Source organism: Salvia miltiorrhiza, chromosome 3 (assembly GCF_028751815.1).
Source record: "Salvia miltiorrhiza cultivar Shanhuang (shh) chromosome 3, IMPLAD_Smil_shh, whole genome shotgun sequence".
Classification (NCBI taxonomy): Eukaryota; Viridiplantae; Streptophyta; class Magnoliopsida; order Lamiales; family Lamiaceae; genus Salvia; species Salvia miltiorrhiza.
Window position 1 is genome coordinate 21,509,541 of NC_080389.1, and position 72,089 is coordinate 21,581,629.

General features: G+C 37.2%; 3 protein-coding genes and 5 long non-coding RNA genes across 8 annotated transcripts; 1 reads left to right on the plus strand and 7 right to left on the minus strand.

Annotated features, from left to right (window-relative positions):
• Nucleotides 1-9,771: 9,771 nt before the first annotated feature.
• On the minus strand, nt 9,772-14,670 carry LOC131019193 (ankyrin repeat-containing protein BDA1-like). The gene is made up of 2 exons (XM_057947868.1): nt 13,955-14,670; nt 9,772-10,936 (listed from the first exon to the last, which is right to left on the minus strand). Exons 1-2 carry the CDS (start codon nt 14,657-14,659, stop codon nt 10,052-10,054), a joined length of 1,590 nt encoding a protein of 529 aa, XP_057803851.1. The 5' UTR covers nt 14,660-14,670; the 3' UTR covers nt 9,772-10,051.
• Nucleotides 14,671-19,971: 5,301 nt separating this feature from the next.
• On the plus strand, nt 19,972-22,179 carry LOC131015822 (ankyrin repeat-containing protein BDA1-like). The gene is made up of 2 exons (XM_057944257.1): nt 19,972-20,811; nt 21,152-22,179. Exons 1-2 carry the CDS (start codon nt 20,161-20,163, stop codon nt 22,010-22,012), a joined length of 1,512 nt encoding a protein of 503 aa, XP_057800240.1. The 5' UTR covers nt 19,972-20,160; the 3' UTR covers nt 22,013-22,179.
• A 1,566-nt stretch (nt 22,180-23,745) lies between these two features.
• Nucleotides 23,746-24,375, minus strand: LOC131019187 (uncharacterized). Its single transcript, XR_009100117.1, has 2 exons — nt 24,214-24,375; nt 23,746-24,001 (listed from the first exon to the last, which is right to left on the minus strand). It is a non-coding gene; the product is annotated as an uncharacterized LOC131019187 (long non-coding RNA).
• Nucleotides 24,376-24,469: 94 nt separating this feature from the next.
• On the minus strand, nt 24,470-25,023 carry LOC131019181 (uncharacterized). The gene is made up of 3 exons (XR_009100113.1): nt 24,865-25,023; nt 24,662-24,766; nt 24,470-24,576 (listed from the first exon to the last, which is right to left on the minus strand). It is a non-coding gene; the product is annotated as an uncharacterized LOC131019181 (long non-coding RNA).
• A 1,169-nt stretch (nt 25,024-26,192) lies between these two features.
• On the minus strand, nt 26,193-27,490 carry LOC131019183 (uncharacterized). The gene is made up of 2 exons (XR_009100115.1): nt 26,604-27,490; nt 26,193-26,529 (listed from the first exon to the last, which is right to left on the minus strand). It is a non-coding gene; the product is annotated as an uncharacterized LOC131019183 (long non-coding RNA).
• A 9,552-nt stretch (nt 27,491-37,042) lies between these two features.
• On the minus strand, nt 37,043-37,996 carry LOC131019186 (uncharacterized). The gene is made up of 2 exons (XR_009100116.1): nt 37,454-37,996; nt 37,043-37,379 (listed from the first exon to the last, which is right to left on the minus strand). It is a non-coding gene; the product is annotated as an uncharacterized LOC131019186 (long non-coding RNA).
• Nucleotides 37,997-40,257: 2,261 nt separating this feature from the next.
• On the minus strand, nt 40,258-42,703 carry LOC131019182 (uncharacterized). The gene is made up of 4 exons (XR_009100114.1): nt 41,985-42,703; nt 41,653-41,772; nt 40,684-41,579; nt 40,258-40,524 (listed from the first exon to the last, which is right to left on the minus strand). It is a non-coding gene; the product is annotated as an uncharacterized LOC131019182 (long non-coding RNA).
• A 12,611-nt stretch (nt 42,704-55,314) lies between these two features.
• LOC131018525 (uncharacterized) lies at nt 55,315-56,307 on the minus strand. The gene has a single exon (XM_057947244.1). It carries the CDS (start codon nt 56,305-56,307, stop codon nt 55,315-55,317), a length of 993 nt encoding a protein of 330 aa, XP_057803227.1.
• Between the last annotated feature and the right edge of the window lie 15,782 nt (nt 56,308-72,089).

Below are 72,089 nucleotides of genomic sequence, written 5' to 3' on the forward strand. Positions count from 1 at the left end.
ATCGTTTCCCTTTTCCCTCCTAATCAGAATCCCATAATTTGAAGACGCAAATAACAAAGAAGGTCAAGAAGCTATCCACTTTTCTGTGTTAAAATCACGCACACAAGCACATATTAACTGACCGTATGGTTTTTGTTGACGATAATTCATCGGTTTCAGGTTCGCCGGCGGATTTCTTGGCCACAACAGAGGATTTCAAGTTTTTGTTATCGTCAAATTAACAAAGTCTGCAGTAGGGCGAAAGATACTTTCTGGTAATGTTTTAGTGCATCGTTTTCATGCTAGAGATATAGTCGTATAAAGATTCTTTGTTCAATGTCGAATAAATTTTTTTCATTCAATTTTAGAATCCTCGCTAGCTAGATTTTCTTAGTCTATTATTTTGTGAGAATAATTCTTTTCTTTTCATTGTTTATTTTGATAAATGATTCAATTTTCTCATCATGATTGGTATAATATTCATCATTTGACTTTGAGATTTGTAGCATTTTCCCACTTTTAAGTAATAGTAGAATTCTCATATTTGTCATTCAAAAATTTTAAAATTTGAATTGAAGCATTGCTTATGGAATACTTAGAGAGTTTTGAGCAATGAGAAGCTTTGCTCTAATCCCCTAATTCGTAAATCAGCAGCTTTGAGCAATGGAAATTTGAATTGAAGTGTTGCTTATGGAATACTTAGAGCTCTTTGAGCAATGAGCAGCTTTGCTCTAAACCCCCAATTCGTAAATAAGCATCTTTGAGCAATGATCAGCTTTGACTTTGAGCAATGGAAATTTGAATTGAAGCATTGCTTTGATGAGAATCATTGCTTATGGACTTATATCAAATGTCACTCTAATTTGTTTTCGGCTTCTCCTTTGTATGTGGAGTTGCAGATCAGTAGTGCTAACACATCTTTTTTTCTTTCCCCAATAAAGGGATAGGGACAATAATTCACAATCACCATTTTTTCGTTTTTGTGCTTCCGGTTTGTAAGTTAATTTGTTTATATTAGTAACTTTATACTAATTAAATTTATGAGCCCATATGTGCACTGAATTCTATTTTGATTTACAGTTTCCATTCTTTTTTTGTGCAGTTATGGCTTTTAAAGGACGAAAGAAACGCAAGAAGAACGTTAATTTGCAAGATGCACCAGATGTGTCACAACAAAAGTTGACAACTACTAAAGCTTGTACTGCTCCTGCTCAAAATCATAAAAATACAAGTATGAACTTATTCTCTTCATGCATTTATTTTTCATACAAGTTAGAAAGAATCTTCTTGTTTTGTTATTCATGATTCCCTTTCAATTTAGATTGAGTTAAATCATATTATTCTAGTATATTAATACTTGTTTTTTGTGTTTTCAGCTTGACAGTGGCACTACCGATGTTATGTATTTAGCATGTACTTTAATATATTATTTCAAATTATTTACAGGCTTTACAACTAGGACTCTAGTGGGTAGAAGAATATATAATGGATATACGCCTCCATCAGAGAACCAGGATATGGTCCCATGTTCCGATCATAGCCATGTGAATATGCCACAATCTAGCCATGGGACTGTGTCACCATCTGGCCATGAGACTGTGCCACCATCGGAGAACCATGATATGGTCCCACGTTCTGATCATAGCGTGCCACCATCGGAAAATCAGGATACGAATGTTGGAGTCGAACAAGAAGAAGAGGAAGGTAATGGTTGTCTGTCATTACAATTAATCTACCTAAATTTCTCAATGATAGACTCACCATGATATTTTTTATGTACTTCAAGGCAATGCATCTGGAGCTGACACTATGGAAAAGGAAACTAGAGGCCCCACCTATATGAAAAGTATTTGGGGCCGCCCTCCAAACCTACCACCCATTACTGTTGAATATAATGAGTTTGGTCAACCTATAGGTGATGAAAAGAGCATGCTTTGTCATTTCTTAGGTTCAATTGCAAGAAATGGTAAATATTGTCCAATAGATGTTAGTAATTGGCACTCTATGCCAAGGAAAAAAAAATGAGATGCTGGAAGTCGTAAAGGTAATAATGTTTTAAAATAATTAAGGTTTTTAATTTTCCACGTTTTTTTTGTCCTATTTATGCTTTTAGAATAAATTTAATTCGCTTTCTTACTACATTTGTTGCATTACTGTAATTGTGTTTGTAACATTGTTTTATTTTGCTATATTTGATGTAGTCGCGATTCTATGTCCCTATTATTGCCGAGAACTGGATTATGAGCTCCATCGGGCTTAAATGGAGAAATTGGAAGCATTATTTGAAAACAAGATATTGGGCTGATGCACCTATTGAATGTTTAATAGATGACAGGGATGTTAGAGTTTTGGAAGATCAATGGATCAAACTCCTTGCTTATTGGAGAATAGATGATGCAAAGGTTTATTGCAAATTTACTTTTTTTTATTATAATTTCATACGAAGTGATGAATTTACTTATTATTTTTTTTAACTTGATCTTAGAAAGTAAGTGAGAGAAACCAAAGAGCTCGAGCAAAAAAGTTAATGAATCAAAGAACAGAGAAGACGTCATTTGCCCAAGTTAAAGCCAGATTGGTAATGTTTGCTTTCTTCAATTTTTAATTTCATCATATTTTTACAACATATTAGTAACATATTAATATACATATTTCTAGACAAAAGAACAAGGACGATGCCCAACTCGTGTTCAACTATTTAGTTCGTGTTTTGTGTCATCAAATGGAAACTCAAGTGATGAAGTCTCAACTAAAATTGTATGTGTTAATTACATATCTTTAATATATAAAATGTATTATGTATTTTTTTCATTTTATTTAGTTCATTATATATACATTGATTTCTTACACTTTATAAACAGTCTGCAATGCGAGAGCGTAGTCGTCAACTTGTTGAAGGTTCTGAAGATGCCATTGCTCCAAATGATATAATTGCCCAAGTTATGGGCAAGGACAAACATGGTCACGTAAGGATGATGGGTCAAGGAATCTGCCCATCTGATGTATGGAATGAAACCTCTAGAAGTACATCGAATCGTGCCCTAGTCGAGTGCCAAGCAAAAATTGCACGATTAGAGGCTATGCTTGCAACACAACAGACTGCTCGTGCTTCACAAGTCAACACTGGGCTAGATACGACAACTTCTGACTCTCTCTCGCTACATGCTTCAATGACTCTTCCTATTCAGGTATCTTTGCATTTTCTTTAGAATTGTAATTAGAAATCACTACTAATCTTTCTTTTTTTTTGAAGCTTGGCACATATGTTTCTCTAAAAAGTTTCTTTACAAAAGAAATTGTTGCAAAAGGATGTATTCATAGCATCGATCCAAGTACAAAAGTTGGGGGACAAATGTTAGGATCAAATTGGTGTAAAGTAAATGTGAAAGTTGTGGTTGAACCTAAGGAGCAATTGATCAGGCCTTACGACAATTTTCAAGAGCTTTCCCAAACAGTTGGTCATATGATTGCTTGGCCATGTTCTTTGGTAAAAATTATCAATGATTTTTAACATATAATGACTAATTACATTATACTTTGATTCTTATTACGTACTTACATTATACATGCAGGTGACAGCTACTCAATATTGACACTCATTGAATATTAATGATTGCTCGGTTTACATCTATGACAGGTACTCTAAATTTATGTTGACAAAGTGTATTGTTTGTGTTATCATTCTTGGGATATATTAAATGGCATGGATACTTATATCATATGTGAATCCCTTGGTATTTGTGTTAGAATGTGCACATGATTAGTAGGTGTATTATTCTTTGTGGAAATTTCGAAAGAAATGATAAGGGCATAAAAAAATAGAGCTCATTAGTTTATTTTTTTCATTAAGAGATTTGAGATATGCACTTAATTTGCTGATGCAGGAAACCATGCTTTTGATTTGAATTATTAAATATTCGAATATGTTAACTAGTCAATGGCACGAGTGGTTTGGTTGGGTCCCACTCTGCACCTGTTTCTGAACAGAAGATAACATTTCAACCCTTTCATGTTTTAATCTTTTTGCTGGAAAAATAGTTTTTATAGTTTATTATATCTTTGAAGGTGTGAATCATGTGAGTTTATGCATCATTGCCTCAGTTCTTAATTTTAATCTCTCAACACCATCTTTTGAACTGTGGAGTTTTGAGATTATTATAAATATTTGATTTAGATTACTTCTATTCCCTGTGCTTTTTTATTTCTGAAATTCAATTGTCCTGCTATGATTCTAAAATATATTGAATATATTTTGGTTTGATTTACATGCAACGTAGACAGATTTAGAGTGTTGCATAGCTTGGTAATACGATCGAAGAGAAAATCTGGAGTGGACGAATACATGGAAATGTTTGGGTCAATGCTCTCCTATAATTTGCCATGGATTGTTTCAATCAAAGTTCTTGCAGTGAACTCTATAGATTTTTTTTTTATATACTTGTGAAATTATAGTAGAAGACACAACACTTTATATTGTTGGGTATGTATTCAATTTACATATGTGGCATGAGACCATTACATATTTGGATCTTTTTATGTTTAATTTGCGTATTTTTTGATTGGTTTGTCCATTAGTTTTTTTTGTTGGATGATTTTTAATAGTTTAATATAAATTTCATACTTTTGTTAGTGTTAATGTAATTTTAATCTTTTAGTATTAAACATTATATCTATTTTTTTTAAATAATTGTAGTATACTAGCAGTGAAAAAATGTAATTATATTTATTATTTGAAGGAAGAAAATATAAATTTAAAATATTTGAAGGATAAAAAAATAATTTACAAATATTTGAAGGAGAAAAATACAAATTATAGATATTTATAGGTAAAAATGTAAATAATAGACATTTATGGGGAAAATGCACAATTATAAATATTTGTGGGGGGCAATTTATAATTTTATGTCCCGGTAAATTAGTGTAGTATTATACAACATTTCAAGAAACTTTTTAGTGACATTATATATCATTTTTTATGACGTTTTTCAGTGTAGTAATAGAAATTCTATCATTACACTTAACCTATTATTACATTTACTAATATGACATCTGCACCAAGTGCCATTAAAGGTAAAGTGTCATGAAAATATGTTTCTGATGACATTTTCAAGTGTCATAATAATCTATTTTTTTAGTAGTGATTTATCTTTTATTATTTGGAGAACTAATATATGTTAATATATTTTGAAGGGCGATTTACATGTTCAATGCAAAATTACAAAAAAGAGGCAAGAAACAAATTACTTGGGAACTCATGAAGGTAATATTTTTCATTATATATTATTGAGTTTTTTTTTTCCAATATGTTTAGGATAATTTTGATAACACTTCATATTTTGAAACAATGTGGATTCTTTGTATTGCGATTCATGAAGGACATTATTGAAAATACTATAGAGAGTGGTTCGTGCTCTCTACGTTTACTTGTAAGAAACTTATCTTTCACTTATTCAAATTTAAGTTAATTTTTTTTCGTTTGTATAAAATAGTATTAATATTTAAATTTTTAATTGTGAATATATACAGGATAACCAAACTTATTATCGCAAGGATATTGATGAAGTTTGTGTTGAGTGGGCAAGCCTGTTGATGGAAAACATTTACTACGATAGATTTTTGTTTTAGTGTGATAAACTTTTTTGAATCGACATAATTGTATTGATGATATGCACTTCATACTTTGTATTTTGTGGTTAATTTTAGGTTTGACATTGTATTAATACTCGCTACAACATTGTTGGATGAAATATTTTAATTATGTGCAATGAAATTTATTTTATTTTAATTTCGTTTTGGATTCTCGGATTTTAAAATAGGATTGAACTACAATATGTAACTACGATTATAAAACTGTAGTAGTATGTATAAACTACGGTTTTAAAACTGTAGTTTATATTTCATAAGGACTACGGTTTTAAAGGGTAGTGTAAAATAATGAAACTGTAGTCTTTTATACACATAGACTACGAATATTCATTAAAATCGTAGAAAAAATTGACATACACTACATTTGGCTATGAATTAACTATGGTTACACATTGTAGTCTATTGAGCATAATAGACTACGGTTGACAATTGTAGATTATGTGCGTGGAAAACCGTAGTCTATGATAACTATAGACTACGGTTTTACAACCGTAGAGAAAAGGGGAGGGTCTTTCTCTAGATACCTATTATCTATAGTGCAGAATGCTCATACTCTACAGTTTAAAACTGTAGAGTATGAGAGAATTTGTAGTAGTGATTGAAAGCATAATTCTCATATAAACTCATAGCTCACCTAAACACCCATCTAATCATCACAAAAAAGGATAAAACATTATCATCCTATACCGGATACGGTTACCTATTATACACATTACCAAATATCATATATAAATTGTTATCACCTAAGATACAGAGTACTCAAGTTAATATGTAATTCTCACCTTATTAGGATTTAGGTCCCTTTAAGTCACTGAGATTTTGATTATTCATTTAGGTCAGATAGAAGGATGCACCAGTATAGACAAGTAGTCAAGACAAACTACTTCCATCTATATTGCATCGTCCTAGAGTCGTCTCGGTTATGATCAATTTAATATCTTATATGGTTATTCCAATTATATGAGCTTCTGTGATCTACAACACACCATTTAATCTATACTTATATAGAAATAATTGGACATACATATACAATTATGAATACCTAAACTTGAGTCGATGTATTGGTCTCCCCCCACTTTTTCTTGGATCAAAGGTGAATATAGACGGGGCGACGGTGGGAGCCTCTGGAGGATTTTTCCAGGTGACATGTTTAAATACTGGAGTGGTTACGTTCGGGGATGCTTCACATCAATTGTGGTCATGGCTTCGGTTTCGAAGTTGAGCTGCTTGGCGTTATTACGGTGATTGAGCTTGCACATGGTAACGAATGGTGGAAAATTTGAATTGAAGCTAATTCGACTTATATTGTGAGTATCCTTAGAGAAGAACCTAAGATTGTACCATGGAGATGTGTTGCCATCTAGAATTTCCATAACATTGCTTCATGATATGGACACGAAGATATCTCACATTTATAGGGAAGAAAATACCACGGCAGATATTATGGCGAGTCCTCATACTCTGAAAGGTTGGTGGCCTCATAGTATTGACTCTATTGCGCATGCGGTTGCTAGGAATATTTCTCTGCATAATTATGTTCATCAAACATGATATTCAGTGTCTTTTCATTCAGCATATTATCGTTAATTGTGTTGCTTGTTGCAGTGGTTATGGGGTGGCTAGGAAGACTTTTTTCAAGGCTCTGGTGTGCTGGATCTTGGGTCTTGCCACGTCTGACCCTATTGGTAGCTCGCCAAACGTGGGTGCTTACCCTTGTGGCTTGTTCATGTCCTTACTAGTGATAATAGGAGTGATATTTCATCATTTAGTGTGATATTGTTATTTGCTTAGGATGGGAGAGTCACGGTTTCATAGTCTACTCCATGCTCATGATTGGCCACCATTTTTGGTTGTGTCATTTTATCAAGCAGGTGGTCTGTTTTGATGGTTGGAGTTTTGATTTACAATTGTTTCGGAGCTTGTCTCCATAGCTTCCTCACAATTCTTGGGTATGTCTTTTTATCGAGCAACTGGTCTGCTTTGTTCATGGTTTGGTGTGGCGATGGTTGTGGAGTGACAACGTAGACTTTTTTCAATGCTCAGGTGCGCTAGACCTTGGATCTCGCCTCGTCCGGCGCCGTTGGTAGCTCACCAAATGTGGGCGCTTACTCTCGTTCGTGTTTTGTGCATGTAGTGAGACATATCGTTTCTTGCTCGGGATGGGAAGGGTTCCTTCCTTCAGTCGAGTTCCAGTCAACGATTCTTTCATGGTCATTTCTTCGAGCAAGCGGCCTGCTTTGATGATTGGGGATCGACTCTTTTTGTGTCTAGGAATCAATTGGCTCCATAGCTCTCTTACCTTTAGAGAGCATGTGGTCAACTTTGTTCGTGATTGGTCTTTCATCTTAGTGCATTCATTGAGCCGAGATTGTCTCATTTCTTTTCTTCGTTTCCATATGTTGTCTCTCTGGTCGGCCTATGGCATAATTGGCATCGGTGTGGTGGTTAGTACGAATCTTTGATTCGGGTCTTACCTACGGCATGGCTTATGTGTTGTTTTTTGGATAGAATTTTTTAGGTGATGGTTAGTCTGATGCTCAGATAACGTCTATCTCATTTTTTTCTAGATTCATTAATAAATATCCGATTAATACCAAGTCAGACATCCTCTTTGGTATATCATCAAAAGACATATAATATATCTGTAATTATATCGTCTCTAACTACGTTTTGAATCATCTACTAAAACAACTTCTAATGTAATATCCAACCTTGAGCATTCACCACCAATGATCCAACAAATTCAACCATACACTTAGCTTTCATTTACATGAACAAAACAAACTATGACGACTTTAAGATTTAAAATCCTTTGAACCTCAAAAATTAAAAGAAACAACGGAAATATATATTAAACTTACCTTCATCATCACTCTTATCAACAAAATCATAGACAATCTCACCCCACTCTCTTCGAACTTCATCGATTTCTTCTTTGAAGTAAAATCCTTCAACAAATAATAAAAATAAAATATTAAGCAATGTGCCAAATAATTCACCTTCAATAAAAATTGAAATAAAATGCTACTTTAATTTTGCAATTACCTATAAAGATATTGGTTTGGGGCGATCACATCACATCCAAAATTTTTAATAATATATTTCGTATACAGTATTTCAAAGAATCGACACTGTGACCCATCGGATTGTTGTTCAGACTATATAAAAAGACATATTATAACTAAAAAATTGACATAATTTTCAATAAGTGTTTCTTTGAAAAAATGATAGAACTTACGTTCCTTTGATGATCTTTATCTCCGTAAAATGACGATGATTCCTCAATGGATTCAACACGTATGTAGTATCATTAATTATGTGGGTCAATAATTAAAAGGATTCAATGCCAACTAAAAAAATAGACATGTTCCATTAAAAAAAATGCATATATATACATTTTAATTAAAATATAAGTATTTTTACCCACCAAGCGTTGCACGGATCTATGTTGTATCCTATAGTTTGGATTTATGTTGAATTCAATAGTCGAAATAATATGAAGTAACAAGAGCATAAAGCTAGAAAAAAACAGAGGCTGACTTAATTTATGATAACGCTTTCAAGTACTACAATTGAGTGAATACTAAATTAAAATTTATCCATTAAATGCGCAAGGAGCATTATGCAAGGTACTGGTGGATGCCGTTTGCGCGTACACATGCAAAAATAAGAGAAATAGAAATAAAAATGGTAAATTTACAAGTCAAGGGATTCATACGAGTAATAACATTTCGAAGAGAATCAAATGGAAAAAAAGATATATACTTACATACATTTTGCACAAAGATTGTTTATATGTACCAAGCCTATAAAGCATAAGAAGAATGTATTTTCTTATATCAAACTATGCAAAGCCAAAAAACGGGATAAATACAAATATTCTCCTCTGGATATTGCCATAACAACAACATTCAATAAATCTTCTGTTCATTTGTGGACTACAAGAAAACAAAAAGAACTAACAATAGTAAGAATTTGATTTTTTAAAGTGAGCAACATGTAGCACACTAGCATGACTATCGTATAAAAAAATAGTGTTTCCAAGTATGGAAAATTTAAAAACATGGAACAGTACTAAAAGTAGCATAGAGAATATCCAAAAAAAAACTCAAAAAAAAAAAAAAACATGCAATAGAACTCAAAAAATAAAATAAAAAAAAATAATAAAAGAAAAAATGTATTTATTGAATTAGTACAGAGACGCAAAACGCACCCTACTGATTATAAATACACTGAATACAAAAATAAAACTGAATCCGCGGATGTAAATCTCATGTAGCAGTGTACCAGCAAATGGTGCAACAATAATAACACACACACATGACATGTGACACATAGTTTATTCATAAAGACAAAACACGAAGAATTAAAAATTGAAGTTGCGGTTTTGAATTTTGATGATGAAGATAATTAATTAATTAATTAATTAACCAAGTCTTTTACTAATGAGTTTGTACTGCTGCCTCATCCTCCTGAAAGTGGACATCTCCTCATCATCTGCAGGTTTCTTATAAGTATCCCTAAAAAACCAAGCCTTGTGGTTTTTGATCTTGACGCCGAGGCGGCGCAGCAGCCACTCATCCTCGTTGTAGTACGCCTTCACGAAGTAGTAGCCGAGCTTCATGAGGAAGGCGACGCCGAGGGTGCAGCCGCACACGAAGTCGAGGATTTTGGAGAAGCTGTTGTAATAGGAGATGAAATTCAAGGCGAGGAGATAGCTGACGCACATGAAGATCAAGCAGGCCTGCAGGATCATCACGAAGGCGCGGTCGGGCAGCACGAAGATGATGATCAGCGTCGACGACATGAAGGCCAGCGTGTTCGTCGGCATGAAGTAGCTGTACTTCACCGTCCCCATCACCATCCGCCCCGGCGGGTGCTTCTGCCCGCTCGCGTCCACCAGCCGCCGCCCGCCCAGCCGCACGCTGGGGCTGCCCTCCGCCGAGTACACCCCGCCGGGGGGCTGGAGCACCCCCTGGTACGTGGCGGTGGCGATCAGCACCGCCACCACCAGGATGGTGTTGCGCATCTCCAAGGTTAGCTCCTTGGTGATGAAGTAGTAGGCGCGCGTCAGCATCTCGGGGCGCTGCTCTGCGTGATGCCCGCGCAGGTATCGGACCATCGTTGATGCTTTGCTCTCGCGGGGGGTCGGGGTGTCTTCTCCGTGATCTCGCGTCGTGAATCCGCCGGCGTTTTTGAGTATGTCGACGGCGGCGTGGTTTCGGTGATGGATGGCCACGTCTAGAGCGGTCTCCCCATATTTGTTCTCTTTGTTGACTTTGACTAGATTTGTTAGTGATTTCAGTAGATCCTGCGCCAATCTATGTATTATACAAAATAGCAGTATAACGACTACTTTTTTCCACCAAAATTTCTCTCTTCTCATTTTTTATTTTTTATTTTGATTCTTTTATAAAAATCGTCAACTTTCACTACAAAAAACACGAATAAGTTAAAGATAACGAAAAGATCTTTAATTTGATATAAAAAATATTAGATTTGACTAGATTTGTTTTGATTAATAAAAGATATTCAACATGAATGTTAAATTAAAGATAACGAAAAGATCTTTAATTTGATGTAAAAAATATTAAAACTAAATTTGAAACGAATAAGTTATTATCAATTAAAGTTATAATTTATTTTAATTATACGGTTCTTTCTCCATTCATTTTTCATATTTTCTATTTATTTTTTATTATAACAATTTAATGCAACTAAATAAATGAAACTTATATTTATTCATTTTAGAACTCTTTAAATTAAACATAATTTTTTTAAGTGAATTTTATATTAATATAAATATATATATATATATATATATATATATATATATATATATATATATATATATTCAAGAAAGAACCATAAATAAAAAAAGAACGGAGAACCATTTTCAGCCATTCGATTATCAAGATCTACGGTGGATGTATCATCTTGTTGGATGAATGCAGATCCTGGGTTCGAATCCTGAAGGGAGCAAATTTTTTTTTATTTTTTTGAGTGCATTAATTTTAACAGCGAATGCATTAAGTTTTACAGTGAATGCATTAGATTTGATGGTTCTCACATTCTCACAAATAATGTAGTTCTCTCTAGAACCACACCCTATATATATATATATATATATATATATATATATATATATTAATATAAAATTCACTTAAAAAAATTATGTTTAATTTAAAGAGTTCTAAAATGAATAAATATAAGTTTCATCTTTTTAGTTGCATGAAATTGTTATAATAAAAAATAAATAGAAAATATGAATTTATATTTATTAAATTTGCACTATGTTTTTATATGAATTTTTATATTTATTTATATTAACATAGGAGTATTTGTTATTATTATTATTTCTTAATTGAATTTAATATTAGATTGACAATTACTTATATATGAAGCAAAAAAAAAATGATTAATTGGAGAATCATTATTGATTCTCTTTAAAATATAAAATGAAAGTAAATTAAAGAGTTTAATTTTGTAGTAGCATGTCTATTCAAATTTACTTAAATCCTATCATCCACATTTTATTTTTTAAAATGAATGACACATTAATCCTTTATTTTTTCTGCTAATCCATTGATAAAAAATATTTGTCGGTAAAATACACAAATAAAAATTTTGATGCATATAAAAATAATTGTTGTCATATTTATTCAAATTACATGGCATGTATGCACTTACGACTCACCGATGAAACCATTTTTCATATTTATATTTAGTGGGAATTATCACATATAGCCATTTTTATTAAAAACATAAGTTTTATAGCCCTAATTTATAATAGATAAGTTATATAGCCATTTTAGGCTTAAAAGACTATAACACCCTTTGACTTTTTTGAAACTTCGAGTACTCGATGGCACCATCGTGTACACCATCGAGTAATGAAAAAAATAAAGATTTTCTACAACACTATCGAGTAATCGAAGTACTCGATGGTGTACACGATGGCACCACGAGTGCTCGATGGTGTACACGATGGCGCCATCGAGTACTCGATGGTGCCATCGAGTACAAAAAAGTCAAAGGGTGTTATAGTCTTTTAAACTTAAAATGGCTATATAACTTATCTATTATAAACTAGGGCTATAAAATTTATGTTTTTATGAAAGATGGCTATAATAAGATTTCCCTCTTATATTTACATTTATTTATATTTAAATTATATATATTTAATATGCATATTTATTTATTTAAAATATCATTCAGTTTCAATACTGATCGTGCATAGGAGTGGGCGTGTGCTAGTCACTTTATATAGATCAGTTTTAAAACTATTTATACTTCATTAATATATTAAAAATAAAATGTAATTAGAGAGATAATAATGTAAAAATTAATAGTCATGTTTTCGCTTTAATGTACACCCTCCGTCCCGCAAAGCTTGAGCAATATTTCTTTTCGAATTGTCCCGTGAAGCTTGAGCACTTTCGTTATATAGCAAAAAAAAATCCATTTATTTACTATTTCATCTACTACACTTAATACACAAAATACTAACTCCTTAAAACCTATGTCGAAAAGATATTGCTCAATTAATTTCAAGGACGGAGGGAGTATTATTTATTCCTTAATAGTAAATTCAAGATTAAATATATATCCATGTCCAAACCTATATATGTTTGTAAATTGCCCATTTTAAAGAGCAATCACAATTATACATATCTGGTTCCGAATTAAGGGGTAAAATAATAAGAGTGAGTATTATTTATCTTTTTATGTTATTAGCTAGTTTTTATTGTTACTATCTTGAAATAACTTAATTAGTAAAGTTTACTAGTCCTATGTTATTATGTTGAATTAAGTGCTAAGCAATTTATTAATTGATATTTTAAGGGTAAGAACGACATCGTTGGTCACTTAATTCCTACATTTTTCGTTTTGGACTATACACGCAATTAGTCACGCCAACATTAGTAGTTAAATTCTGAAAGAAAAAAAAGGTGCAACAAATGTAAAATTAGTGTATGTGGACAAAGTTTTAGAAATTTCGAATTGTAATGGCAAAAGTTTTGTGTATTTTTACGGGCAATCAGTCCTATTTATAGATGAATTAAATACTCCCTCCATCCACTAATTATTGGCCTAGGAGGCAAAACACAGATTTTAAGAAAAAGTGTATTTTTATTAGTTGAGTGGAGAAAGGGACCCACAATTTGTTAAAGTCAAAGCAATTAGGCCACAATTTATTAAAGGGACCCACAATTTTGATTAAAATATGAATATAAACTTTCCCAATAGATAGGACATAAATTGATGAACGGACCAAAAAGGCAAGTAGGCGATAAATTAGTGGACGAAGTGAGTAAAAATATCAAACCTTGTCATCACAATAACGAGCCGCAACGTGAAGAGTTGTGTTGCCACTGGCATCCTTGAACGAAAGATGCGACTCCTTGGCCACAATGACGACCCAATTCACGAGCAATTTAGCAGCTTTGACATTCCGATTCTCGAGCGCCAAGTGCACCGCCGACTGCCCCCTGTTGTTCAACACGAGCACGGCGTCGGGGCATTCGGCTAAAAGCCCCACTAGGAGCTTCAGTTCATCCTCTTTATAGGTAGGCTTGGCCACGGCGGCGAAGTGCAGCGGCGTGAGGCCGCCCTTCCCTTTGACGCGGACCAGCGCTTTGTCGAGTTTGGCGAGCGCGAGGGCCGTGTCAAAGCTTTCCTTGTCGACGGCGACATGGAGAGGGCTGAGCCCCTCCGGGTTGAGCTTCTTGCCCAAGGACGGCATCAGATTCATGATCTCCATGGTCAATGTGGTGTTGCCCGCCGCCGCCGCCTCGTGCAGCGGAGTCTGGAAGAATTGGATCTTGTCCATATCCTGCAGCCATTTCGGCTCGCGGGCGATGGTGGAGTACAGCTGGTCGATGCAGCACCGGCAGTCGCAGTCGCAGTCGCACTCGCATATCTTTACCGGCGCCGTTAGCTCCGCCATCTCACAGTGGCACTCAGACATTAATTTTTTTGTTTTAGCGCATGCGCATGGACGTGATGAAGCAAAGCAAGGCACACGTACCATTTTGTAGAATAGGACAGCATCCGCAATAAAGGCTCCTTAATCAAGAGTGTGTAATAAGCTTTTCACTTTTCTTCATGTGTGAATGGGACTCCTTGTATTCGATATGTGACATTTAAGTCTACTAAAAAAAGAGAGAGTTAATATAACCAAATAGATATTCTTATTATAAAAATAACCAATAGCTATAAGGATTAAAAGCAAAAGTCATTGTACCAAGGGGACACCAAGCGTGAATTCTTGTCTATCAACAGTGAGGTCCAGGGTTCTAACCCCACTGCTCCCCTCCCCCAAAATCAAAAAAAAAAAAAAAAAAAAAGAAGTCATTTTTTGGTTTAAAGTATTGTTTTACCCTAAATTCACGGTTAATGAACATTTTTTCATGAATGGTAGGCAAATTGAGATCAATTCGCAATTAAGAAGTTTTATGATTATGAATTGTAGGTAAAATTAATAGTGTCAATTCACGGCTAAGAAGTTCCATGATTGGGAATTATTATAATAATAAAATACATAAAATTGTAAAAGTTACTATTTTTTATCTTTTTTATCTTGATAATTTTATGGATTTTCGTACTATCAATTATATCTTGAACTACTATTGAAAATAATTTGTTTAACTTTGAACTATCAATTTTGTATTAATTAATTGTACCCTTCACCCATTTTCACCCTTTGTATTTTTAATTAGTAAGGCATATAATTATGTTGTTTTATATAATGTAGGTCAAATAAAGAATAATTCTAACTAGATCGTGGCATCCAACGAGCCAAATTAATTTTTTTGAGTAAAAAAAATGGACGAATGGTACAATTGATATTAAATTGATGGTTCAAGTTTAAAAATTCATTTTCAATAGTTTAAAATATAATTGATAGTATGAAATAGTTTGAGTTTTAAAGTGATATTTACCTTAATATATTTTATTAGTTTACCGTTTGAAAATAATCATGTGGCACGATTAATAAAGATATCAAAAATATATAACCAACTCTCAATCACAATAACACAAGAAGGTCCCTACGAAATATGATACAAATTAAAATGTCATCTCTTTTCCATATTAAGTAAATTTTAAAAAATTATTTTGTTGAATCTTTATATTGGTAATTTAAAGCACTAGCTACCAGATCAATGTGTAAAAGAGCTCGTGAATAGAATAATAAAGAGAGTCTTGTCATTTGTCTTGTCCGTACAAGTATATACCTTTCTTACATGTGAAATTTTTTTTAAAGGGCATGAGCTTCCTTAGAGTATAGTTAATGGAATATAACAAGCTTTATTAATTAACTCAACGTGCAACATGCATGCATGCTGATTATCATGCGTGATTGATTCAATTAATATTGTACTCCCTCCGTCCCGGTCTAAGAGTCCTATTTCTTTTCGTCATGGAGATTAAAAAAAAAATTGCTTTTTAGTCCCATTTAACTACACTTTTAATTTTACTTAATTATTTTACCATTAAAAACCGAATATGATTTTTTATTGGTGAGAAATTTTAATCTAAAATTACATGCTGACTTCATTTCTTAAAAGTCTAATTCCTGCTGATTTTAATTTGTTAAAACACGAAATTTCATGGCTGTAAAATTACTTGTTGACTTCAACAATTAAACACATGACAAGTGTTGAAATTGAAAATGGTGGCCGAATTCAAATTAATTTTGGAATGGAATTCAAGATCCAAACTCAATCTGCCAAAATAAAAAATAAAAATAAAAAAAAGGGCGCCAGAACATCAAATGTTACAACAAGTTCAAATTTTCCACAATTCCTAATCTATAAGTACCACAGTATACTCTTTAACATTTTCCAGATTCTTCTTGTGGCTTCCCCTCTTCAAAATATCACAGTCATGCCACATGAGTGAGCAACAAAAGCAACTTATTTATTGTGCAATTCTTTCTCCAAAACTCTAAGGATGGAAAGCCTTTCTACGGCAAAATGAAGGAAGCAGCTGCCATGTTCAATGTATATGCACGCGAATCATCACTCGTTTGTGGACTGCAGCAAGGAAACAAGCAAGTCAAGGTCAGGCAATCAATTTAACAATGAAGAAAAGAAATGCACAACGATTCACAAAGAGAGTTCAAATCGATTTAGCACAAATTCAGAGTTTGGAACTATGTAGAAGATGAACTATTATGAAGCTAGTAGTGGGCATAAAGTGTATCAAGAGCACAGTTGGAAGGTGGGTTCAATTAGGGCTAATCAGAGCTCACACGAGTGCCATTAAGCCAGATTTTACAGACCCCAACAAGCTTCTAAGGTTAAGGTTTTCTCGGAAGGCCTTAGAGTTTGATAGAATTGCAAATATTCTGAAACTTAATTAGGACTATGCACAACACTGTTCACATAGATGAGAAGTAGTCATCACATCGATTCTATCTCACACAAGAGGAGCCTGAACGACATAGGAGTTTGTAAGAGCAAAAAATTCATCACCAAGGTGATGTTTATGTGTGCGGTTTGTAGACCCCTTATTGATGAGAATGGAAACATAGAATTTGATGGGAAAATTGGAATTTTCCCTTTTACACAATCTGTACCAGCAAAGAGAAAGAGTAAGAATAGAGATGCAGAGACATTAGAGACCAAGCATGTGCGTTCCATCACCAAATTGGTGATCAAAGATTGCTTGAATACTTGATCAATAAGGTATGGAGATGAAGAGATACATGTATGCAATATAAAGGTCCTCTTTATTTCCTAGAACTAGTATGCAATATGCAATATAACTTTATTTTAAAGCTATGAAGTTCTTATTTTCAGATAATTCCAGCAATCATGTCTAAATGGCCACAAAATACATCAAAGTTTATTTTTATTAACAAGATAATGCAAAGCCAGCCATTTCAGACTCAGACTTAGAGTTCAAAGCTGTTGCATCTCAAAATGGCTTTGACATCATATTAGTTCATCAACCACCCAACTCACCGGACACGAATGTCAACGATTTGGGGTGGTTTAGAGCTATACAAAGCATTCAAGAGGAGTCAGTGTGCACAACAGTAGACCAATTAGTAAATGCCGTTTGCAAAAGCTTTTTGGAGCTAAGTCCGATTGTATTAAATAAGGTGTTTCTGTCCCTACAATGTTGTTTGATTGAAACCATGAAAATGAAGGGGCATAATGCTTACAAACTACCTCATATTAGGAAGGATGCAATGCATTGCCATTGACTTTGCAAGTTGACAAAGTGCTAGTAGATGAGTGTATCATGGGGAAGAAGAAGACATGCAAGGAATCATTGAAGATTTGGGGTGGCATAGCCAAGCTCAGATAACTCATCAAGGGTAACTTCAAAAAAGAAGCATTTTGTAAAGCATCAACTAGGGCAGAATTCATTTTGCACATTTTGTGAAAATCAGTTTTAGATAGCTTAGCCTCTTTTGTAAAGACTGATATTCTTATTTTTGCAAAGATAGATGCCATTGAATGTAAACAGAAATGATGCTCAATTTATAGTTTTGTTCTCAGAAAATGGGGATGCAGAGAAGAACATCAAGCAAGAACTCATCATAGAACATCAAAGATCAAACATCAATGAATACCACATAATAGCGATCTTCAAACCACAAGAGTATCAGCCAACACAGAAGAGCACATATGCAGATCTAGAGCACCAATACTGTAGGAATATTAAATTTAATTAATACTCGATATGCCCGAGGATCGTCTCTTGGATTATCTAACTTCACTAGACATCGATTAAACCTAGCATGCTCTTATTAATTTAATTACTGCATAGAGGAGTTCAAAAATACCTGAAGAATTCCTAAGAATTCATCAATTAATCTCTTAACAGGGCAGCAAAATTTAACGCTCCGTTTGACCCCTCAAACAACCTCCAATCGTATTTTTCCCAGAAATACAACTTCTTCGTCTTCGAAAGAGATTTCCGTGACCACCTGTTTCACCTCAATCGGAGTCCTATAGAGAAAGTTATGGTCGTTCTTCAGAGACTGCCAGAACTTGATTTGGCCGTTCTCAAGTAGGGGTGTAAATGAGTTGAGTCGAGTCAAGTATTGACATGCTCAAGCTCGAACTCGGTCTATATGTATAAAGCTCGACCTGGACTCGACTTGTTCGAGTTTGATATTTTTGAGCTCGAGCTCGAGCTCAATGGCATATTTGGTGAGCTCGAGTTCGACTCGGTTTGGCTCGATTGTTGAATCTTAATCGAGTTTGAGCTCGTTTAAGCTCGGTGAGCTCGAACTCGTTTAAGCTCGTCTCATACATGGGCTATATTAGTAATTAAGCTATAGTATAAGGATAAAATCGTAAATTCTTTGAAAAGCTCAATTAGGCTCGCGAGCCTAACGAGTCGAGTATGATAAAACTCGAACTCGGGCTCGATACCTAGTCAAGCAGCTCAAGCTCGAGCTCGTCTCGACTAATACCAAGTCGATTACGAGTAATTTTTGAGTCGATATCCCGAGTAGTTCGCGAGCTAGCTCGACTCACTTACACCCCCTAGTTGTCGTCTTGCTCTCAATTATTCACCTTGGAGGAGATTTGGGAAGATATAGAGGCTAGAAATATCGATTCTTTGCGTATACGTTCTTTGTATATCTTATCTTCACTGGTGGATAATTTACCTTGGGCTTGCCCCCAGACGTAGGTGTTTTATCACCGAACAAAGTAATCAATCTTGGTGTCTTTGTTCTTTAAAGTTTTAAGTATAATTATTGTTTCTGTGTCTCTGTGCGAGATTTATGTGCGTTGGATAGGTACAATTTCAATTATAATCAAAACTAAGTAATTTTGATAGTGGGATATATGGAGTGAAACAACATTTAAAGAACATTGAACTCATCCGCCTATATATAGGATTGTTCTCATATTATTGTGGAATTCAAGGTATTTAATGAATCAAATGTACGATTCAATTCAAATATTGGGGATAAACACACAATGTGGCAGGATATAAGATCCCATTAACTGGAATTGGAAATGAAACTAATGTTCTCGCAAATAAAACCTGTTATATATGTATATATACACCATGTACTCGATCGAGTAAAAGGAAACACAATATATACGCACACAAATAATGACATCATTCTTCGGTGTCTCTTTGGGGACATTGAGTGTCACAGATAAGTAAGGTATATATTCATACTCACACAAATAATGACATCATTCTTTAAAATAATGATTGATCGAGCGTTGGCAAATGTGTTTTGAGGATTACTTTTGTAATAATCATCATATGAAACATCAATAGTATATTAATTACTCATGTATGCTGATGCTATCAGCTGCGAGACCGTGACACTGGTGATTCTCAATTTATTAAATTAAAGCTAGGAGGCTAGGCGAGCATAAAAAACAAATAAATATACAACACATCAAATATTTAATTACCTTTACCAGTTGATGAGTCCTTGACACACATGGAAAAAGGGGAAAAACAAGCTAAGCTAGCTTGTGATACACTCATGATGAATTCTTCAAATCCTAAGCTTTGCTCCATGAATGCAAAGTAACCGCGAAAATGGATGGGTGCGATCATGAGTGTGAGTGCAAGAAGAGAAGCGAATACACGGCGACGATAAAGATCTGCGAATGCGAGTGCGATTGCAACTGCGAGTGCTGCATCGACCGCTTCTACTCCGCCATCGAAGACGATCCCAAGCTGCTGCAGAGGCTGGACAAGATCCAGTTCGCCCACACGCCGCTGCACGAGGCGGCGGAGAGTGGGAACACCGTCTTGGCCCTCGAGGTCATGAACCTCATGCCGTCCCTCGCCAAGAAGCTCAACCCGCAGGGCCTCAGCCCCCTCCACCTCGCCGTCGTCAAGGGGAACGTCGCCACCGCCCTCGCCCTCGTCAAGCTCGACAGCCACCTCGTCCGCATCAAGGGCAAGGCCGGCCTCACCCCGCTGCACCATGCCGCCGCGACGTCCCACGACAAGTGCCAGTCGGAGCTTCTCGCCGGTCTTCTGGTGGAGTGCCCGGAATCTATGGCGGTGTTGAATAACCGGCGGCAGTCGGCGCTGCACGTGGCGCTCGAGAACCAGAACGTGCAAGCTGCTCGCTTGCTCGTGAATTGGCTGGTCATCGTGGCGCAAGAATCCGATCTCTCGATCAAGGATGCGCATGGCAACACAACCCTTCACGTTGCAGCTCGTTATTGTCGATGCAGGGTTTGATCTTTAATCTTTTTCTCAAAAATAATCATCTTATATATAGCTTTAATAGTTTGTTTAATTTCGATTTCGATGAAAGATGATTCTGTCAATGTTTGGCAGAATTCTTGTAGTGACAATATATCACCAAATTGTCGTTGCTTGGCTTTGATACTTTTGATTGGTCAGTGTTATACTTGATATGTCAAATTATTTTTAATTTTACAATAAATTAAAAAAAAAAATCGTCTTTAAATTATAACAAAAATTGAAAATTCGTACAAATTCATTAGCCGTCATACTATAAAATTGACATTATATTTAGAATTATAATATCTTGAGTGGTTGCATGTTGCAGGAGCTACTGGCATTATTGACCAAGTTAGTAAAAGTAAACAAAGCGAACAACTACGGCGAGACGCCTCTAGACATCGCCATCCACCACCGAAACGGCGACGCCGTAGAGGTGCTGAAGAGCGCCGGAGCGACGGTGCAGACGACGCGGGGGGAGGAGCAGCACCTCCTCCGCAGGCCGTCGAGGACGGTCCGGTACCTCCTGGGGAAACACGCCAACAAATGCGCGGAGATGCTGACGCGCGCCTACTTCTTCATCACCAAGGAGCTGACCATGGACATGCGCAACACCATCCTGGTGGTGGCGGTGCTGATCGCCACCACCACCTACCAGGGCGTCCTCCAGCCCCCCGGCGGGGTCTACTCGGCGGAGGGCAACACCGACGTCCGGCTGGTGGAGCACCCGCCGGGGCGGATGGTGATGGGGACCACCAAGTACAGCTACTTCATGCCCACCAACACCTTGGCCTTCATCTCGGCCACGCTCATCATCATCTTCGTGCTGCCCGACCGCGCCTTCGTCGTCATCCTGCAGGCCTGCCTGATATTCATGTGCATCGGCTACCTTCTTGCCTTGAATTTCATCTCTTATTACAATAAGTTTTCGAGGATTTTGGACATCGTGTGCTGCTGCACGCTCGGCGTGGCGTTCTCGTTGAAGCTGGGGTATTACTGCGTGAAGGCGTATTACAATGAGGATGAGTGGCTGCTGCGGCGGCTGGGGGTGATGATCAGCAACCACAAGGCTCGCTTTTTTTGGACGCCGCCGCCCGACCAAGGTGGTGATCGTGGTCGTGGTTTGGAGATGTCGGTTATAGGGAGGATGAGGCAGCAATATAAACTCATTTCTAAAAGAGTGGCTTAATTAATTGATTAAACTCTCTCTCTCTCTCTCTCCATCATAATCGTCGCTTTATTCTTTGTTTCTTTCTTTATTTTGCATTGATGGTAAACCGCAGCGACTACTTTTAATGTGCACTACATATGATATAGACTCAAATTTATAGAGCTTTGACTACTACATTATTCCAACCCTTTATTCTTTACATAGATATAAGTACTACATCTGCAGATATGATTTAGTTTTTTATCCTCTTTTGCATGTATTTGTAATAGAATGAATTGGTTGTGTTTCCAATCTAATTTATTGAAGTCTATTGTTTGCTTAGTTGTGAGATGATTAGTTAGCTTCTTGTTAGTTAGTTTGCTGAGTCAGCATGTATTAGTTAGACAGTTAAGTAGTCTGCGGTAGTATAAATATGTGTAATCAGTTGATAATTATTCATTCAATCAAATGAAATCATTTCTCCCACTTCTCAAACCTCCTGCTTTCTATTACTTTTAACATGGTATCAGTTGCCACAAAATGGTCCATATTCATTCTCTCGATCCTTCCTTCCGTCTACATACAATCTTCTTCTGCTCTTATCTCTCCATTCTTCATACTTTTCTCTTCTGTTCTTCTCTATCCACTCTTCCATGGAGAATTCATCTTCCGCTGCTCATCTTCCTCATTTTCCCCAAATTCTGAAACTTGATCGAACGAATTACGCGTTTTGGAGAGCGCAAGCTTTGTCGGCAATCCGTGCTCACAGATTCTATGACTACATCACAGATCCCGCAATGGCACCACCACCGCTTCTTCCGACTCCATCTAATGCAGCTCCGACAACAAATCCTACTCATTCCGTGTGGCTACGACGCGATCAGTTTCTTCTCAGTTGGATGCTATCATCGGTGACTGAATCAATGTTAGGTCACGTAGTTCGCTGCAATACTTCTCGAGAATTTTGGTTTGTGTTCGAGAGGCTGTTCATGTCGCAATCGAAGGCCAGGATCATGCAACTTCGTCTTCTTCTCCAAACAACCAAAAAAGGTGCTATGAGTGTTGAGGAATTCTTCCTCAAAATGCGTGGTTATGCAGATCAATTGTCTGTTGTAGGTCAACTCATTACTGATAATGAGTTGATTATGTACATTCTCTCTGGTTTTGGATCTGAGTATGAAGCATTGGTTGTCAACATCATGCATCGCACTGATGCTCAGAACTTACAAGAGATTCAATACTCATTCCAAGCTTATGAACTGCGGCTTCAGCAGCAACATTCTACTTCTCAATTTGAACTAGCTGCTCATGTTGTTTATCGAGAACAGGCACTACTACAAATTCGCTCATAGATAACGGATAAAATCCGTTATCTATGTGTGAAAACTGCCGTAATATATAATGGTGTAATGTATGTGAAGTTCATACATAACGTATATTTAAGCGTTATCTATTCTATTATACATAACGGTTTTTCATAAATATATAACGCTCAAAATCCATTATCTAAATAATTATACATAACGGTTCCAATCCGTCAAGAAAGTTAAACTTCACCGTTGTGTATACACATATACATAACGATTGTTTATATATAAATAACATTTTATATCCATTATCTATAGTATTATACATAACGGTTTTAACCGTTATCTTTGTCATAATACATAACAGTTCTTTACCGTTATGTATGCCAACTATAGCTTTTAGCATATTTTTAATACTTTTTCTCAATTTTTCTGTTGTTTATCTAAAAAAATGAATAAATAAACTTAAAACAACAAAATGATAAAACCATCAATAACATATATTATATATATCACAAAACATTCATACATAATGTTTTGAGCCCAACTAAAAAAAAAAAAAAAAACTAGGGCTTCCGTTGCCTTCTAAAACCAGCACCTCTCTATAAGCTCTATAATCTTGTATCTTGTCCTTCAACTATATAAATGTTAATCTGCTCGCGACGGCAGAGTGAAGAGCACCTCCTGAAGCTGAGTCCAGTTGGGGTTGAGAAATATACAACTACACAGAAATAAACAAAAAATTGAGAGATGATAAAATTAAGCAATTCTTGCAACTGTTATAAAAACACATTTCTAAAAAACTTACATCTCCATAGAAAAAAGATGAATTCATTATCCAACTACTGTTAAAAAAGTTAGATGTTAAAATTATCCAACTACTGTATAAAGTTAGTCCAAACATAAATATACCAGAAGCTTATCAACTTTTACCGTGATAATGGGAAGTAAAGGACCAAAAATCTCCTCATTCAAGATCAGAGAATCTTGTGGGGCATCCAGTATAACAGTGGGAGTGATCTTGCTGTAAGATGGACAAGGAAAAGAATTTCATGAATACATCATCAACCAACACCATATCATTGCTGAAGAAGAAAGGGCAGAACCAAGTTTTGGAACTCATAGATTGGCTTTATCCCGTTGACCACCAATAACTATTTTACTGGAAACCTTCTCTTCATCCAAAAGCTTTGTTAGACGTTCAAAATGTCGGGAATTTATAATTTTTGACAAGTCCTTTGAATTCACAGGATCCTTTCCATAGAATTTTTCTAGTTCAGATGAAAGAGCATCAACCTGAGAAATCATATCAGAATTTGATCAAAGAGAGAACGTATACCCCTATTTGCATGTACAATATAGTTCAGTTGGTATTGCTTACAAATTTTGATGCATAGTCCTTTGTAGTTATTATATAATCAGGTGAAACACAGGTTTGTCCACTGTTGCATCCCCACTTGCCTGAGATTATTCTTCTTGCCGCAACCTTAAGAACAAACAGAACAAGCACATCATCTGTTGGTGTTTGATTCAGAAAAATTCAGATTTGGTCGAGTTTCAGTAACTGAGGCCTGACGGACTTACTGTTAAGTTGATGTTTGAATCAACGATTACTGGACATTTCCCACCAAGCTCCAAAATCACAGGTGTAAGATGCTTAGCAGCAGCAGCTAATATAACACGTCCAACCTTGCTATTCCCTGTAGAAAGTTTGTTTGATTAGGTTTAGGACCAATAAAGTTTGTGATACCAACACCAATAGTTGATATTTTTATTACGATTCAAATATAAAATCGAGAGAGCGATATACAGAGCTACTTCACCTCCAAGTAGAGCAAACTATAACCAAAACCAGCTGTGAAATATCTCTTCAAATTTCTGATACTTAACTACATTCTAATATAGCTATCATTATATACAAACTTCTTTTTTTCTGTCCCTTTACATGTTAATAGGCTTAGTTACATTAAGATTCATTAACTAATAAGATTTAGTTACTAAACTTTTGGAGCTAGACTAAGAGGTTCTTGACCACTTGACTGCTAAATCTGAAAGAATCTCTCAGTCCAATTACAAGTCAGTGCTTCCGTTATTTAATCGATCAGCAGATATTTGCGTGGTCCTCTGAACTCAGGGACTAGAAAACATTGCAGAGTTTGTAACCTTTTGCTTGAGCAATCAGAAAATAAACAAGAAAACCTATCAATCTAAAAGAAAATTCCAGTAATATATGGTGCCAATTTCAGCATCGCGTGCAGGTAAAAGTGTAATGACCCGACTTTTTATTAAGGATTATATACTTTTAATTACTGATTTAAGGAATTATTATGGTAATTAGAGTTCAGCTTCCATTAATAAAATACGAACTTATATGAATTTGATAATTTATATATGTGATGATTTATTTTTTTTATTTTCAATAGATGATGCACTCAAAATATATTTTGAGTCCATTAATTTATTGTGGAGAATTTAACACTGAAGTGTTAAATATGAATCTTTTATCGATTGTTTACTTAAGCCCATGAGTAATTTATTTTATGTTAGAAGCAAGCTCAAATGGATTTTATGCTTCAATAAGAATTAGGCTTATATGTCTTAATGTATTTAAATGAGTTTGGAACCTTATAATTAATATATTAATCTCTTGGATATTTTAATTAGAATAATCTTAAGCATGCTGAATCCTAAAGCATGCTGAAGAATTTTTGAGCGCATGCTGAAGGAAATTCTTCAGTCTTACATGCAGGCTGAAAGTGTTCATACCTGTAAGTTGAAGAATTTCCATCCAAGCCAACCCATTTTTTTTCTTTTATAACCTACACCATTTTTCAGCCAATTCCCACCTCTCACATTCATCTACCATCTCTCTCGCAGCCAAGAAACGACACCACATCTTTCATCATTCAAGGTTTATATTTCTAATTTATATATTATCCTTCAATTGTATACATCAATTCCAGAATACCAACACATGCTCATTAACTCAGATTTACATATGCTTTGATAAATGAAGAAAATGAGTAGCAAATTCATAGATTTACAGTTACTAAATATGTACTTGTGAACTGAAGTTACAAGGAAAGAGTTAAAACTTTTATTTGAGCAATTACAGTATATGATTCTCGCACAAAAACCCTTTGTGTTGGCTGATTGCGTGTGTGAGTCGAGGTCAGGGGGAGGGCAGCCTCGGTGGCTCGTCGTCGCCGGCGGTTGACGGACGGCGACGGAGCCGCGGTTGTCTCCGATCTGCCAAGAAAGGGAAAGAGGAGTTTCAGTTTTTAATTTAAAATGAAATGAGAATAGGGAGATCCGGGGCTTACCTTTGTGAGACGGTGCTCGGCTCCTCACAGCGACTCACGGCGACGGCGACTCCAGGAGAGGCGGCTGCCGGATTCTTGCTGCCAACGGCAGCGGCTGACGGCGGCGCTCCTCCAGCGAGCTGCTGGCCGTCGATCGCAGGCCAGCCAGCGGCGACTCCGGGCGAGCAGCAGCAGCTCCAGGCGGCGACAGCTCGACTCCCGGCGAAGCAGCAGCAGCTCCAGCGGCTTCCAGTCGACGGTGCTCGCCGAGATCCAGTTGCAGCGGCGGCGGATCTGCCATGGAAGAGAGGCGGAGGCGACGGAGCGGCGGCGTGGTTGCGCTGCTGTGCCTTTCCAGCGGCCGAGATTGAGCGAGAGAGATAGAGGAGAAGAGGGGGGGGAAGAGTTCAGGGAGAGAGGAGGAGAGGCCGCGCCGCTCGCCGGCGGCGACGGCGCCGTTGAACGGCAGCGGCGGCGGCAGAACGAAGAGAGAGAGCAGAGAGAGTAAAGAGAGAGAGCAGAGAGAGTAGGGAGAGAAAGAGCCGAGAGATAGAGATAGAGAGAGAGAGGCGCATTTGATGTGTGTGTGCTGAGTGTGTTTTATTGTGTGTGTATATTTAGGTTAGGGTTTCAGCCGGGTTTGGGCCGGGTTTCAGCCGGGTTTGGGCCGGGTTTGAGCCGGGTTTGGGCCGAAAATATTGGGCTCCCTCTTGGGCCGATTTAATTAAACTCTTGGGCCGATTTAATTAAATTGTTTGGGCCGATTTAATTAAATTGTTTGGGCCTTATTCAAAGAAAAACATGATAGACTTAATTTATCTAATTAATTTGGGCTTATATCTATTTAAATTATTTGAGCTCTTAATTATTAATTTAAATTGAGCTTGATTAATTTAATTATATATTGACCTTTAAATTAATTATTTAAATGGAGTTCTTTATTTCAAGTATTTATAAATGGATTACAAAATGAAATATTTCGAGTTAAACTCTCATTTAAATTAATTCTTTTCAAAATGACTTATTAATATGGATTATTTGAAAATGATTAAATGATTTTAAAAATAAGAAAGCATGATCTATGATGATATAATTTATCTATGTAATATTATAGGATTTGTTTTTAAATGACGGAATATTTGACTTGATGACATAAATAGAACGAGTTATGATTAATGCGCATGTTGATGTTCGAATAAATAGTTTCGAACCTAAATGATAGTTATGTGATAATGTTTTGAGTTTAAGGTTTTGACGAGATAAGATTAATTCTTTCCAGTCCACATTAATTATTACTTGGACTCCTATTATTTATTAATAATGGGTCTCGAATTTATATTACTTGGGCTCCTACGATTTAATTGATTAAGTCCAATGAAATTTATTTATTTAACCCAATAAGAATTATTATTTTAGGCTTCTTTATTAATCCTAATTATTTTAATTAGTGATTAATATTAAAATTTACTAATTTTTAAAGGGTGATGATGGGCTCACTTATTGGGCTTCATGATTTTATTATCTTGGGCCTCATTTGTTGGGCTCTAGAAATTAATTGATGTTGGGCCTAATATTATTAATGCACTGGGCTTCGAATTTATTCTTTTGGGCTCGAATTAAATTCCTTTTGGGCCTTGATTATTTTTATTTTAATTGGGTCGTCATAATTATTCTATTAAATTTAATTAGAGAAGATTTTAAGACTTACTAATTATTAATTAGTAAGTGAATTAGATTATTTTAAGATGAGTAGATTATTAAAGATTAATAATCCGACCTCATAAGACGAGCTTTAATTCCTTAAATAGGATTAGCATCTCATAATTTAATTAAAGGAATATGAGTCATGCATAATCATTTCACGCATCCTCATTTATTGAGATTTTTCGAGAATTAGAATCTTATTTTATTTTCTCGAATTAAAGGTCAAGCACCAGAGTTAGAGCTAAACCGTGAGTCTGCTATTCAGGTAGGCTTTCTACGTATAAACTAAAATTATATATTAGAATTGTTAAGACTTTATGTTTATGAATTTAAATGATATTGTCAATGCCTAAATGCTTTATGTTTTATTATTAATTGCCTATCTGATGTTAATCGAATTCGGATTCTGGATGGGACCGCAAATCCCTTCGGAATTAGTGTACACCTTGTGATCGTGAGTCATCTAGCGGGTTGGCCGATCATAGTGTCCGTAGAGGGAGGCCTCCCTCTCGGCACGAGTTACTGATATGGTGATTAATGATATAAAATACCTGCGCGGGTTATTAATGAAAGAAATGATATTATGTTTGGTAAATACGAGTCTTTAAAGGAAAACCCTCGTATTTTACTACTGTTGAAAGGCTTGACAATAAAATATTATGCATGTATGTAAATTTCGGCAAGTGTCCACTAAGTACTTTTGTACTTAGCCCTGCATGTATTTTTAAATGTGCAGGTTGAGCGGTGATCGAGGATGTAGTGTGCAAGCGGAGCTTTGTCAAACTAGGATGATTACCTCAGAGTAGAGTATATGTCTTCATACATATACTCAAATTGTTATTCCGCTGCGAACACTGATTATGTTAAGATATTATGTCAAACAATATGTATTATTGAATAATGTACTAAAACTATTGAGTACCCCGTTTTGGGATAATATTATGTACGGTCCCCTTGTGGCCTTCATTGATATCTAGATATTTCGATTGATTTCTTTATACAAGTCAAGTCATCAAGAAACCGAATATGCCCCTTTCTAAATCCCGCTCCTAAATTCCCTCCCTTAGTCGCGGTTTTCCCGAATTTGCTATCCTTAGCAAGTGCGGTCGTGACAGAATGGTATCAGAGCATTTCTTTTGCTCTGAGTACTACTCATTCCTTCTAAGTTGAGTCTAGATTAAGTAAGTTAATACACTTTTGAACTAGTTGACAAAAGTTTGGCACTACATCTCGTCACGCTCAACGGAGGTTATGGTAAGTACTTTCAAGTTTTAATTTAGTTAATTTCTTGAAATGTATGAAGCATGAATAAGTATGACTATGGTATGAATCACAAGAACTTAGAACTGTTAAGTTATATATGCTCACTCTCACGACGGAACATAGAAGAGAACTTAGGGAGATGCCTTAATTTTTCTTCATGTTACGATGACATCGACAATGATGGTCGAAATAGAGAAAGAAGAATACACGAAGGGTCGCATGATGAAACCACGAGCATGAAGATTGAGCAGCGTAACGAACGCCAATAGTACGTTGATGGCATGGGCATAACTTAAATATTCGAGTGTTTTTCTACGATGAGATCTCGAATTAGCTTGGCCTTTTGAACTTATTTTGTTGAAACTTTTAGTGCTCGTTGCTAGATTTAAGAAAATATCATCATCACATAACAAGCCCTAAGTTCGGGAAACAACGACACTAGAACTATATGATAGTCGAATTAGTAATCTATAATTAAGTATTAAGAACCTGTATGGCTTGTGTAAATGCTAGATTTAGATGATGAGGTATTTTTGCACGTTATGGTTATTGAACCGAACTTGTTTTCCGATTTTAGATATTTAGAACCTTATCGCCTTAAGTTACTTGTCGTGTGCTACTTTTGACGATAGAACTTCCTTTGTTAGATGGCGAGGACTGTTTTCACCCGACGACGACCACTGCCCCCATGGGCTAGTCCAGAGGAGGTCGAGCGGTCCTACCGCACCTATGCTCCATGTCACGGGGATAACCTCGGACAGTTCCTCGCAGGTTTTCACAGACACTGGGTCGAGGCGAGTGCACATGGAGTATCAGGGTATGACGGTATCCAGAGGTTGATCTTACTGTTACCTTCCGAGTGGCAGGGATGGGCTAGGCAGATCTCTGCCCACTACATCTTTCGCCGAGAAGATTACCACGACCTCATGGGAGACTTCCCTAGCTTTATTGCGGAGCTTCAGATCTGTTTCACTTTGTGGGGCCGCGCCCCTCTAGGGCCCTACATCCTTCCGGGAGACTACGTACAAGTGGGGACGCCTTTGCCAGCGGAGACACCCGCTACTGCCCCTGAGTCTCCGATGGCCTTGCCACGAGATTCTCCACCACGTGCCTCAGTTCTAGGGCGCCGTGGTAGGCACGATGACGAGGCAGGCCCTTCTCGTCCACGGGCTCGTAGGGATTTCCCATCGCCTCCTGACTCAGCGATCCGAGCTACTACTCCTTCACCACCACTGATACCTACGATAGACGCAAGGTTTGAGGCTGCCATGGCAGATGTCGACAGGGTCATGGCCAACATGAGGGAGTTTCTAGATAGGGGCAAATACCCTATGCAGGAGGATGACGATACAGCGCAGTATGGTACGATAAGGATTACTCGTCCTGAACCCGTGCCAACTCCAGCTCCAATCAAGCCTCGTGCCACGGCCAGGATCAGCACCAGAGACGATCCGATCCGTGAGATTGTGGACGATATCTTCCGCTCAGCCCAGATCATGCAGGAGACAGGCGAGGGCCAGGGAGAGACTCCGTTGCCCAGCTGGGAGCCGGGCGAGGATGAGGAGGAGGATGAGGAGGAGGACCCCGAGGAGGATCCAGAAGAGGACCCCCTGGCGTCACCGAGGAACAGTCGTACCGCGACTGAGAGTTCACAGATTTGATAGTTTTTAGCTTGTGGATGTACTCTGGAAACGATAATTCGTTCCAATGACTATGTTTTTATTTATGTTGTTTCTAGCTAGCATTAGTACGGAAATGTTGGTCTCTAGGACATTCCGCGAAAAAAAAAAAAAAAAAAAAAAAACCCTTTTGTGATTACTTAACTAGTAAGCCGGTACATCATAGGGAGTACTGGATAGACTTTACTTACATTTTGGGTTGACAATGTAAAAGCCCTCGATGAGACAATTTTCCATGAGATATAAATGACCCTAGCATGGGTTTTCTACGACGATCTCGTGTATGTTTTATGTTTCTCTACGGGTTTTATTCTTCACGAGTCAGTTAAGAATGTAGTAACTTTGAATAATGTGACTTGTGTATGCAACGGTTCCTGTTAATATCTTAGTTTTAGAGTTATGATAAGTTAAATTTAACAAACAGTTCTTTATTAATTGCCTTAGAGATTCCTGTATAGAATGTATAAAAAAGGGTGTTTGTAATTTGCAGAATGCCGCCTAAACGAGGTCGCCCCCCTAGGAGAAACGTTAACAATGATGGAAATCGCGATGAAATACCTGAAGGGCGGCGAAACGACAGGGAACCTACCCCACCCCCTCCACCCCCTGCTAGAAGGACTGAAGAACTGTTTCTTCGACAGAATCCGCCCACATTCACTGGGACAGGCGACCCAGCCGAGGCCGAAGCTTGGATACGCGCCTTGGAGCGTATCTTCACCTTCCTACACTGCACAGAAGAGGAGCGACTCTCGTGTATGTCTTTCCAACTAGCCGGATCGGCTGACTTTTGGTGGGAAGCCCGCCGAAAGACTCTGACTCCCGAACAATGGGCAGTATACACTTGGGAAGACTTTAAGACGGGATTATATGATAAGTATATTCCCAAGAGCTACAGAAAGAAGAAGGAGGCTGAGTTCTATAGCCTGAAACAAGGGAAGAAGACGGTGACAGAGTATGACAGAGAGTTCTGCGATCTATCGCGTTATGCTCCACAACAGGTGGATACTGATGAGAAAATGGCGGAGAAATTTTGTGCCGGTCTGAGGCACGAGATTCGGATGACTCTAGCTAGTCATGGTGGACTCTCATACACTGAATCTTTGAACAGGGCACTGGACATCGAAGCTGCGATGCCAGTAGAAAGGTTGGCTCCATCACAGACCCCAGCGCCAGCCAACCCACCTGCACGCCCTCAGAACTTTAAAGGGAAGCGCAACTGGAACGACCATAGAGGAAATGAAAACCAGACTAACAAGAGGCCATGGCAAGGAAATGCGCCGTTGGGACAATATCAGCAACAAGGACAAGGGAAGCAACAGGGTCCTGCCCCGGCTGGAGGCAGCCAAAGACAAAATGAAGTTCCCCTTTGTCCAAAATGCCACAAACCACATCGTGGTGTCTGTAAGGCTGGAACTGACAGTTGCTACACGTGTGGCCAGAAGGGCCACTACTCCTCACAATGCCCCAACAAACAGCAGGGCGCGGCAATCAGGGCCACTTATGCCCAGCCCCTGCAAGCAGTTCAAGGGCAACACCAGCCCCGCCAACAACAGCCATACCAGCAGCAATACCAATACCAGCCCCGCCAACAACAGCCATACCAGCAGCAATACCAACACAAGAACCAACAGCGCCAACAGCAACAGAGGCGGCAACAACCATTGCCGCAGCAGGCGAGAGCCTTTGCTCTCACCCAAAACCAGCCCGAGAAAAACCAGGGAAACCTGGCAGGTATGGGCAAGCTTAAAGGTTTTTCCATAATGATTCTGTTCGATACTGGTGCCTCGCATTCTTTTATATCTGCCCCTTGCGTAGATACCGTAGAAATCGAATCAGAACGAGCTAAGTGTGCCTTAAGAATCACTACACCCTCAGGAGAAAGATCTACCACCACACATGTTTGCTCGAACGTAGAATTTGAAATAGGAGAACTTAAGATGGTAGCGAACAATCTTAATATTCTGCTCATGTGGGACGTAGATATGATCTTAGGAATGGACTGGCTAGCTGAGAATCACGCCACCATCCTTTGTAGTGAACGAAAAATTTCTCTTCGACCACCTGGAAAGGAACCGACGGAATTTCACGGCATAGGTATGAAGAAAAGAGTACCAGTGATATCCGCATTACAAGCCAGAAAAGAGATGATGAAGGAAGGAAGCACAGCTTATCTCGTCTACCTAAACGGGGAAGCTAGTGAAGACAAGAAGGTGGAAGATGTGGCAATAGTACGAGACTTTCCAGAAGTTTTTCCTGAAATATTGCCAGGACTACCTCCAGACAGGCAACTAGATTTCACCATTGATCTAGAACCTGGATCTGCCCCAGTATCAAAGGCACCGTACAGGATGGCCCCAAAGGAACTACAAGAATTAAAGGTGCAACTACAGGAACTCTTGGACTTGGGTTTCATCAGACCCAGTGTCTCGCCTTGGGGAGCGCCTGTACTCTTTGTCAAGAAGAAAGATGGAACCATGAGAATGTGCATTGATTATCGAGAGTTGAACAAACTGACGCTTAAAAACAAATACCCTCTTCCAAGGATAGATGATTTGTTCGATCAACTTAAAGGAGCCAGTGTATTCTCAAAAATAGATTTAAGGTCTGGGTATCATCAACTGAAGATCAGACCAGAGGATATATCTAAGACCGCTTTCCGCACAAGATATGGTCACTATGAATTCGTTGTCATGCCATTTGGTCTAACCAATGCACCGGCAGTATTCATGGACCTCATGAATCGAGTTTTCCATCCATACTTAGACAAATTTGTCTTAGTGTTTATAGATGATATCCTCATCTATTCTAAGAATGACCAAGAGCATGAAAATCATTTAAGAATCATCCTGGAGACATTAAAGACGGAGAAGTTGTTCGCCAAATTCAGCAAGTGCGAATTTTGGTTGAAAGAAGTAATGTTTCTAGGGCACATCGTATCAGCAGATGGAATCAAGGTGGACCCCGCCAAGGTGCAAGCAGTGCGCGAGTGGAAATCACCAACTACACCTAATGAAATCCGAAGTTTCTTAGGTTTGGCAGGATACTACCGGAGATTCATCGAAGGATTCTCTAAAATAGCAAGACCAATGACGCAATTACTTCGCAAAGGAATCAAGTATAAGTGGAACGAAGAGTGTGAAGCCAGCTTCCAAGAGCTGAAGAAGAAATTGACAACTGCACCAGTGCTAGCGGTTCCAGCAGCCGATAAAGAATACGTGATCTTCACGGACGCGTCCAAAAATGGGCTAGGTTGTGTGTTGATGCAAGAAGGAAAGGTCATTGCCTACGCCTCGCGACAACTAAGGCCACATGAATTGAACTACCCCACTCATGATCTGGAACTAGCAGCAATTGTGCATGCTCTGAAAATTTGGAGACACCATCTATACGGAGTTAGATGTGAAATCTTCACTGATCACAAAAGCCTTAAGTACTTTTTCGAGCAGAAAGACTTGAATATGAGACAGAGGAGATGGCTCGAGCTCGTGAAGGATTACGACTGCGGTATCAACTACCACCCGGGAAAAGCTAATGTAGTAGCTGATGCTTTAAGTCGTAAAACTCAATCCGAGTTAGGACTTCTTCTCACTCAAGAGGACACGCTTGTAAGGGATTTTGACAAATTAAAGATAGAAGTGGTTCAGCCACCGGCAACGACAAGAGCAATTATTGCAACTCTAGTAGCCGTCCCAGACCTCAGAGAAAGGATCGTCAGTGCCCAGAGAGCGGATGAGAGCTTGGAAAAAGTTCGTCTCAAGATCCGAACAGGCACGCCAGGAGGCTACCAAGAGGCAACGGATAACGCAGTTCTTTTTGAAGGAAGATTGTGTGTTCCCCATAACGAGGAACTCAGAAACGAGATCATGAGTGAAGCTCATGACACGCCCTATACCGCTCATCCCGGAAGTACCAAAATGTACCAAGATCTAAAACAGAAGTTTTGGTGGGACGGGATGAAACGAGATATAGCCTCGTTTGTAGAGCGTTGCCTTGCATGCCAGCAAGTGAAAGCTTTACATCAACGACCATATGGGAAATTACAGCCATTGGAAATCCCAGAATGGAAGTGGGAGCACATAGCGATGGATTTCGTGACGGGTCTACCCAAGACAAATAGGGGCAACACAGCTATTTGGGTAATAGTAGACCGTCTCACAAAGAGCGCTCATTTTATACCGATTCCAATTACCCATGGATCGGAGAAACTAGCCCAACTGTACATTCGTGAGATTGTACGGCTACATGGAATACCAATATCCATTACTTCAGATAGAGATTCAAAATTTACTTCTAGATTTTGGATCAGTTTGCAGAAAGAGTTGGGAACGAGATTAAACTTTAGCACCGCCTTTCACCCTCAAACAGATGGACAATCAGAAAGGACAATTCAGACCCTTGAAGATATGTTGAGGACAGTGGTGCTAGACCGAGGAGGAAGTTGGGAATCAGTGCTGCCGTTAATCGAATTCGCCTACAACAATAGTTACCAGGCAACCATTGATATGGCACCTTATGAGGCGCTGTATGGAAGGAAGTGTAGATCACCACTTTACTGGGATGAGGTGGGTGAAAGAAAAATCCTTGGGCCAGATGCAGTAAGCGAGATGATTGAGACCATCCGCCAGATTAGAGCAAGAATTAAAGAGGCTCAGGACAGACAGAAGTCTTATGCTGATACCCGACGAACTGAACTACAATTTCAGATTGGAGACAAGGTTTTCCTTAAAATATCACCCTCGAAAGGGATCGTTAGATTCGGTGTTAAGGGTAAGTTGAGACCTCGTTTTGTAGGACCTTATGAGATCCTTGAAAGAATAGGTCCCGTAGCGTATAGGTTGGCACTGCCACCTAGCTTTGGAAACGTTCACAATGTGTTCCACGTGTCACAGCTGAGACGGTACGTGTTTGACCCCAAACACGTGATTCACCAAGATGAAATGATTCTTAACCCAGACTTGACGTACGAGGAAAAACCTGAAGCCATTTTGGACCGAAAGGTGCAAGAGTTAAGGAATAAATCGATCGCGTCAGTCAAAATACTGTGGAGACACCATGGACCGGAAGAAGCAACGTGGGAACTTGAGGACCAGATGAAAGAAAAATACCCAGAACTTTTCACATAGGTATGCAAATTTCGGGACGAAATTTTTTTTAAGGGGGATAGTATGTAATGACCCGACTTTTTATTAAGGATTATATACTTTTAATTACTGATTTAAGGAATTATTATGGTAATTAGAGTTCAGCTTCCATTAATAAAATACGAACTTATATGAATTTGATAATTTATATATGTGATGATTTATTTTTTTTTATTTTCAATAGATGATGCACTCAAAATATATTTTGAGTCCATTAATTTATTGTGGAGAATTTAACACTGAAGTGTTAAATATGAATCTTTTATCGATTGTTTACTTAAGCCCATGAGTAAATTATTTTATGTTAGAAGCAAGCTCAAATGGATTTTATGCTTCAATAAGAATTAGGCTTATATGTCTTAATGTATTTAAATGAGTTTGGAACCTTATAATTAATATATTAATCTCTTGGATATTTTAATTAGAATAATCTTAAGCATGCTGAATCCTAAAGCATGCTGAAGAATTTTTGAGCGCATGCTGAAGGAAATTCTTCAGTCTTACATGCAGGCTGAAAGTGTTCATACCTGTAAGTTGAAGAATTTCCATCCAAGCCAACCCATTTTTTTTCTTTTATAACCTACACCATTTTTCAGCCAATTCCCACCTCTCACATTCATCTACCATCTCTCTCGCAGCCAAGAAACGACACCACATCTTTCATCATTCAAGGTTTATATTTCTAATTTATATATTATCCTTCAATTGTATACATCAATTCCAGAATACCAACACATGCTCATTAACTCAGATTTACATATGCTTTGATAAATGAAGAAAATGAGTAGCAAATTCATAGATTTACAGTTACTAAATATGTACTTGTGAACTGAAGTTACAAGGAAAGAGTTAAAACTTTTATTTGAGCAATTACAGTATATGATTCTCGCACAAAAACCCTTTGTGTTGGCTGATTGCGTGTGTGAGTCGAGGTCAGGGGGAGGGCAGCCTCGGTGGCTCGTCGTCGCCGGCGGTTGACGGACGGCGACGGAGCCGCGGTTGTCTCCGATCTGCCAAGAAAGGGAAAGAGGAGTTTCAGTTTTTAATTTAAAATGAAATGAGAATAGGGAGATCTGGGGCTTACCTTTGTGAGACGGTGCTCGGCTCCTCACAGCGACTCACGGCGACGGCGACTCCAGGAGAGGCGGCTGCCGGATTCTTGCTGCCAACGGCAGCGGCTGACGGCGGCGCTCCTCCAGCGAGCTGCTGGCCGTCAATCGCAGGCCAGCCAGCGGCGACTCCGGGCGAGCAGCAGCAGCTCCAGGCGGCGACAGCTCGACTCCCGGCGAAGCAGCAGCAGCTCCAGCGGCTTCCAGTCGACGGTGCTCGCCGAGATCCAGTTGCAGCGGCGGCGGATCTGCCATGGAAGAGAGGCGGAGGCGACGGAGCGGCGGCGTGGTTGCGCTGCTGTGCCTTTCCAGCGGCCGAGATTGAGCGAGAGAGATAGAGGAGAAGAGGGGGGGGAAGAGTTCAGGGAGAGAGGAGGAGAGGCCGCGCCGCTCGCCGGCGGCGACGGCGCCGTTGAACGGCAGCGGCGGCGGCAGAACGAAGAGAGAGAGCAGAGAGAGTAAAGAGAGAGAGCAGAGAGAGTAGGGAGAGAAAGAGCCGAGAGATAGAGATAGAGAGAGAGAGACGCATTTGATGTGTGTGTGCTGAGTGTGTTTTATTGTGTGTGTATATTTAGGTTAGGGTTTCAGCCGGGTTTGGGCCGGGTTTCAGCCGGGTTTGGGCCGGGTTTCAGCCGGGTTTGGGCCGAAAATATTGGGCTCCCTCTTGGGCCGATTTAATTAAACTCTTGGGCCGATTTAATTAAATTGTTTGGGCCGATTTAATTAAATTGTTTGGGCCTTATTCAAAGAAAAACATGATAGACTTAATTTATCTAATTAATTTGGGCTTATATCTATTTAAATTATTTGAGCTCTTAATTATTAATTTAAATTGAGCTTGATTAATTTAATTATATATTGACCTTTAAATTAATTATTTAAATGGAGTTCTTTATTTCAAGTATTTATAAATGGATTACAAAATGAAATATTTCGAGTTAAACTCTCATTTAAATTAATTCTTTTCAAAATGACTTATTAATATGGATTATTTGAAAATGATTAAATGATTTTAAAAATAAGAAAGCATGATCTATGATGATATAATTTATCTATGTAATATTATAGGATTTGTTTTTAAATGACGGAATATTTGACTTGATGACATAAATAGAACGAGTTATAATTAATGCGCATGTTGATGTTCGAATAAATAGTTTCGAACCTAAATGATAGTTATGTGATAATGTTTTGAGTTTAAGGTTTTGACGAGATAAGATTAATTCTTTCCAGTCCACATTAATTATTACTTGGACTCCTATTATTTATTAATAATGGGTCTCGAATTTATATTACTTGGGCTCCTACGATTTAATTGATTAAGTCCAATGAAATTTATTTATTTAACCCAATAAGAATTATTATTTTAGGCTTCTTTATTAATCCTAATTATTTTAATTAGTGATTAATATTAAAATTTACTAATTTTTAAAGGGTGATGATGGGCTCACTTATTGGGCTTCATGATTTTATTATCTTGGGCCTCATTTGTTGGGCTCTAGAAATTAATTGATGTTGGGCCTAATATTATTAATGCACTGGGCTTCGAATTTATTCTTTTGGGCTCGAATTAAATTCCTTTTGGGCCTTGATTATTTTTATTTTAATTGGGTCGTCATAATTATTCTATTAAATTTAATTAGAGAAGATTTTAAGACTTACTAATTATTAATTAGTAAGTGAATTAGATTATTTTAAGATGAGTAGATTATTAAAGATTAATAATCCGACCTCATAAGACGAGCTTTAATTCCTTAAATAGGATTAGCATCTCATAATTTAATTAAAGGAATATGAGTCATGCATAATCATTTCACGCATCCTCATTTATTGAGATTTTTCGAGAATTAGAATCTTATTTTATTTTCTCGAATTAAAGGTCAAGCACCAGAGTTAGAGCTAAACCGTGAGTCTGCTATTCAGGTAGGCTTTCTACGTATAAACTAAAATTATATATTAGAATTGTTAAGACTTTATGTTTATGAATTTAAATGATATTGTCAATGCCTAAATGCTTTATGTTTTATTATTAATTGCCTATCTGATGTTAATCGAATTCGGATTCTGGATGGGACCGCAAATCCCTTCGGAATTAGTGTACACCTTGTGATCGTGAGTCATCTAGCGGGTTGGCCGATCATAGTGTCCGTAGAGGGAGGCCTCCCTCTCGGCACGAGTTACTGATATGGTGATTAATGATATAAAATACCTGCGCGGGTTATTGATGAAAGAAATGATATTATGTTTGGTAAATACGAGTCTTTAAAGGAAAACCCTCGTATTTTACTACTGTTGAAAGGCTTGACAATAAAATATTATGCATGTATGTAAATTTCGGCAAGTGTCCACTAAGTACTTTTGTACTTAGCCCTGCATGTATTTTTAAATGTGCAGGTTGAGCGGTGATCGAGGATGTAGTGTGCAAGCGGAGCTTTGTCAAACTAGGATGATTACCTCAGAGTAGAGTATATGTCTTCATACATATACTCAAATTGTTATTCCGCTGCGAACACTGATTATGTTAAGATATTATGTCAAACAATATGTATTATTGAATAATGTACTAAAACTATTGAGTACCCCGTTTTGGGATAATATTATGTACGGTCCCCTTGTGGCCTTCATTGATATCTAGATATTTCGATTGATTTCTTTATACAAGTCAAGTCATCAAGAAACCGAATATGCCCCTTTCTAAATCCCGCTCCTAAATTCCCTCCCTTAGTCGCGGTTTTCCCGAATTTGCTATCCTTAGCAAGTGCGGTCGTGACAAAAAGAAATAGAGAAAATACTCTTGTATGTAAAACCACCTAGCAACATTAGCATCTAAAAGGTTGAGCAGACTCTTTTACTATGAACCAACTATGGGTGTTTATTAGCTCACAAGTACCTGTGTAAAATATTTTGTCCCATTTTTGTTCCAGTAATGCACTTGTTTCGTGAATACCACCTTCTATAACTTTCACAGCTGAGACATCCATATACTGCCCAAGAAGTTTTGAGATAACTGAGGAAGTTGCAGGGGCAACTTCAGATGGCTTCAGTACTACAGCATTACCATTAAACATCTAAATTCATTAAGTAGTCACAACCATTAAAAAAGAATAATGAGAGAACTGACTATAAGATGAATTCCGCAGTATATGTGATCCCAATATTTATAATCATGTCAAATACAGAATTCTTTTAGCTCAAGTTTAATCACCTGCAAAGTGTCAGCCAGCTTGTTTAGATCAAGTTCACCATCCTTTGCATGCTTTATCAAAGCGATAAATTTCTTAGTCAATAGACCTGAGAAGCACCGCGCATACCAATCATCAGAGTCTTACCTGCTCAACAATGTCCTTCAAGGAGATGTCAGAACTCCCAATTCACTGGTAGCTGGTAAGCATGCATTTAGTACAGGTTGAAAGACTATATACTGATAAACTAATTCTTGGTTCAACACATATTCACAAGTATATTGCCATTAAATGTAACAGTTCATCAGATATTAAAACAGAAAAATAAAACTAATTACAAGTTAAAATTTTATCATCATGCACATGCTAACAACAAGTTTCAAAGAACTACAACAGCTACACATATATTCCTACCTCTCCTGCAGCACATGTAAAACCCACTCTTGTTCTCAATCAGGCCTGTCTGGAAGTTGTGGAAATTTCAAAATGGAAGTATGATATGTCTTTATAGTTTATACTATGACCATGGCCCACTGTAACCTTTTTCTAGGTGTCATCCTCTTCTCGCATTACAGGACATGAGAAGGCTTAGGGTGACTCAAATTGATAAACAGTATTGGCATAATTAACTATTCCTCTAATTTATATGATAATGGAAAAATAAGTTGAGTGAATAAACTAACAATTTTCGCTCATGCAATAAGAATACTGAAGCTGATCATGCTTCCTATTTAACCAATCTGTTAGGAAATGAGAAAGGTGATGCAATTAAGCTGCTCACAAGCTATGAAAAAATGCGTAGTTTAGAGATATTCAAGCAAACATAAAACTAAATAAACTTACAGTTGAACTAGCAGCTGAAAATGCAGCAATGCCTTTGTAAAGAAAATTAGCTAAAGATCTTGCCATCCTCCCAAAACTGCAAATCAAAGCAATTATAGAAAGATTATTCCAAATTCCAGCAGTCTATATGCATTCCAATAAACAAGAACCTCATCCTGCCTTGTTTCCACGGCATCCCACTCTACATTCCTTATACCAGCAAAACCCTCATCCTGCCTCTTCAGCATATGCTGAAGAGCATGGCCAAATTCATGGAATACAGTCTCAACCTACAAGCACCATGAGAATCAATCAAATAAAGAGTAGCTAAAACAAAAATAGAAACAATTGAATTAAGTCGGACTACAAGAATCAATCAACTGCAACACCCCGTTCTCCGGAGAAAAGAACTAGAACTTACTAAGTATGCATAAACTACAAAATTGCTCGAAAATTTCAAAATTGGAACCCAGAGTAGAGAAGTGCAGAGTTCAGGACTTACTGGAGTTGGAGAGTGGAGATAGATAAGGAGAGAATTGTGCAGAGTTCAGGAACCCAATTTGTGCATATTATCTGAGAGAGAGAGGGCCTCCGCCTTCAAAATTCGAGTATTTCAGTGCGAGGGAGGCGACTACCGATGGAGGCGGTGGCGGTGGCGACAAATGACCTAGGTTTCTAGATTTGGGGAAAAAAGAGAGGAGCGCGAGATAGGTCGTGAAGGGAAAGTTGGATTTCCTGAGAGGCTTCGATGATAGGCCGCCTGCGACAACCTAGGGTTTAGGATTTGGGGTGCTGAAGACCGAGAAGGACGATGGGAGAGAGAGAGAGAGAGAGAGAGAGAGAGAGAGAGAGAGAGGCGCGACATTGACTGCTATAATCATCGGCCGAGGCCAAGGACAAAGCACCGCCTCGCCTCCATCGGTGAGAACAGGGGATGACGATTGCCTCGCCAATTTCAGAGGCGGCGGCAGCCAGCCTCGCCGGAGCTAATCGTGGCGGAGATCCTTGAGGTGACAACATTTTGGAAGAAGATCTAGGGCACGAACTGAGGAATTGAGGGATGAGAAGGAGAGAGGTGAAAATCTGTTGAGATATGAGGAGAAATAGAGGCACGGCTTCGCTGGATCCAGGCACTGCGGCCGACGACGCCGGAGAAGAGAAGGAGGGCGGGGTGGGTGGAGGTTTTGATGGGAGGCAGAGAACGAGAGAGGAAGAGTTGGAGAGAGATCATTAGGAACTTAGGGTTTTGAATGTTGTAGTGAAATTAAAATCTAATACATAACATAAATTAATAACGGTAATATTTACTGTTATTAAAATGTACTCATACATAACACAAACCATAACGATAATAAATACGCGTTATTAAAAATGAACATACACAACACTCATAGATAACGGTAGACTAAAAAGCGTTATAAATAAGCATAGGTAACAGTTTTCTCATAACGGATTTTTGAAATATCCGTTATCTATGTAAAAAGGCGCACATACATAACGGATATTTTAAATATCCGTTATCTATGAGGCGTTATGTATGTGCATTTTTGGTGTAGTGAGGGAAGAGGTGCACCTTCCTCTCATGGTTCTAACTCACCTGCTCGTGGTGGTTTCTCTCGAGCAGCTGCCTCTACCAAAAGTATTGTCTGTCAGTTATGCGGCCGAACAGGACATGTTGCTATAAAGTGTTTCAAACGATTTGATATCCACTTCACTGACAACACTACTTCTGCCTCTCAGGCCTTTCTTTCTGATGTTACACCATCTCATACTGCCAATGTTATTGATGATCTCTCTTCTCAGGATCCATCTACTGCAGATGCCTCTTGGTATGTGGATAGTGGAGCTACTACACACATTACGAATGACATGCAGAACTTGGCCATCAATAATGACTACAATGGCAATGATAGTCTCATGGTTGGAAATGGTAATACTCTGCCCATCTCTTCAGTTGGTTTTAACACCATTCATTTATCTTCTAACCATTCTCTATTACTCAACAACATTCTATATGTTCCTCAAATAACCAAAAACCTTTTGAGCATCTCTCAGTTCACAAAAGATAATGCAGTCACCATTGAATTCACTCACACTTCTTGTTTTGTGAAGGACTGCAACACCCAACAGGTCCTGCTAAAGGGAACACTATCTAATGGACTTTATCAGCTTGACTTGTCTTCTCTCTACAACAAAGCTTCTTCTCCATCACTCTGTCATAACACTCCTGCTGTTAGTATCCCTACTAGATCTACTTGTAATAAAACTCCATGTAATAAGTCTGCTTCTAGTTCTTCTAGCAAGTTTGCTGGTGTATGCACTTCTCTAGATACCTTACATAGAATTCTTGGTCATCCTGGACCACATGTACTTGCTAAAGTCTGTACTCAGCTACAAATTCCTTATAAATCTACTGATATTAGCTTCTGTGAAGCATGCAAGTTGGGAAAAATGCATCAAAAACCACATACTTCTCAGCCTATTAAATCTACTTCTGCCTTTGATCTTGTTTACTCAGATTTGTGGGGTCCTGCTTCTACACTATCTACTGCTGGGTATAAGTACTATATAATTTTTGTTGATGATTTCACAAGATACACCTGGATTTATCCTTTATCTCTTAAGTCTCAAACCACTGCCACAGTCAAACACTTCATAGAAATGGTTAAGTGTCAGTTTTCAACATCTATCAAATCCTTTCAAACTGACTGGGGAGGTGAATTTAGACCCTTAGTTAACCATCTCACTACTTTAGGTATACATTTTCAACACCCTTGTCCACACATACATACTCAAAATGGGAGGGTTGAAAGGAAACATCAACATGTAGTTGATATGGGTATTACACTATTAGCTCAAGCTTCACTTCGTTTCTCCTTTTGGTGGGATGCATTCCAGTCTGCTGTCTATCTCATAAATAGGTTACCTTCCCCTTCTCTCAATAACATCTCTCCCTTTCAGGCTCTTTATCATCAAATTCCCAACTATAAGTGGCTCAAAGTCTTTGGATGTGCCTGTTATCCTTATCTTAAGCCATACAATCAACATAAACTGCATTATAGGTCTTCTAAATGTCTATTCTTGGGGTATAGTGAACACCACAAAGGGTACAAATGTCTCAGTCCCTCTAATAGAATGTACATTGCAGATAATGTTCATTTTCAAGAACAAGAGTTTCCTTATTCTACTATGTTCACTCTTCCAAGTCCTGCTCCTATTGAATACTCCACTAATATACTTCCAATCTTACCTCTACCTGACACTCCAGTTCCACATCAAGTCAATCTACCTGCATCAGACAGCTCTCTCTCATCTGAAAGTTCTCCTCCTTCATCATCAGCATCTTCCTCCACATCTTCAGCTCTTCCTTCTGCCACATCCTCTGCATCATCACCTCCTGCTCCATCTCCCTCTCCAACACCCTCTCCATCTCCCTTACCTCTCTCATCTCCATCCCCACCACCACCACCACCTCCTCCTCCTCCTCTATCATCCACCACCACTACTCACTCCATGATTACCAGATCTAAGCGTGGGATTTTCAAGCCCAAAAGTTATATTGTTGATCAAGTTTCTGCTACTGTCAATTCTAATCAGGGTACTCTCACATCCTCCACTACTTCTTTAGGCTGCTTCACTATACAACAACATGAGGTCTTTATTGTTCAGAATATTGCATCATCTTCTGCCTCCCAGCTGCCTTCTCTTCCCAAAACAGATGATGAGGCCTTAGCTCATCCAGAATGGTGCTCTGCTATGGAAAAAGAATTTCAGGCTCTGAATATTAAAGGTACCTGGACTTTAATACCGCCTTCTCCATTATACAAGATTATCAGCAATAAATGGGTTTACAGAATTAAAACTCTCTCTACTGGTGAACTGGATAAGCTTAAGGCAAGGCTTGTTGCCCGAGGATTTGAGCAGTTGGCTGGTGTGGATTTCTTAGAAATTTTTAGCCCTGTTGTTAAGTCTTCTACTATTAGACTAATGTTTGCACTCGCAGCTTCAAAAGGGTGGGGTATCCAGCAGATTGATGTGAATAACGCATTTCTCAATGGAGATCTTGAGGATACTATTTACATGTCCCAACCTAAAGGTTTTGAAGACTTGGAGCATCCTGATTATGTGTGTAAGCTGAATAAATCTCTCTATGGTCTGGGACAAGCTCCTCGAGCTTGGTATGATAAGTTGAGAAACTGCCTCTACTCTCTTGGCTTCCAACGAACTGTCTCTGACTTCTCCCTCTTTTACAGAAATAAGAATGGTGGTTTACTTCTTATACTCATTTATGTGGATGACATTTTAATAACCGGTGATGATCATTCTGAGGTGCTTAGCTTGATTGATCTTTTGAACAAACAGTTTGCTCTTACTTCCATGGGGGAAGTTCATTACTTTTTAGGACTTGAAGTCACCAAGTCTGGTTCCAGCTATGCTTTTTGTCAATCCAAATACATTAAAGAATTGTTGGATAAAACACATATGAGCTCTTGTCATCCCTGCTCTACTCCAATGACTCCAGCCACAAGGCTTTCAAAAGAAGGCGGGGAGTCTTTTTCTGATTCATCTCTCTACCGCAGCACCATTGGGGCTTTACAATATCTCACACATACGCGACCTGACATAGCTTTTGCCGTCAAAAAACTTAGCCAGTTTTTGCATCATCCTACTACTTTACACTGGGCAGCCTGCAAACGAGTTCTGAGATATCTCAAAGGTTCCATGTCATTGGCTCTTCACTTTTCACCTTCCTCCTCATCCCAACTAATCAGTTTTGCAGATGCGGATTATGCTAGTTGTGTGGATGATAGGCATTCCACCGGTGGATATTGTGTCTATTATGGCACCAATCTTATTACCTGGAGTTCTAAGAAACAGCACGTGGTGTCACGCAGTAGCACAGAATCTGAATATAGAGCTATTGCCTCTACCACAGCTGAGCTTCTTTGGCTTCATTCCTTATGCCAAGAGCTCAATCTTCCTGTTGCCACACCTCATAAGCTTTGGTGTGATAGCTCCAGTGCAGTGGCTTTATCTTCTAACCCAGTGTTTCATGCACGCACAAAGCACATCGAAGTCGATGTGCATTTTATTCGGGAGAAGGTTCAAGACAAATTTATAGAAGTTGGTCATGTTCCTGCTGCTGATCAAGTAGCTGATGTGTTTACCAAGCCTTTTGCTGAGCCTAGATTTTGTGCTCTTCGAAGATTGCTGTTACTTGAGCCGTTGGATGATCATGGATAAGTTTTTTGGAGCATATTGAAGTCTATTGTTTGCTTAGTTTTTAGATGATTAGTTAGCTTCTTGTTAGTTAGTTTGCTGAGTCAGCATGTATTAGTTAGACAGTTAAGTAGTCTGCGGTAGTATAAATATGTGTAATCAGATGATAATTATTCATTCAATCAAATGAAATCATTTCTCCCACTTCTCAAACCTCCTGCTTTCTATTACTTTTAACATAATTCAATAAACGGAACTCTCCATTATGTCTTTTGATATTTTTTTTATGTGATTGGACCTAGTTGATCTGGTGTTAGACAATTTTGAAAGGGGCTACGCTTCAATTCTCTTCTTTTTCCTTCTTTTTTTTTTGATAAATTACAGTATTAAATAAAAAAATTTAAATGCCGTGCCATACATAGGGAATTCGAATGCAAAACTTTTGACCTTTGCATTAACCCCTTACCATTTGAACAACACACCCACACATTTTTCTTTTCTTTTTAGTTTATAGTGAAGTGGGATGTTGGGTATGTTCATATGCAAATGGTGAAGGATACCATCTAAATGGTTGAAGGGACAGACACTCACCTACAATTCTTGAGGATTTTTTTTATTTTATTTTTTATTTGAGTCATTATTCTATTATTAGAAATTTAATAGATACAATGTTTGTTAATTGAAGGACACTTGAGGCATCCTAAGCTAGAAAACCTTACTTCTATCCAATAAAATTTCCTAATCGGACATGGAATCCTACTAATTTCATAATCTTTATTTATATAAAAAGAGATTTACTTTCTCCCTTGATGCGTCGTTTTACACCAAAAATATCCAACAGTCAGTCGGTATGCCCATACTGCGCAGACAGCAGTAAGCAAGATCGTCTCCCAAGGGACTGGCGATAATTTCTCCAATTAAAGCCTGCAAAGTAACCACGAAAATTGAGATTTAAATATAGAAAATACTAAACTTAAAATTAAATAAATAAAATTCAAATAACCAATTTTGATAATGACGAAAAAATGAATAAAAACTCAACAATTAATAAAGGAATTCCAGCAGTCAATTAAATCCACCCTAGCTTGATTATTCTGATCATTGATGCAAATATAACTTTAAATCATGCAAGCAAACCAGTTATAACCACCGAAGATGCTTCTGACGTGATCTTATTACTCCTTAATTATTCGGTAACCAGGAAGACGCCTCACTAATTACTACCCTAACTGTAACAGACGCTCTATAGGTTTAATGAGCCGACAATATTAATATCTAGAGAAACCCGATTCAAAACCAATAAATTCTGACGCAAAATTATTGAATTAAGACTGCTTTTTCCCTTGACCCTGATGTGTCAATTTACCACTAATCAAACCTAAACCGCAATTACGGATGGCTGGTTCAATTGGCTATATAATTAATTCTAACCCAATAAATATTTGCAACTATCTAATGAATTAAAATAATTAATATCATTAAACACAAATAATCGCAGATGCAAGCATAAAATAAAGTATAAGAACAAATTAGATATCACAGAATAATCTTGCTAGTGCCTCCCTAATCGATGCCGGAATAAACGAATTTAGCTAGAAAACATAATAATTAAACAAAGCAAATAAATAAATAAATTGCAAAGAATGATAAAAGAATAAAACTTAAATAAAACCCAAAACTTGCGTCCAATCTGCTCTAAGGTGCCGTCTGACTTGTGATCTCTCAAAAGTTTATCTAAAGCTAATATATATGTTAATAAACTAACCTAATTCTAATCTAACTAAAGTGGTGCATAAGGCCAAAATAAAAAAACTAACTAACCTAATCTAATTAACTTAAACAAAAAGTGACATCTGAAAGCCCACAAAATAAAACAATGGTAGCCCAACAGCTCTCAATTATTTTCGCCACTCCAGCAATTCCAATTAGCTCAAATTTCAACTTGTAAGTGTCTTGCGCAATAGATGTTTGGGAAGCCTTCATCCTTCATAACTTCAAGCTTTCAAAATTCTTCTCAAAACCAAAATCTTTTCTTCAAAACCTATCAAATACCATCAAAATTTATATAAGATCAGGATTCATATCCTAAAGATGATATTTAACACGAATTAAGCACATAAATCATACCAAAAGCGCCCAAATAAATGCATATAAATACGCCTAATCAAATCCCCCGACACTTAAACAAAGCTCGCCCTCGAGCACCAAAAAGAACAAAACGACAGGGAAGGAACAAAACAAGACTCAAAACAACAAAACAAAGCTTTGGCAACAATATGATAGATAATATTCAAAGTCTTGATCAATATACAATCATCCGCAAACCACTAACCATGCTCTTGCTCAAAAAATTATGCAGTGTTCTTCATTCAAGTCAAAATTGTGCAAATTCAATCTTGCCTCACCAAGTTCACTCAATTTCTCTCAAATGACAAATATGGACAGAATTTATTCTCACAATTCACAACTTTATGCCTTCAAACACAGCTTGCCCTTATGTCACTATCTCCACCTAAATATGGAACCAATCCACAAATCAAAAGGTCTTGCAATTTGGTTGTAATGGGGCTAGGGTGCATATAGGTGTGATAAACAAGAAAAATGATCAAAGGGGCTCAATATGTGACTGAAAACATGCAAACACACCAGATTTTCCATCAATGAAGTTCTAAAGTAGCTCCTCAAGACATCAATCCTCAAAAAGGTGTGCTCATCTCGTCATAATCCAGTACATTCACATGTTTTCAAGGGACAAAAACAGGCTAAAATAGGCTAAGGCTCAATATATGTGGCTTTTAATCAAACAAAACAGGAGCAATTGAGACACAGACGGGCTCACTAAGGGAATAATGAAGGTTCGGATAATATAGTCAGGCCAAAATAATAGTTATTCCTAAATGCCTTAATCATTTTCATGCATTAAGTTCTCAAACTCAGTCTTGACTATGGCAACAGGGCAAACCAGAAATTCAGCATAGAAGTTCGAATCAACACTCATCAAAGAAACAATAAGAGATATTCATGTGTGCTCATTAAGGCTCAATCCTCACAATTTAGTAGGCTTCAAGTATTTTGATCAAATTTTGCACGTTTTTCTCATACAAGAACACCTACGAACATATGCATGATTCCATCACAAGAGCAACAGCCTATCATACCAAATTCAATATCCTAATCTAGCTCTTCACATCATCCATCATAAAATTGCCAAAGAACTCAAAGCTGACAAGAAAACCAACAGAGCAACAAAACAAGGACACACAAAACAAAAACACCCCCCACACTTGGACAAAACAATGTCCTCATTGTGTGAGAGTATGACAGACCAAAAGGAAACACCAGGAGACAACTAAAAGATAGAAGCTTCAAAAACTAAAAGCAAAAAGAAAGAAACTTCCCTGAACTGGTAGTACGAAACCGGAGGTGGTGGCAGCTAGTGGCTGCTGTGGATTCCAGCTGGAATTTGTGGCGGTGGCTGTGACAAGGGTTCCGGTGAATGGAGTCTAGGGCTCGCGCCGCAAGATGGTGCTTCCTCGGTCTGCTTGACGAGAGAGAGAGAGAGAGAGAGAGAGAGAGAGAGAAAGCGTGCTGGGCTTGCGGGATGGTGGCCTCCTCTTCTTAGGGGCCATGGTGGTCGACTGACAGCGGAAAAACGGCAAAGAGGCGGCGGTACTAAAGTTGGCCGCGGCGGTGGTCGGAAATAGAGGCGAGAGAGGGCGACGGGAATGGTGGTTCGCGGTGGTCAAAACAGCGGCAGGTGGTGGTTGATGGTTCTGGGCGTGGAGGTGTTGGGTAAGGACGGAAAGGTGGCTAGGGGTCGCGCGCTGATGTCACAGCAGCGCTGCAGTGGCCGGAAGAGGGGTGGTCGGCCGGAACGGCGGGGATAAAGGGTGGAGCGGCGAAATTGGAGGGAGTGGTATTGGGGGGAAATTGACTGAAGTCAAAATAAAACCTTAATTCCAGATTTTGCACATTGGTTCCCCAACTCTTAAGTAACTTGAATGCGGTGCCCAACTTCACATATCTTTCAGAATGGTCCCCATACCTGCGAAAACAGCCAAACACATATAATTCAGTGGGATTTTTTTTTTTAGGAAAAAATGAAAATAAACAAAAAATAAAGGCAAGAAAAATCGGGTTGCCTCCCGATGAGCGCCTTTATTTAACATCCTTGGCTGGACAGAAAAGAAATTCAAAATCCTTAGACGATGGTTGGAGACATCAGGCTGAGCGCATTGAACGACTCCATCTCGACTCCAACAAAATATGGCTTGAGTAATTGTCCATTAACCTTAAAACACTTTTGTGTTTCGAGGCTTCGGATTTTCACAGCTCCATGAGGACTGACTCAACCCAAAGCACCTAAGGGATTGAATCGCAATCGTACGAGGTCGTCCTAGTGTAATAAGCTAACCCAAGTCGTCTCTCAAGGAAGGCTAAACAGGGCTCTGATCATGCTACGCACAGAAAACAGGAAATAACCTAAACACTCTAATCAGAAGGTTGGGTCTGACACTCTCTCTCCGGTTAACTAATTCGTAATTAAAATAAAACATATAAATTTATCTAGGCGAAAGATAGGAAGCGGGTAAAGAAAGCAATAAGACAACATAAAGAACTAGGGTTCTAATCTAACAATCTAAAAATCAATAATTAAATCCAAAATCATAAAGCAACAATTATCTAGGCAAGGAAAATAAACAAGCATTCAAATCTATGGCAAACACTAATCATGATTTTTCCTAAGGAACATGTAAATGAAAAGCGACACAAATTCAACTGAGTATTACTCTAACAAATCAACCAACGATCTAACTATTCTAACTAGGCAATAAGATTAACAAAGCATAAATCAATGCTAAATATCATTATCAAAATGTATTCAATTATCTAAGAAAAGAGCAACCAAGAAAGCTTGTAGAATTCGATAAATCAATAGATAGAACTTACAATTGATTAAAGGAAACGACGATCTAGCGTAATCCGAGAGTTTCTAATGTGTTTCTCCCTACCAAAACTCTAAGAAAATACAGTAAAAATGGAGCTGGAGGTTGGATGGGTCGAGAATGGGGGCAGAAACCCCTAAAAAATGGGTTTTAAACCCTAAAAAACGTAACTGCCAGACCGCGCAGGCGGCCATGGCCGCCCGGGCGGCGGCCGCCGCCGCCTATGCCCTTCGCAGAATGGGCACAGCGGGCGCCGCCTCCCGGCGGGCGCCGGCCATTGCAATGCGCAACGTTTTTGTTTTGGTCCGTTCTCCCTCGTTTCAAGTCGGATTTTAGATCCGTTTTCGTCTACGAACTCGTATCGAGACGAACTTCGATTCTTTTGAAGACCATTCAACTAAATTCTGACTTTATTTTTGTCCACATATCAATCAATTTGAGCATAAAATCCTGAGACAACAAAATTAGCACAAAAGCTCAAATCACTCAACTCTTGAGTGAAAGAGACCAAAATAAAAGTCAATATAAGACGTAAAAACCCACAAATTCATCACAAAATAGGGCTAAACAAGGACTCACACTAACAACTTCAAATGGGCCCAACCAACGAGATTTCAATTTTCGTGGCATAATCCTTAAGCGTGCATTAAAGAAGAGAACCTTCTGCCCAACTTCAAAGGATTTCCTTCGAATGTATTTGTCATGTAGAAATTTGGTTCGTTCCTTGTAACGACTTGCATGATCATATGTCTCCAATCGAATCTCCTCTCATTCTTGCAGTTGAAATTTCCGCTCTTTGCCAACGACTTTCTCATCTAAATATAATTTCTTCACGGCCCAAAAGGCTTTATGCTTCCCAAAAATCAGCCGGTACGGAGACATACCAATCGGTTACTTGAATGCAGTGCGGTATGCCCATACCGCATCGTCCAGTCTCAAACTCCAATCCTTTCGTCTCGGGTTGACTGTTTTCTCAAGGATGCTCTTGATTTCTCGATTAGAAACTTCAGCCTGACCGTTGGATTGTGGATGATATGCCGTGGAAACTCGATGGTGGACTCCATATTTCTTGAAAAGGGCTTCCAAAGTGCGATTGCAAAAGTGAGTTCCTTGATCGCTAATGATGGCACGGGGCACTCCAAATCTATTAAAAATATTAGCCTTAAGGAACCCTGCAACAACTTTAGAGTAATTAGTGCGGGTGGCCTTCACTTCCACCCACTTCGAAACATAATCAACAGCCAAAAGAATGTAAGAATTTCCAAAAAAACTAGGAAACGGCCCCATAAAATCCATTCCCCAAACGTCAAAGATTTCACAAACCAAAATAAGGACTTGAGGCATTTCATTGCGAGAAGAAATATTACCTGTTCTTTGGCACTTGTCACAATTTTTGCAGAAATTGTAAGAATCCTTAGAAAAAGTTTTCCAATAAAAACCACAATCAAGAATCTTACGTGCCGTTCTCTTGGGACCAAAGTGACCTCCACAAGCATGAGCATGGCAAAAATTCAAAATGGAATGAATCTCCTCATCAGGGATACAACGTCGTATCACTTGATCAGAACAAGTTTTCCAAAAATAGGGCTCATCCCATATGAAATACTTTGCTTGGCTTCTCAACTTGTTCTTACGGGCTGTTTCCATTCCCTTAGGAAAAACTCCAGCAGTTAGAAAATTAACCAAATCAGCATACCAAGGAGTGTTACCGTCAATGTGCAGCAGTTGTTCGTCTGGAAAGTCGTCTGGTATGGGCATACCGTCCGACACAGTCTGCAGTCTGTTCAAATGGTCAGCTACCAAGTTCTCGGCTTCCTTTTTATCTTTAATCTCCAAGTCAAATTCCTACAAAAGAAGAATCCAACGGATCAAGCGAGGCTTAGATTATTTTTTAGAGAGCAAATACTTAAGAGCCGCATGGTCAGAGTACACAACAACTTTAGAACCAATCAAATAGGATCTAAATTTTTCACAAGCAAAAACGATGGCTAAAAGTTCCTTCTCCGTGGTTGTGTAATTGCATTGAGCCGGGTTGAGAGTTTTGGAAGCATAGTAATTCACATGGCTCTCTTTCCCAACTTTCTGCCCTAGCACTGCTCCAACGGCAAAGTCACTTGCATCGCACATGATTTCAAAAGGTTCTCCGCAAATTGGTGGCTGAATGATGGGGGCCAAAGTGAGTCTACTCTTCAACAAATCAACGGCCTTCTTGCACTTGTCATCGAACACAAAAGACACATCTTGATAAAGCAACCTAGTGAGAGGTTGAGCAATCTTCGCGAAGTCCTTTATGAAACGCCTATAAAAACCTGCATGGCCTAAGAAAGCACGAATCTCTTTCACATTAGAAGGATAAGGTAATTTGACAATCAAATCAATTTTCTCCCTATCTACTTCTACTCCTCTTGCAGAAATCACATGCCCAAGAACAATCCCCTCTCTCACCATAAAATGACATTTCTCAAAGTTTAACACCAAATTAGTGTCAACACATCTCTGCATAACTTTCTCAAGATTAGTCAAGCAATGGTCAAAAGAGTCTCCATGCACAGTAAAATCATCCATGAAAATTTCAATGCAACTCTCAATCATGTCAGAAAATATGCTCATCATACAACGCCGAAAAGTACCAGGATCCGTTACATAATCCAAACGGCATACGACGTCATGCAAAAGTGCCAAAAGGACAAGTAAAAGTGGTTTTCTCTTGATCTTCCTGAGCTACAAAAATTTGAAAATATCCAGAGTAGCCATCAAGAAAATAAAAGAATTTCTTACCAGCCAATCGCTCAAGCATCTCATCAATGAAAGGTAATGGAAAATGATACTCCATCCGTCCACCAAAAATATGCCACAATTTTCTTTTTCGTCCGTCCACAAAAAATATGCCACATCCATTTTTAGTAGTAGGGGCCACACCATTCCACTCACATTTAAAGTGGGACCCTTGCTCCACTACCAACTTCACTCACATTTTATTAAAACTCGTGCCGAAAGTAAAGTGGCATATTTTTGGTGGACGGAGGGAGTATTTCCTAGTGAATCAACTCATTATTCTTATTCTTGACCAATTGAAAACCAGAATTCTTAGGAACCACATGAACAGGACTGACCCATGCACTATCAGAAATCGGATAAATAATCCCTAAATCAAGCAATTTAAGAATTTCTTTAAGCACAACTTCTTTCATGACAGGGTTCAATTTTCTTTGAGGATCCCTAGACGGCTTACTATTAGGCTCAAGTAAGATTCTATGCATGCAAGTAGAGGGACTAATACATTTGATATCGGCTATAGTCCATCCAATGGCAGATTTATGCATCTTAAGAAGACTTACCAACCTTACCTCTTGTTCTGCACTGAGTTCATTGCTGATGATGACTGGCAGCGTGTCATTCTCTCCCAAAAACACATATTTCAGATGCTGGGGCAGTACCTTCAAGTCCAGCTTCGGTGGCTTCACAACAGAGGACAAAATCGGTTCTGTGTTGGTCGGTATGGGCATCCTGCTCGACAGGTGCCGAACTGGAATTTCCTCCGTTGAGTACAGCTGCATAATAATCTCTTTAATGGCTTTATTTTCCTCTATTTTGGTGACCTCTTCAGTAAGGGAACTGAAAATAACCTGCTCAAGCTCATCCTCCCTGTAATTCTCAACAAATTCCTCAACCAAATGGGTCAATAACATCAATCATGAGCACAGATTCAGGATCCTCAACATGCTTCATAGCCTCAAAAATATTAAATGTGACAACATCTCCATCAAATTTAAGGCTAAGCATTCCACTATCCACATCAATTTTTGCCTTAGCCGTTTTCATAAATGGTCTCCCTAAAAGAATCAAAGATTGCTTAGCAGAGGCAGAATCATCCATGTCAACAATATAAAAATCCACAGGAAAAATCAAGTCATTGACCTTGACAAGGACATACTCAACAACACCTTCGGGATATGCAGTAGACCTATCAGCTAACTGAATGATAACACGAGTGTCTTTCAATGGTCCTAATTGCAAATCCTTATACACAGAATAAGGCATGGCATTTATGGACGCTCCTAAATCTAACATGGCTCTCTCAATAGTCTTATTACCTATAAAGCATAGAATGGTGAACATACCAGGATCTCGACACTTTTGGGGCAATTTTCTTTGAAGAACAACAGAAACATTCTCACTCACCTGAATTCTCGCATCATTCCCAAACTTCATTTTCTTAGCGCATAACTCTTTCAAAAACTTTGCATACCTGGGAACTTGCTTAATTGCATCAAGCAAGGGCAAGTTTATTTCTACCTTCTTGAAAATTTCCAGAATATCCTTCTCCTCTTCAATTCTCTTGTTCTGAGCTAGCCTAGAAGGAAAAGGTGGTGCAATCAGTGATTGAGGAATTGAGACCTTAGGTTTTCCACTTACCTTAGAAGAACTAGGCTTGGTGGATTCTGGTGACTCCTCACTCATTGCATCGTTCTTGGCTTCATCGGGCTTTTTTTCTTTATCCTGCTGCTTAAGCTGTGGCTCAACTAGAATTCTCCCACTTCTTGTAGTTACAGCACTTGCATTTTCCTTGGGATTCATCTTCGTGACAGAAGGAAGTCGGCCTTGATTCGCCTGCAGCTTGTTCACCTGAGTGGCTAACTGCGTGATCTGTGTGCCCATATTACTCAATGCTGCCTGAGTTTCATGCTGGAATGCCTGCTGACTTTGCACCAAATTCTTCACAATTCCACTGCTCTAGGTGAGGCTCTTCATGATATCGTTCATATTGGGTGCAGAACTCGGTGCAGGTTGTGCGGTATGGGCATACTGTCCAGACTGCGGCGGATTCGGTGCGTACATCCCTGGTTCCTGCTGTCTCCACCTAAAATTAGGATGGTTTCTCCACCCTAGATTGTAGGTGTTGGAAAAAGGGTTGTTTCGCCTTGGCCTTTGTGCATTCATCTCTTGCTCGTCAGCAGATCCCATGCACGCTTGCTCAGTATTATTATCCTGCAAAGATGGACATGCATCAGTATGATGATTATTTTCAAAGCAAATTCCACATTGAACGTGTTGAGTTTTAGAGACAGCAAGTCCTCTAACTAAAGAGGTGAGAGCATCAATTTTCTCGTTCAAGCTAGAATCTTCTACTTTCTGCACTGGCCTGTATCGATCATCATCCTCATCCTCATATTGTTGGCCATTTGAAACCATGTCAATCAAGCTTCCACCACAAGCAGTGTCAACAATTTTCCTATCAAAAGAAGACATACCACGATAAAAATAGTTAGTAAGCAATTCGTAGTCAGAAAATCCATGATCAGGACACTTGCGACACAGCTGTTGGAATCTCTCCCAATAATCGGCTAGACTCTCCGCCTTCTTCTGTTTAATGCTGCTAATGGCCATTCTCAAATTTGCAGCTCTGGATTCAGGAAAGAATTTTCGCAAGAATTGTTCTTCTAAATCTCCCCAAGTTCTAATCGAACCAGGAGGAAGATCAAAAAGCTAATCTCTCGCTCTACCCTGCAAAGTATGAGAAAAAGTCAATAACCTCAAATTATTTTTATTAAAACCATGAGGGCGTAGAGTTGAGCAAACTAGATCAAATTCAGCCAGATGTTTGTGTGCACTCTCTCCAGGTAAATCACCCAACTTGGGTAGAACTTGAATGAAAACAGGTCTTATTTCAGCGTTGCCATATAATGGCAGGAAGGACAATGCACAAAGGGCGATTGTTTCTATGACGCCCTAACTCTCTCTGATCAGTTGAGGTCTTTCCTGTCTAGGATCCAAGATCTCTCTGTCGTCCTCATCACGGTCATCCATTGGAACTTCAATTTCTGGTTGTTCCTCAAGACTTGGTGGAACATAATTGGATCTCTTTTTCCACTCCTTAGCTTGCTTCTTCAACTTTCGTGCGGTCTTCTCGATTTCTAGATCAAAAACTAATATGCCTGTACGAGAAGAACGTGGCATAAACTAAAGATAAAATAACTAAAAATAAAAGACAGACTGAAATCAGTAAAATCCTGCTTAAAACCAATCCCCGGCAACGGCGCCGAAATTTGATGCGTCGTTTTACACCAAAAATATTCGACAGTCAGCCGGTATGCCCACACAGTGCAGACAGCAGTAAGCAAAATCGTCTCCCAAGGGACTGGCGAGAATTTCTCCAATTAAAGCCTGCAAAGTAACCACGAAAATTGAGATTTAAATATAGAAAATACTAAACTTAAAATTAAATAAATAAAATTCAAATAACCAATTTTGATAATGACAAAAAGATGAATAAAAACTCAACAAGTAATAAAGGAATTCCAGCAATCAATTAAATCCACCCTAGCTTCATTATTCCGATCATTGATGCAAATTTAACTTTAAATCATGCAAGCAAACCAGTTATAACCACCAAAGACGCTTCTGACGTGATCTTATTTCTCCTTAATTATTCGGTAACCATGAAGACGCTTCACTAATTACTACCCTAATCGACTGACAACCGTAAGAGACGCTCGATAGGTTTAATGAGCCGACAACATTATTATCTACAGAAACCCGATTCAAAACCAATAAACTCTGACACAGGATTATTGAATTAAGACTGCTTTTCCCTTGACCCTGATGTGTCAATTTACAACTAATCAAACCTAAACCACAATTACGGATGGCCGGTTCAATTGGCTATATAATTAATTCTAACCCAATAAATATTTGCAACTATCTAATGAATTAAAACAATTAATATTATTAAACACAAAGAATCGCAAATGCAAGCATAAAATAAAGTATAAGAACAAATTAGATCTCACAGAATAATCTTGCTAGTGCTTTCCTAATCGATGCCGGAATAAACGAATTTAGATAGAAAACATAATAATTAAACAAACAAAATAAATAAATAAATTGCAAAGAATGATGAAAGAATAAAACCCAAAACTTGCGTCCAATCTGCTCCAAGGTGTCGTCTGACTTGTGATCTCTCAAAAGTGTATCTAAAGCTAATATAGTATATGTTAATAAACTAACCTAATTCTAATCTAACTAAAGTGGCGCATAAGGCCAAAATTAAAAAACTAACTAACCTAATCTAATTAACTTAAACAAAAAGTGGCGTCTGAAAGCCCACAAAATAAAACAATGGTAGCCCAACAGCTCTCAATTATTTTCGCCACTCCAACAATTCCAATTAGCTCAAATTTCAATTTGTAAGTGTCCTGCTCAATACATGTTTGGGAATCCTTCATCCTTCATAACTTCAAGCTTTCAAAATTCTTCTCAAAACCAAAATCTTTTCTTCAAAACCTATCAAATACCATCAAAATTTCTATAAGATCAGAATTCATATCCTAAAGATGATATTTAACACAAATTAAGCACATAAATCATACCAAAAGCGTCCAGATAAATGCGTATAAATACGCCTAATCATCCCTCCATGATAAAATTTCTCATTTTTCGTTTTTAGAACGTCTACAAAAAAAAAATCACATTTTATTTTTGAATTATACCCCACCATTTATAATACCTCATTACCCTTACTTTTTATCTTTTCACAACTCTTAATATTAATTATAACATATTTTCAACACTCTCAATACACTCAAATAACGTTGTCTTAAAGCACGTGTCACTTCCTGTTAGAAAATTTTATCATAAACGAAGGGAGTATTTTGGTATGCTCTTCGTCATTTGTAATTTAGTTTTGAATTTGTTTTTTTTTCTTTTAAATTTGTAGCTGACCAAATTCAATTATATTGTGAGTTTCCTACGAATTCATCAAAACAACCAAATAAGCACCATACTTCACAAGATAATTATGTTTTAATTTGTTTAAAACGTGAATTTCTGAAATAAAATCAACAACCAATGCACCTCAAAAGCGTATAAGGCCATATTCATCAGAAGGATCAAGATTTATGAAACATAGTATTTGAAATATGGTTCTGTTTAGTTTTTCTTTTTATTTCGAAGAATAATTTCGATGAGTTTCAACTCATATACGCAACTGAAAAAGGACCAGAAAGAACGCAAGATTGAGTTCGGCCTATTAAATTTGGGCCTCCGTAGTCCAAGAAGCAATTCTTGGATTCGGCCCATTATCCAAAACTAACTATTTGCTGCATATATCTATATGATCAGTGTGGAAGCAATTTTGAAAAAAAAAACAATATATTCGTGTCGTCATTTTGAAGAAGGAAACACAAATTTTGACCACTAATTTTAAAAACATAAAATCTGACAATTTTTTACATTTTAAGATTATTTTACCTTTAATTAGGGCTGACCGGATTCGGATTTGCGCACAGGTTAAGTACACATGGCACTATTAGTGCCAAAAGTACCAACAAAAAAAAAATCAAATAAATTAGTACACTTGGCACTATAGTGCCAATAGTGCCATGCACGAATGGTACTAGTGACCATATTAGTGTCAATAGTGTCATATACTTGTGTTGATGCACTGTGTTGTCTTATATAGATGAGTGTAGTTATATGTCTATTTTGAACACTTCCTCGTAGGGTTTAGATTCTCTATTTATGGTGTTGCACGAATAGTACTTATGACCATATTAGAGTCATTAGTGCCATATACTCTCTCTTCTGGTCACTAGTACCATTCGTGCATGGCACTATTGACACTAATAGTGCCAAAAGTACCAATTTACTTAGATTTTATTTTATTTTATTTTTTCTGTTGGTACTTTTGGCACTAATAGAGCCAAATATACCTAAGCCGCGCGCAAACCTGAATCTGATCCGCCCTAATTAAGGGAAAAATTGTCTTTAAACGTGAAAACATACCAAAATTTGTGTTTTTTAGATGAGTGGTCAAATATTTTATTTTACTGTTCAAAATGGCTATTTCAAAATGATACTCTTTCGAAAATTGAATTAATTCAGGTAAATCAGGGTACCAGAATGTCAGAGTCAGGTATTAGGGTGCTTAATTGATTATGCATTCAGTATTGGTACTGATACTAGGTTTCGACCACTAATTGGATTAGGATATCCGATTTTTTCGGGTAGCGTACCTGAATCCGTCTCGATTGCGACCCATATGACTACATTGATTATCTATAATATGTAATAATGTATTAAAAGATAATTTTGAAGTTGAAATCAATTTCAAAATTGAGTGGCAACTTTAAAGTTATAATGAACTTGAAAGTTTGTTTGCAAACTATTTTTTTATTTTTTCTTTATCTTCTTTTTTTTCCTTCTAAAATTATAAAACATTTAATATGCATATCAAATTAAAGATCAAGATAAGAGCTTTAATTTGATATATCTTATGCAAATATTTGATTTAAAATGTAAAACAAGTTATATTTATTTAAAAAATATATTTTTTTAAAGAAAATTACTCTCATGTCTCATCTTTTTTTGATAAATATATTTTAAATTAATTTATTTTTTATAGTTTTTTTTGCCTTTTACAATATCAGTTTTTATTATTGTGAATTGTTTTTTATATGTTTTTCTTTTTGAATATTCAATTAAAATATATTCATTTAAAATTATTTTTTTAATTATATTTATAAATATGATAATTGAGTTGGTATCAATTTTATATAAATATAGAAATATAAAAATGTTTATCGTGCAGTACAGGGGGTCCAAATCCTAGCAGTATTAAAAAGACAACTTTCAATTTCAAATCAATTTCAAAAGTGGTAATTTTGTAGTAATAATAAAATTGAAGGTTTATTTGTTATGTTTTTTCTTTTTATTTTCTTTTTCTTTATCTTCTTATTTTTTTATTTTATTTCTTTCTAAAATTGTGAAATTCGATTAATTATATAATATTTAATATGCATATCAAATTAAAGATTATGATAAGAGCTTTAATTTGATAATATTTGATTTAAAATGTAAAAGTTATATTTATTCAAAGATTAAAAGTTTTTTTTTTAAAAAAAATCTCTCTCTTCTCTCATCTTTTTTTTTAAGTTATATTTATTTTTTTAATATTCGGCTAAAAAGACATTCAGTTAAAATTAATTTTTTATTATATTTATAAATATGATAATTAAATTGATATCAATTTTATAAAAATATAAAAATATTTATTCTACTGTATGGATTAAAAATGTAATTATGTGAACACGAAAGAGTTGATTGGCATGCAAATGCAATTCTCATAAGATAAATTAAATTAGACTGAGTCTCTGTGAAAACGATTAGAATGTGAAAACGATTAGAAGTGTGGTGTACAATTGACTAGCTCCTTAGCTAGGTCAATTTTATTTCATGTTGCTATACTTCATGGTGGTTAGCTTGAATTTTATCTTCAAGTACTATTGCATAATAACTTTTCAAATTAAGAAATCCAACTCATCATAGATAGCATATATTCTATACAATCCGATATGAAGTGAACGATATTTAGCGATTTAAGGATTTTGTGATTGAATGAATGAGTTTATAATTAAAAGTTCTTAAGTTGTGTACGCGTTGGTCTAACGATAGGATGTTAACATTTAAGATATGATGTTTTGTGTTTGAATTCTCTGTCTTGAGATTTTAAATTTTATTATTTACCTATGTAATTTATTCAAAAAAAAAAATCTCAAGTCCAATATTAATAATGCTTTTACAATAACATATGCTCGTGATTATACATACACCAACAAATTGCAGAAGAGTTACGTAAATTTGTTTTCGGACCAAATCTATTGGCTAACCAATCAAATGAGCTACGACTTTTTTTTGTGTGCGTGTGTGTGTAAAGACTAAAAGACTTTTTGGATGACACTAAAATGAAAATCGAAAATACCTGTATCATGACATTAATAATAAAGTATGATGGGGACATGTGGGACAAGATTTATTAAATGTAACCTAATCTAGGAGTTGTTATATCACCCAATTAATTAAATGTAGCTATAGTTTATAGGTACTAAATTAGGTACTTAAGAACTTAATTGATAATTATTAACCAGACTCTGCTGCAGGATACAAGTGAACTAAGACCCTCCAACGTGCCTACTGATCTTTGTACCGGGTCCATCGGACTCAGACATCTGGTTCGTACGCGTTCGCCGGGAAACCGCCTGAACATCCTCCCGTGCCCAATATTCCTTGAGCCCAGTTCAGAAATCGTCACTCATGCCCATGGGTCTATCCATCGTCTTCTCTGCCTCGGTCTTCTGCCTGAGGCGACTCTTCAAGTCGCTTTTGTTGTCACTATACCTTTTGCGGGCATTTTTCAACCAAATCGCCTTCACATCACGCTCATCCTTAGGATCTCAAATATATTCTTTGTGTTGAAAAAAATGGTTAATTTAATATATACTCCCTCCGTCCGCCAAGATTATGTCACAAATACTATATCGGGCGTCCGCCAAGATTATGTCACTTTCCTTTTATGGCAATGGTCCCGCCATCCTCTTTAATATTTTATCCTTACTAACACTCTTTATTTACAAAAAAACCACTCAAAATTCAATCTCAACCACTCATCTCATAAAGTGGTGGGACCCTTTCTCCACTACATCAAAATTATCACCAATTTTATTAAATCCCGTGTCCAAGCAAATTGCCATAATCTTGGCGGACGGAGGGAGTAACATTTTAACAATATATAATGATAAATTTTGTTGTACTAGAAACTCAGTTACATTGAATTTCTCAAAGTACACGTCCTTCACCGTTTGCAAAGTCAACTTTCAAGTGAACCCGCCTGGGTTCTGAATCCTCTTAAATGCTACGGAGCAGTTGGTTGAGATGCTCAATGGCTCCTTCAAATCACTGTGGATATATTCCAATATGTAAAAGTAATATAAGAAATTATTTGTTGTACGAGATATATTATTTAAATTAAAATACTTACCAGTATCCATCCTCGTAAAGATATACCTCCCTCCATCGCCCCTAGGCCAGTCACTCCTAATCTCGGCAACTGATCGGCCTCTGGGCCTTGTAGCCGTGAACTAGAAGAGGCCTGGGGAGTGGAACCCTCAGGAGTCGCAGAAATGTGCGGCCCAGACCCTGAAGATGTCTAATAAGTCTGTTGCTCATCCTTTCGCCGAACAAACATATGGAAACCTATACGAGTAGACATGTTACCTGTTTCGTAAATTACTTGAATCAAACGAAATTTCGGCAGGATAACCTCACTATCTTAACTACCAAGTGTTCGACTCAACCAGTTATACGGATTTACAAATACAACACATCAAACATATTAACAAATACAATAACAAACAGAACACACGACATACGTGAACAATACGTCAACAAATGAAATACATCAAATACATGAACAAATACATTGTCAAATATTCCAAGAAGTACATTTACAATTAATCTTATCACCAATCTATTTCCCAACCATCACTATCGTCATCATCAGATGACGTGTTTATGTCTTGATTAGTGGCTGGTTCATCGTCATCTTTAATGTCAACGATTTCACCTAGGGGGTGAAGAAGAAGTGGCGGGTCATCGTCTATAATTGTATGGGTAGACATAATAGTAACAGCCTCTTCTTGAAATGGTTGATCTAATGTTGAGTTAGATGTGACAGTAGAGACTTCAACCTTTGATCTTGCATTAACTTTGCATGCTGACCATCAGTTTTTCTTTGATTGGTTCGTACTGGGATATAGGCAGTAAAACACTTGAACTGCCTGACTCGCTAAAACAAATGGATCATATTTCTTATATCTCCTTGTGTGGTTCACTAAAACCAACTTGAAGTCTGTATCAATAGAAGTTTTCTTATCAGACAAGTCAAACCATTCACATTTGAATAAGATTGTCTTCTTAATTGGATAGCCACGATATTCCAACACGCACACCCCTTGCAGACGCCCATAAAAGTCTAGCACATCTCTCCCATATACCGAGCCTTTAATACAAACGCCACTGTTGGACTTGGGAGAAGATCCTTAAGAATTAATCATTTTTCTATCCCAAAGGGAGAAGATCCTTAAGAAATGGGTTAAGTAGCAAATACACCCCTAACGTTTATAGCAAAAAGCAAATAGGTCCTTAACGTTATGTTTTGTGCAACTAAATCCCTAATGTTCATAAATTGGGGCAAATAGATCCCTCAGTCTAACTTCTGTTAACCAACCGTTACTGAATTCAATTTTTATCATTTTTCGGATAGCCACACCATCCTACGCGGGATTATAAGAGAAGTTGGAGAGACTTCAAAAGTTCTTCTAACAAACTTATCAAACAAAGGGTTTTTTCTCCAAAATTCTCAATCACTCTCCACCATCGTTCTCTCATCTGTTCCATCTTCAGCCTGCAACTGACTACAACATCCTTCGCCTTCTCCGCGCCGTCCGTCTCTTGCCAACTCTGGTGTCTTCTCATCCTCTGTCGAGCACCATCGTTCTCTGGCCTATCCGAGGTAAGTTGCAAATTTTAGTTTATCTTCTCATCCGATTTTTTATTGTAGTTTCATATACCTTTCTTATTCAATAAAAGCATGTCTGAGAAGGCCTTGAATCGCAAGGCCAACAGCAGGCTGTTCCATAAAATCTGACACAACCTATGACCAAAAATCGAAAGAGAAAAAAATGTCATACATGGAAAATATAGAAGATGTTAAGCACTTGAGAGTCCTCAACTTGAGTAGAGAAAGTCGTAGCATATTGAACAAATATTCTTACATTTAAGGGTGGACTTGATAGTTGCTACTCGTAAGAGTCATTTGGACATGAATATGACTCATTTGAATTAAAGAAAAAATAGTACGAAACTCTCATGCTCATAGTTTCAGGGCACACAATAGAATCACTTTTCTTTTTTCATTATTTACGGATTCATCCAAGAAATAAATCAATTTGTTTTGATTGCACCTGCTAAAATACATATTTCCAGATCTGGTATCTCATGTCTTATCATACCTTTCTTCTAGTATTTTTGTTGCAGTGTATCTTGTATTTCTGTCCCTGACATTGCAATGACTCAAGATTGTTCCGTCAACAAAAGGTTAGTAATGTGATTGTTTCTTACACATGATTTTTATTTTAGAGCCGACCAAGCATTATGATGCATGAACTTTAAAAGAAAATATTGTTGTATACTTGTTACAGCTTGTCCGAGAATAGAGATTTTTGGTTTAATTTGGATGGCTATTGGGAAAAAATTGGAACTTGGGTTTATAAATGTTGGGATGCAGATATTGTGAGTGATAAAGTGAGCAAAATGACTTTTGATCGTATCAAGAAACATTTTTCTGACTTGGGGTATCCAAATCCTAAAGCTATATGTGTTCGTGACCCTGATAAAAATTTCAAAGAGGGTTTGTATCTAATTGAGGATGAAGAGTCTTGTAGGAAATCTCTACAATATATTGAGGTACTTAATGTGGAAAAAGTTGAGTTCTTTATTGATGATGATAATATGCCATTACCAGATGACATTACTCCGAGTATATTGTTAGTTCCTACTATGTCTAGTGATGGTAACAATATACAGAGTGAAAGAGTACAGGAATTGGTGGACGTAAGAGTTGTTTCACAATATAATTGGCAAGAAAGTGAATATGTCAACCCTGTGGGTTACATTAGTGAAGAAGATGATGCTTATGATGATGGTGAATTTGTTAGTGAAGACAATGGTACTGAAACCGATGATGATACAAATGTAGATGATGATATTGAGAATTTGGCAAATGATAGTGGATATTTTATGTTGGGGAGGACATTTGCTGATGTAAAAGAGGCACGTGAAGCAATACACGAGTATGGGGTGAAATTTGGATACAAGCTAAAGTTTGTAAAGAATGATACTACTAGAGTAAGAGTGCATTGTGGAAATGAGCTAAACTGTCCGTTTAAGCTTTTCATATCTAAGGATGGCGAGAAAGGTGGTATGGTTGTGAAAACTGCTGCTTTGGAGCATTGTTGCTTTAGACAGAGTGAAGTACCTAGTGCAAGCCAACACTATATTGCTAAAATGTTCAAAGATACAATTTACAAGAATCCAAAGTTTAGAGCAAAAGATATGCAACTCGAGATTAAAAAGCATTTAAAGCAACAAGTCAGTGAGTATAAATGCAAGAGGGCAAAAAAGCAGATTCTTCATGAATTACAAGGAAGCTTCAAGCAAGAGTTTGCCAATCTCGAGGCATATGCTGAGATATTAAAAAAAAGTAACCCAGGAAGCAAGTGTGAGATACAACTATCAGAAGAAGGACTAGAAAATGGGAAAAGAATTTTCAGAAGAATATTTGTCATGATGGATGCTTGTAAGAGGAATTGGTTGGGTGGATGTAGACCTATCATTAGTTTAGATGGATGTTTCTTGAAAGGAGTTGTTCATGGAATGTTACTTACAGCAGTTGGTAAAGATGCAAATGATCAAATAGTATCTATCGCCTGGGCTGTTGTTAGCAAAGAAAACAAGGTCAATTGGAGCTGGTTTTTATGTTGGCTAAGGCAAGAATTGGAGCTTGATGATGGGTCTCGCTTCACGATTATATCTGATATGCAAAAGGTTAGCAAACTTCTTTATATGCTAGTTTTTTTTTTTTTTTTTTTAACTTCATACTAGTTGTCATGAAACAATTTTTAACTTTATGTTTGTAGGGTTTGATTGATGCTGTCAATATGACACTACCTAAGGCAGAACATAGATGGTGTGCAAGGCATATTTATTCCAATTGGAGCAAGAAATGGAGTGGAGGGGAGCTTAAGAAAAGATTCTGGATTTGTGCATGGAGCACGTTCGAGGAGGATTTCAAAGTCAATCTTGCAAAGTTAGGTGAGGTGCACAAAAAAGCTGCTGAAGATTTGTTGAAGTACCCTGTGCATACTTGGTGCAGAGCTTATCAAAGTAACAGGTGTTCTTCTTTTATGGTTGACAACAATATTAGTGAAAGTTTCAATTCAAGTATATTAGATGCAAGGCACAAGCCAATAGTAAGTATGCTTGAAGATATAAGAGTGATGGCAATGACTAGGATTAAATGTAGGAAAAATTTGTGTGATTCATGGATTGGTGAATGGTCTCCTACTGCTATGAAAATGTATCAAGATGCCAAAGAAGCTGCCATTGGGTGTAAGGTGTTGTGGAATGGTGCATCTGGATATGAGATTGGGGATGGAGAAGATAAGCATACAATATTGCTAGATAGAAAGAGATGCACTTGTAGGGTATGGGAACTCACTGGTATTCCATGTTGTCATGCAATTGCTGCTATGTATTATTCCAAAATCGATCCCACATCGATGATTTCCATTTGGTATCACAAATCTTCATACCAAAAGGCTTATGAATTTCCAATCTTACCTGTTCCTGGGATTAAATTCTTCAACACAGAAGGCCATGCATCGATTGAGCCTCCCCCTGGTGAAAAGCTACCGGGCAGACCTAGGAAGAAGAGAGTGCGAGCATCCAATGAACCCAAATCATCAGGTAACACTCTCTCTAGGAAAGGTCAGATTCAACGTTGTAGTATTTGCAAGAGCACGAGTCACAATAAAAGAAGTTGTCCCCAAGAAATAAGTGAGGTAATAATGGATGTTAACTTCTTTGTCATATTTTAGCTATATTTGAATGAGTATATGATAACTTCGTTGTCTTATTTTTTGAGTTTGTACATGTTAGCTGGAAACTCAAACTCTTCAACTACGAGTAGGCCAGAAAAAATGGTACCACGAAGGCAGTATGAGGCCTCAAAACAAAGTGCTGGTGTTGGTTGTCATGTGGACTTAAGCTCAGGCCAAATCACTATTGATGTAAAAATATATTTGATATTTGTTGAGTTCCATTACAACGTAATTCTTTAAATGAATGTTTATAACTTATTGTATTCTTGCAGCCTGGATTGTCTTCTGAAAGAGTAATCAGGAAGGGTGAGCAATCTTTTATACACAATAGCGATCCTATTGTTAGAGGTCCAATACCAAACGAGAGAGAGATCAATCGAACCAAAAGAAAACTTAGATCTATAAGTTTTAGTGAGGATGGATCAAAAGTGAGACAAGCAGCATCACTACCCTTCAAACCTCCAGGCTTGCAATGGAATGGGGGATTATCTATAACCACAAGACAGTTGTTGGAGAAACAAGAAACAATGAGATCAAAAAGAGGAAAACATGGAGAGATTGGTAGGGAAAATGCTTCTACTACAAATTAGACTTTTAAACGTTAACTTTTGTAGCTTCTGAGCAAGTAACTTTTTTTCTTGCTGATGGAGTCTTATTTATAAGTTAGCATATATAAACATGTGGTTATATGCTATCTTGGTTTTTTCGTATGTTATTGGACTACAAGAATGATATTTTTCTTCTTTAAAATGAAGTACCTTATCCTGACTTAATTCTGATGTTGTTCTTTTCTTTAGCTTATCATTTTTGTGTCTCTTTAGATTATTGCGTTTATAGGTCTGATTATGGCTTGGTAATCTTTATAATGCTTTTAACATCATTTTTTAAATGGTTGCCCTGGTAGAATAAAATACTAAGCATTAGGCATGCAAGTTCTGTTGCTTGCTTATCTTGTCTGGTTCTCTTTATTATGAGTTAGATGAATATCTTGTTTTGTTCCTGCGTAGATTAATATAGCTCAGCAGAAAATGATAAAAATTCCCAAAAAAATGATAAAAATTGAATTCACTAACGGTAAGTTAACAGAAGTTAAACTGAGGGATCTATTTGCCCTAATTTATGAACGTTAGGGATTTAGTTGCACAAAACATAACGTTAAGGACCTATTTGCTTTTTGCAATAAACGTTAGGGGTGTATTTGCTACTTAACCCTTAAGAAATTGATTAAATCTATACCACAATATATAATAACATATCATTTCATCCTAAACGCATACTAGCATACTTAAAATTTACTTCATCATACCTAACCTAACAAAATTATCTAAAATAAATTAATTAATCTAACAAATTCATACTTAATCATACTTTATAAACTAACAAATTAATCTAATTAATTAAAATTATTCATACTTCATAATAGTAAATAAAATTAAAATTAATCTAACAAAATAAAATTAATCATACTTCATAATTAATCATACTATAAATTAATTAAAATTAATCTAATTAACATTAATTTTAATCTAACAAAATAATAGTAAATAAATAAATAAATAAATAAAATGGCGAGAGCGAGAGCGTACAGTAGTGATCGGCGGCAAAAGGAAGGGTGGAACTTACCTGGACGGAGGTGGACGGCGACGGCGGCGAGCGGCTGGAAAGAGAGGTGGAGAGGGGCTGCTCTAGCGGGTGTGCTGCTGCTGCTGCCCTAGCCCCGATTTTGGGCTTAAATATTATCGGCGACCCATGCTGCCGCCAATAGCCGACCCGCCCTTAAATTTACCGGCAGCGTTGGTCCCGCCGCTAATCACCGGCGACAAAAAAGAAAAACAAAATTAATATATATTAGCGGTGGCCGGCTTGGTTACTGGCGGTGGTTCCGCCGGTATCACCAGCGGCAATGTTGCCACCGGTATTTCGGCCGATATTTTTAAAAAAACGGGTCGCCTCCTTTGTCGTCGGTGTGCCGTCGGTAATTACCGACGGCGGAGCCGCCGCCGATAAATCTTACCGGAAATCATGCATTTTTTTTATAGTGAATTAGATAAATATTTAACATAAATGATAATCATTTTTAATTAAAATGTTATAAAGTTTTTAATAAGCTTTGAATAAAATAAAAACTCATTTCATAAGTACCAAAGCTTTATTTTTAAGTTTTAAAATAAAGTAATAAAATTTGACAATGAAACGTGATTCATTTGTGAAGATGTTTCACCTCCACTTCCAATCACTGGAAAAGGAAAACGAAAACCAATGTTGATCAGTTTACATTTTTTTTACAAATAATAATGTTTTTTTTTTATTAATCAGACTAACTCACTACATTTTTAGATTTGCCCTATTAGATTTGAGCTAATCGAGCTAGAAATTTTTAACACGGTAATGATAAATATGCATTTTTGTCTTTTGATGTGTCATATTTGATGCTTAGGTGTGAGGATTTTTTGTGTTTGATGGTTTATTTGAATTAATATTGATTTAGAGCATCCACATTGGAGTTACATGATAGCCTACATGATAGCTTACTTGATGAGGGGGGGACCGCATTGTGTAAGGAGGCTGCATTGGGATTACATGATAGCCTACATAATTTTTTTAGTTTTGATTTTTATGCTTTTCACTTAAATTTAATTGCTCAAATTTAAATAACACATTTTACTAATAACTAAAATGCTATTAAAATAAAAAACTTAAAAATTACATAAAAAATAAAAAAAATAAAAAACATAATTAAAATTACGACAAAATTAAAATTAAAAACATAAATAAAAATAAAAAACATAATTAAAATTAAAAACATAATTAAAATCATATATATATATATATATATATATATATATATATATATATGGGTGGGCTACCGTGAGAGCACATCTTAAAATAAGAAATAAGAGCAATTTTTAATGTATGAATTTTATGTAGAACACGTATGAATTTGTTGTATAAATGTATGAATTGTGAAAAATAAATTTTTGCTACCTTTGGGATTCGAACTCAGGACCATAAATTCATCCAACATGATTATGAATCAACCGTAGATCTTGATGATCTAAGGGCTGAAAATGATTCTTATTTTATATCTTAAGAAATGTTCTTATTTTAGCTCTTCCATATATATATATATATATATATATATATATATAAGGTGCGGTTATAATGAGAACCACACTTATCGTGAGAACATAAGAACCATTAAAATCAATGCATCTACTATATAAATTAATGCATTCGCTATTAAATTTAATGCATCCGAAAATAATAAATTTTTTGCTCCCTTCAGGATTCGAACCCAGGATCTGCATTCATCCACCAAGATGATGCATCCACCGTAGATCTTGATGATCGAATGGTTTAAAATGGTTCTCTGTTCTAATTTTATTTAGTGGTTCTTATTTGAACCTCTCCCTATATATATATATATATATATATATATATATATATATATATAAAGTAGGTTTTACATGCACCGAAAAAATAACGCTATCGGGCATACACGATCTATCGTGTAGCCCTCGTGCAAGGCTTCCTTGCAACGCCTTACACGAGCAACACCTTACACAAGTAGGTGCTATCGTGTATGGCGTTGCCAATGTTCTTATTGTCAAGAACTTGTTACTTTCTTATTCTTTGAGTGAATTTATTAATGCTTGTGTGAATTTATTTTTGTTTTATTTATTTTAATTGTTCAAAATCAAACCTTACTTTATGTCATTCAAAATAGAGAAAAATAGTTTATATAATACTCATTAGAAATCAATCTCTATGGAATCCGACCTTACTTGCTATTATACACAATAACACCCGTGCAGTTGCAGCAATCCTCGTTTAGTTAAAAGATAAGCAAACAGTAATCCTCGTTTTTGGTTCAATATATGACCTTTAATAAATCTTTTTTTAGTGAATATTTACTTTGCATGATTGAGTATTTTTATCTTCAAT

What these genes read in the sequence shown, in the direction of transcription:
- LOC131018525 (XM_057947244.1), bottom strand. Translation starts at nt 56,307, where the DNA reads ATGGGCACACAGATCACGCAGTTAGCCACTCAGGTGAACAAGCTGCAG.
- LOC131019193 (XM_057947868.1), bottom strand. Translation starts at nt 14,659, where the DNA reads ATGGTACGTGTGCCTTGCTTTGCTTCATCACGTCCATGCGCATGCGCT. An exon ending in CTCGTTATTGTGATGACAAG is followed by an intron (nt 10,937 to 13,954) that starts GTTTGATATTTT and finishes AGATTGGCGCAG; the next exon opens with GATCTACTGAAATCACTAAC.
- LOC131015822 (XM_057944257.1), top strand. Translation starts at nt 20,161, where the DNA reads ATGGATGGGTGCGATCATGAGTGTGAGTGCAAGAAGAGAAGCGAATAC. An exon ending in CTCGTTATTGTCGATGCAGG is followed by an intron (nt 20,812 to 21,151) that starts GTTTGATCTTTA and finishes TGCATGTTGCAG; the next exon opens with GAGCTACTGGCATTATTGAC.